Source organism: Coenobita brevimanus, unplaced genomic scaffold, assembly GCF_032717465.1.
Source record: "Coenobita brevimanus isolate Jiangsu-jjx unplaced genomic scaffold, ASM3271746v2 jjx.HiC_scaffold_173, whole genome shotgun sequence".
Taxonomy (NCBI): Eukaryota; Metazoa; Arthropoda; class Malacostraca; order Decapoda; family Coenobitidae; genus Coenobita; species Coenobita brevimanus.
This window is the reverse complement of record NW_027642592.1, coordinates 59,613-120,661: the sequence shown is the minus strand read 5'-3', so window position 1 is coordinate 120,661 and position 61,049 is coordinate 59,613. Positions and strand designations below refer to the sequence as shown.

Genomic DNA, 61,049 nt, shown 5'->3' with positions numbered 1-61,049 from the left:
TGGGACCAGGCTAATGCCAAAAAATCAAAATTGCCGAATTATCAAAAACCCTACCCTCTCAATACCTTATATGTTTCGGTGAACACTATCATCACTACTCATATCATTACAAATGTGCTTGGAGAGAGTACTGTATACTGTTTGATACTGTACAATACTGTAATGAATACAGTACTATACATGAATATGAAAAATAAAGAAATTAGTGAATATACTGTATATAAATGTAATGGTACAGTAGGCCTACAAGTTCACATGCACTTACCTAAACTTATAGTAGGTTCCTTAATTACATATGTACAATAGAAGGGGTTGATTGGACTCTGCTACTGATGGAAGAAGTCCCCAGCAGTAGAGGATCCTCATGGAGAATTTCAAGACTGACGAAAAAAATCGGAACATCTGCTGAATGATGAGAGATTTTCGTAAATGGGACTATTTCTCAAAACTGCCGAAATGTCAGATTTGCTGGGGAATTGGATGCCGAAGAATTGGACTTTTACTGTAATATTGTTTGTGTTTTGATATGAATAATATCCAAACAAAAATAATCTTCACCTTGACCGCTTTGCAGTCACAGTGTGCTGTTACTACCACACCATCATGTGACGTCATGAATGTAGTGCTGCCTACTTCTTCCTTAGCCAGTATCATTCATTTTCTGTGCCTGCCCTCCTCTTTTCCTATATTTCCCATCTTTCCTGTCACTTCTTGTTGCTCTTCTTTCCTTTACAGGTGGCTTTACATTGAGTGACAAGCCAAATGGTTTCCTGTAAGCCAAGAAACCGTTTACAACACTGGGTGGCAACCATATAACCAACCCATACGTTCTCCCTACGTGTCAACAAGTGGGTTGGTGGAGGGTTAGTGCCCCTCCCCGTAAAACCAATAACTCAAAGTCAAATGGCCACCCCTTACAGGATTATGGTGTCTGGCAATAGATAGATAGATAGACCATTCAGACCTAGCTGTCTCTGATTGTGTACGACACTACGGCAAAACAATGATCTGTATTTAACAATCTTTGTTCGGTAAAAGCCATGACACCTGGGAAATTGCCGAACAGCATGGTGTTTTGCTTTAATGAAGTATCGGCTTTAACATCAGGGGTCTGGTACCAGTTAGTTCATTAAATCGAGGGTGTGCAGCACTGTATACAGTATATATATACTGTATACCATCTTCATCATCCTGTATACAGTAGAACCCCGGAATTCGTACACAATTCTCTCCTGGAGGCTGTACGAGTTGCAGAATCATGTTTGAAAACCAGAATCATTTTTTTCCATAAGAAACAATGTATTTTGCGCATTTAATCTTTACATTAAACCTTTAAAATAAAGACTTATACAATGTATATTATATAAATTAAAATTTCACTGCATCTTACCAAGGTCCTGAGGAGAGCTGATGGCTTAAGTGGATGCATATGGAGAGGAGGAGGAGGGGTTTTAGTTTTTTGGAAGGGGAGTCACCTTCCATGAAAACTGTGAGGAAACTGCCCTTCTGGTGTTTTTTCTCTTTTCTGTCTCTCTGGACGAGGAGATGCTTGGGGCTGGGGAGATGCTTGAGAGGTTGGGGCATTTCTGTTCTCACTGCTTTTCTTTTAGCAGTCCAGCTGACTCACTGATCTTCTTAAGGGGCCCATGATTATGTACATTTTTCTAACGAAAATATACTTAATTTATCACAGTGTTTAATGGAGCTTGTATGACTGATGCATAGCTGTCGGAAGAGAAAGCGAGGGAAGGACACTAACCAGCTTGTGGTAAGCACAGAGCTGGTCTACAGTATGGCTCTGCCATAACTTAGCTTCTTTCCACTTCATTGCAAAGTAAGACAGTATACATAACTAAGGTTGTACAGCCCTTCCATAGCACTTCTTTGTAACTAGCACCATAATCTAGTGTTAATCTCTTTGTTACAGCTTATTTTTTCTATAACAGCAATAGTATGGTTCTACACCATTTCATAGCACTCTTATTATGACTTGCTCTATATTCAATTGTTAATCTCATTGATACTGATCAAAATGCAAGATGGAGATGGCAGTTTTAGGCCATAAGATAAGATAGGCAGAATACATATAGGCCTGGTTAGAGTGAATAAGCAAAGTTGCACTGAGTAAGAATAACAAAAGTTCATAATTCTATCACCTTTTGTACTTATTATTTCCTTGTTTCTGGATCCACCACATAGCCACACCTGTCTTTAAGTGGAAAAAAAGGGCCAAGAAGATGGTAATGATGATTGTGATTTTAATGGTGATGATGATGATGATGTTTCTCACTAAAGATAATAATATAGGAGAATAAAAATTTCTTTCTGATCACCTTTAGCAACTTCCAAAACATATCTTTAGCATCTTCCAGTACTGTATGATAGACAGCATATATGAATATTGCCATTTGAGTTGTATGGTCTCGCTGCAGCTTAGGAGACTTCCTGGTACTCATACTCATTTATTTAATTTGCACAGTACATTACACTCAAATATACAGTGGTATTGTAATAACCGAACTGAAACTTAACAAATTAATCACTGGTCTGAAGGCCAAGATTCGATCTCAGACCCTCGTGCTTGGAAATACACGCACACGATTACCACTGAGCCAAAGACAAGGTGGTCCCCTCTTTGCATCTAGGCAGTGCGGGCTTTTATACACCCCGTTACAGTACGTCATTCATGTCTTTATTATTGATGTATGCACTGCTTACATAACATGAATATTGATGTCATCTTTTTTTCAAAAGTGAACTAGTAAAGGAAGAGGTGCTAAAAGGCATCCCAAGCTGATAATACAGTACTTGCCCTTGTGGCCACACTCTTGTGGGCTTAAGAGACTTTTTGACATCTCTGTCAGCCTAATGTTCTCTTTTTATGTTTTATAATTTTAATATGGATATTGTTTGCATACAAGGCAGTGTGAAGATGCTCTGTTTAGCTTCATTAGTTATACCATAAAATTATTCCCTTGTACCAAAGGAAAAGGGGAAAAAGAAAGTGTGTGGTACATCATTAGGGGCATTTGTCTTCTCTTAGTATAATAGGAAAAGTGTATGGTAGGATACTTATAGACAGAGTTAGAGAAAAAGAACAGGGAATTTATGAGGAGAAGGGGGTGTGGAGTTGAGAGGCGTGGCAGTGAAATGGCGGGGGACAGGGCTGACTTGGAGGCGATTTGTTTTTGGCCACCCTAAACGGGATTTAGAGGGCGTCTGGCAATAGATAGATAGATAGATTTCTGTAAATCACAGAGTTAATCAAGTAAGTAATGACAATTCTGCATATAACCAGAGTTTGCAGATATATGTCATTGTGTTGTAAGTGTACAGTATATATAGTACTGTACAGCAGGGAAGAAAGGTTGCTGGTTCTTTGAAAGCAGTGATAAGAAACAGGGAAGTGAGCTTGGAAGTGAAAAAGTTACTACATGACAGTATTGTGATACCAACTCTAACGTACGGAAGTGAAGCTTGGACGTTGTTGGAAGGACACAAGTCAAGAGTGAGAGCAGTGGAAATGAGTTATTTAAGAGGAGCCTGTGGAGTCACATGGAGAGACAGGCTGACGAATGAGGATATAAAGAGGAGCGTTGTGGTGTTGATGTGGATGTGATAGGAATCGTTATGAGTGGAACATACTGAGGTGGTTTGTGGCCATGTGGAGAGGTTGGCGGGTCAATGACTGACGAAGAGAGTGTATGTGAGTGAGGTGGAGGGGGAAAGAGGGAGGGGGAGGCCGAGGATGAGATGGAGGGAGGGGGTGGAGAGGTATATGAGAGAGGGGTGTGTGAGTTGGGAGCAGGGCAGTGAAATGGCGGGGGACAGGGCGATTTGGAGGCGTATTTGTTTGTGGCCACCCCAAACGGGGACTGAGGCGTCTGGCAATAGATAGATAGATAGACTATGTTTTTTTGCTTAATTTTTCCAGTTGGATACAATATTTTGTATATATGCTGTACAGTATATCAGGCATGTTTAATTATGAATGACTGTGTATGACAAGACTTATGTAACTACCCTGTACTGGTGTGTGACAAGAAAAAGATGTTGATCAGTAGTTACGGTACCAGCTTTTCCTCTTAACACCTTTGGTCAGGTGACATTTTTATTGTATTCTTGCTAAAACTAGACAAATTTATTAATGCAGCATATTTTAACCTTTGGCAAAGGGCTGAAGGTATACGTTGTTTGCCTTCCACTGTGAAAAAGTGTTGCCTTGGCTAAATAACATCATCTAGGGCTAGCAGAAACATAAAGTACATCACTGGAGTGAAAGTGTTAATAGGTAATGATATTATTGCAGGTTGTGGATGATGGTGAGCCTGACCGTCTGTATAGCGTAATTGATGTGGAGTGCCGAGGACATGACCCAGCGGTGCTACCATCATACCTCACCTTCCTCTCCACCGCTGCATCTCACCTCGGAAGTACAGTTCAGGACATGTTAGTTCAACCTACTTTTTGTCTTATTAACCATATGTGACACATCAGGCTTTAAATATGAGATGTAGTTGGGGTTTATTGCATACAGAATACCATTCAAGTGTGAGTGATATAATGACTCTTGCTTTAATTATCTAAATTAATTAGCCCATCCCAGGCCTCTGTGCTCCTGATGGGGGAGGAGAAGATTGCATAACAGAGACATAGGTGGGTGGAGGGTTGGTCTTACTACTTTTCCACCCCTCTCTTGGCATCTCCTCATTCCAAGTGTTCCATAGCATCTCCAATTTCATATCATTTATAATTCATTGCAGCTTCTCCATCCATCCATTATGTTAAGGATCATACCTTACCCTAGCAGCCATGTGGGAAAAAAGGTCAGTCATCATCATCATCCAGACCTCCTTTCCCACCCTAGGGCAGAGTGCACAGTAACAACGTCCAGACAGGACAAATTTGCCCGATCCAATGGGCCACGCTTCGATTCGCTCACCATTCAAGCCCCCGATATCCTGGCTCTATCTGATATGTCAAAAACATTATGTAAATGAACTACATCATATGTGCTTAAGTTGCAAAAATATCAGTGCAGTTTTTTTTAAGCAATCCTTTGGTGAACATAAAAAGTTGATAAATACCAACTTCCATGAATAACATCCAAAGAAACACTGGAGAATGAGGAAGCAAAACTCAGAGCCCTTAAACACACACATTCTCTCTCTCTCTCTCTCTCTCTCTCTTTATGTGCCCATTGTCTTGACACTGTGACCCTCTTTTACTTAGGCTCATTCCTTCCTGTTAATCATAAGTCCACTTCATTGTCTTCCACCCCAAGCCTCATTTATACGTAACCTTTCCATATGGCTTCGTCCTTTTATAGTTTGTTCTTGTTACCTTCAGATGGTTTTATTCAACATGGTAAACATATCTCTACCAACCCCCATCCTAAATCTTGCCGTAGCTGAATGTAAATGTCTTTAAGTCCACTTCATTGTCTTCCACCCCAAGCCTCATTTATACGTAACCTTTCCATATGGCTTCGTCCTTTTATAGTTTGTTCTTGTTACCTTCAGATGGTTTTATTCAACATGGTAAACATATCTCTACCAACCCCCATCCTAAATCTTGCCCTAGCTGAATGTAAATGTCTTTAAGTCCACTTCATTGTCTTCCACCCCAAGCCTCATTTATACGTAACCTTTCCATATGGCTTCGTCCTTTTATAGTTTGTTCTTGTTACCTTCAGATGGTTTTATTCAACATGGTAAACATATCTCTACCAACCCCCATCCTAAATCTTGCCCTAGCTGAATGTAAATGTCTTTAGGCAGAAGAAATACTGTAATACAAACAATATGTAATCGTAGAGACTTGGTGACTAATTTTTACACACCTTCATTGTCTTTGTAACATTTTCTGGGTAGTGGATAAAGGTTGTTAGCTAAAGATAGGCAGTAGATTAGTCTTATACCTACCTTATTCAGTAGCATTGTAATTGTGGCAGTATCACCATCATTTTAGAGCAGTTTTTTTGCAGTCACATAGGGTGGGAAAATGTTTAAGAGGGCTGTTGCATCTGTGTTGTGCCAAGGAGAAAGAAATCTTGAGGTAGAATTATAGGCATAAATATTGATACATTTCAATACTATAAATCAGTAGGATAAATAATGACAAAGGGGGAGGGGGCACAGTACTTCCACACTCCTACTCTCACCTCTTTTGGTAGCTTCTTGTGAAACATGTGGAATTCATTGGTGGCATTTAGTCTCCTTTATCCCTAGGTTAAAAAAAAAAGTTTCAGTAATTACAGACTTGAAAACTCAGCTTCTCCCCACCAAGGCTGTAAGCCATAAGACAAAAGTTGAATCCTCTGTGTTGTTGTTGTTGTTGTTGTGAACTTGTGACCCCAGGTTTATCTGAATGTGATCTGGGTGGACTGTAGATTGAAACAGGATTTCTCTTACAGTTCACCATCCTCTTTTAGGGGGATTGGGATGGAGTTGAGAATGTTTGAATAACCAGGCAGTTTTTGCTATGTCAGTTCCACCATGTGAAGGTATCCAGCTGCAGGATCAAGCCTCCCTGTTTAACTGAAATATAGTTTAAGAAGTATCTGTATGCCTTTCCACAAGTAACTCTATAGCCCAATAGAGAAAAATATAAATCAGTATAAAAGCTTATATCTTTCACAGAGCTTGGCCCACAAAGCACATAAAACGGTGGACATTACTGAAGTCGGTGCACATCCACAAGAAACACCGAGTGCAGTATGAAGCCAGAACCCATTTCCTCACTTTATCACTCCCGCGCCTCACACAGTCTACTGCTACACCTACCTTGAGTATATCCAGCGTAATCTTCCAGAGGGTGTCGCTATGAAAGTTACCAGGGTGAGAACCATTTAAGCGTATTGTTGAAATGTGAATGTTTGATGAATGAAAGCCAGGGTGGTTGTGAACATTGTGCATCTGAGCTGAAGGTCAGGAATCATTATGCAATAAGTCCCCATTCCCTCCCCCTACCAAGTCCAAGTAAATTACATCTGGTGGTGCAATTAGTAGAGTGCCCTGGTCAGAGCATATTGTGGCATATGCTGTGGTTGAAGTCCAGGAGATGGCCAGGGGTTTTTCTGTCATGTTGAGGCACCAGGGGCTCTGGTCTGAATTAATGGTAGCCTAATCTCGGGTCCCTACACTTGGATGAAGGCAAAATGGGATTTGTCATTTTCTTCTAGTCGTGGGGGGATTATGATTGAAGAGTTGAGAGGAAGGATGGGACTGGAGTGCATTGGTGTTGTGATGAGGAGGGATGGATTGAGATGGTTTGGGCATGGGGAGTGGATGGAGAATGACAGTTGGGTGGGGAAGGTGAGAAGAGTGAACATCTGATGTAGGGTTGTAAGAGGTAGACCGAAAAAGACCGGGGATGAGGTAATTGAGTGTGACCCCAGGGATAAGGGACTGCATAGCGAGGCACTACCCAACCCAACATTGTAAATGGTTTCTTGGTTCACAAGAAACCATTTGGCCTGTCACGTAGTGTAGAGAGACCCGAAGGCAGTACTTCACTGAGTGAGTGGATGATGGGCGCTCCCATCTGTCGTGTAAGAAAATATTATTTGGTAATGAAATTGCTGGGCATTGGAGTGCATAGCTATGGAGTGTCAGGTGCCATGTCATGAACTTTAGAGTTATGAAGTGAAGCCAGTAAACAATACATACCAGAGTGCACTAAATTAGCAGAATCATTTCAAAAATTGAAATGTGTTTTATGACATTGTTTGATTTCTATTGAGGGTTCTCTTTTTGAAATGTTTGTTGGAAATTCCTGAGCTGTCTGTTACTGTACTTAGTAACTATCCTGCCTCCTAATGTAGTAAGTGAGTTGTTTATGACAGAAAAATTGTAGAGAACCCCCCCCCTCCACAGTTCAGCCAGACAATGTAAAACATATTTTGAAAATTGTATTTGATGGTCGGCTGAAACTTAATGCAGTACTTCCTGAGAAGCGTTGTTAATTATAAGGTGTCATGTTTTGTTATTTTTTACATTTCTAGGATCCTGCCTACCATTTTGGTGGTGGGAAATACAGTTAGGATGAGGATACATTTCTAGGCATAAGGAAGTCTTTTTAACATCTTGCAATTTTCCACCCACAACATAAGCCTTTGAGTAGCTGTGGTGAGTGGCAAGGTGTCTGGTGGTTAGAGCATTCCAGTTGGAGTGGCAGCCCTACATAGGTTTGATCCTTGAGAGGTGACTGGAGACTTTTCAGTCATGTAATACCATCAAGAGATGCAGGCAGGTCATCTGCTCTGTGACTTACACCCCAGAGGTATGGGAAGTATGCTGGTCATCTGCCCTCAAGTATACTTGACTCCAATAGCCTAGCCCCAGGCTCCCTACACCTTGAAGGCATTGATGTATAATTGGCTGTTGTTTTTTTACATTTCTATACTCTAGAATCCTACCCTCCATTTTTGTGATGGGAAATAGGGTCAGGATAATGATGAGGATAAATTTTTATGCATTAAGCATTTTCTTTTTAGCATTATAGAGTGTCTCACCCTAAACAAAACCCTTCAGATAGCTGCGGTGCAGTTGGTGATAAAGATTTGCATCATGTTTCACTCATACTCCTTTACACTGTCCTCAGCTGGCTAGTATTCTTTAACTGTGAGAGCCTTTGTCTGTTTCTGTGCTCAAATAGTTCACCTCTTCTGCTTTCCATTATTCTTGCTGGTTAAAATTCCTAAGATGTGAGATGCTTGGGGTGTTTTTCAGCCTTAATATTACACCTCCTCTGCTTGTCACTTTCTCTTTTTGCTAATATTCCTTAACTGAGAGTGGCTTGTTATGTTTCTTTGCCCTAATATTTCACCTCTTCATCTTGTCACTTTCCTCAGCAGGTTAGTATTCTTAAGCTGAGAGAGGCTTGTATGTTTCTCTGCCCTAATATTTCACTTCTCCTACTTCTCGCTTTCCTCTGCTGGCTGATATCCTAAACTGTGAGAGTTGTGGTATATTTTTCTGTCTGCACATGTTGCTTTTTTAATAATGCGTCAGGGAGGAAAGTGATGGACATGCCTAAGCGTGAAGGAGATGCAGTGGAAAAGGAGATAGACTTTTGCCCTTGACTGTGCATAAAACCTTGAGATTTTTTTAAATATGTAGATTTCTGGGTACAGCTGTGGCTCAGTGGGTTAGAGCGCTCCTCTCTGGCCGAAGGGTCGGAGGATCGAATCCACCCAAGGGTCATTGGTAGACATCAGGAAGGGCATCCAGTCATAAAATGCTACACGCTCCAATCCAAAGTCCTCTACCCAGGGGCAACGCCTTAGCCCTTCGGGGATACCTGGTGTAAAATCAAATTATTTTTTATTTTATTATTCTGGGTACTGTAGAATTCTTTTTAATGTTCAAGAGTTCCATACCGATCAGCAGAATCCTTTGAGTATCATTGGTATAGAATAATGCCTGTTTTTTTCTTTTTAAATATCTGCACATTATAGCCTCTCAGAGTTTACAATCCATAAGCAGAGTTCTTCATGTTGTGCTGGTAAAGGAAAACCTCCACATGTTGTTATTTATACTTTTTAGCATCTTAGGGTTCTGTTCTCTGTGGTTTTTCAGATTTTTAGCACCTCTTCCATAGAAATTTGTTATGCACAGAACACCTTAATATCCTCTTGTATATTATTGATGCAAATTATGCTGATAGGAAAGCAATATAAATAAAATAAAAAGAGGGATGTGTGTTTGTGTAAAGTGCCAGTTAAATCACTAAGGAAGAGGTGCTGTGAAGAGCCTCTGCCACTGATGATATACCCCTAGAGTTTCTAGCCCTAAGCAGAGTTCTTCAAGTAGCCAAAACATTTTCTTATCTGGTGGTGCTGCATTCCCAGCTGGAAGTACAAGGCAGCACTCACCTTTATCAGGGATCTCACTGCCTGTCCCCCACCACCCTCCTTCCTCACAGTGCAGAGTACATTTATGTGTAGTTGCCATCTTTCTATATGTGACAGTACAGATATGTTTATGTCCACCCTCATAGCTTATGGGGCAAAGTACAGGTGTGTTTATATGGGCCATCTTTCCTCTTGAGGCAGAGTATGTTTATGTCTGCCATCTTTAATTATGGAGAAGAATATATTCTGTATATTTATTTGTACTGTCTTTCATTATGGGGCATAGTAAATGTAGTGTTGTATGATTTTCTATTGATTATTTTTAAAAAATGGTAACAACAGGTATGTGGTTAGGCCAGACATACTTGCTAGTTTTCTTTGTGTTTTATTAATAATAATAATAATAATAAAACAGTATTAAAAAAAAGGAATGAGCCAAATGGTTGAAGCCTGCAAAGAAATTTCTCTTCTCGTCGAAAAAATAAACAAGAGAACCAAAATCAAGGTGTGTTATTTTGAGGTAATTGGACAAATTGGATGCACAAGAATTAAGGTTGTAGGCAGAGAGAAATTCATATTGTGGAAGAGTGTTCCAGAGTTGGCCCATTGCTTACATGAAAGCTTGAGAATATAGATTACTTCCTTTGTTGAAGAACTGGACAGAAAAGGTGACAGTGCATTGATAGATGAATACTTCACACCCATTGTACTTGGGGAAGGTTATAGTAGACATTTCAGAAAAGCAGCGATCAGTGAAAAGCAGTAGTAGGAGGATAGAGCTGCAACAATGTGAAGAGAAAGAGGTTGTGGGGAGTCAGTAAGGTATCTTAATGATTTACTTGTTACCAATTGATTTGATAATCTGAGATAGGCCACATTTTGCCCTTAGGCTGCTTGATGGATGCCCTGGCCTTAACCCTTTAATTGTAATGAATGCTTTCTTGGCCTTCTGTGAACTCTTTTTTTAGATTTTTCACATTTTTACCTTGTAGAGTGACTAGGTACTCTTTACAGTACACAGGTCCCTTTTCTAGGATTTTGAATAGCTTCTGGGACATGGTGTGTAGTAGGTAGTATAGTTATGTGTAGAAGAAGAGCTGCATCTATATGTTTAAGTGAATTTCTTTGTTACTTCCTTGAGGGCTTGTTTTTAGACTGACGAAGAGAGTGTATGTGAGTGAGGTGGAGGGGGAAAGAGGGAGGGGGAGGCCGAGGATGAGATGGAGAGATGGGGTGGAGAGGTATATGAGAGAGGGGGGTGTGAGTTGGGAGCAGGGGAGTGAAATGGCGGGGGACAGGGCGACCTGGAGGCGATTTGTTTGTGGCCACCCCAAACGGGATTGAGGCATCTGGCAATAGATAGATAGATAGACATTAACTCCATCACCCTCCTGTGACTCCCATTCAGGTGAATAAAAGCATATAACATTAGCTAGAATAGAATACAAGAGTTGTCAACTGTGAGAGGATACCAGTATTAATTTTATGGTTATGTACTCTCTCTCGGCTGAATAATGTTTGGCATTTGCTGGAATAAAGTACCAAAGTTGTCCTGATTAAGAGATGGCTAATATAGGAAAAGGCCAACCATATCTGCTAGGGAAGAAGAGAATGAAGCAGTCCATTGGTGAGGGAAGAAGGAAAAGGAAGAGGGGTGTAAGAGAGAGAGAGGGGAGGGGTATGTGAGAAAACAGTGTAGACTGGAGACATTTCTCCTGGTTATCCTTGTCAGTGGAGGGTTTGCAGTAGGGAGCAAGTGTCACAGATTATGATGATGGTAATGGTGATGAATATTCTCTGTGACCATCATCCACTCACTTGATGTAGTGCTGCCTACTTCCTTAGCTTTTATCATTCTTTTTCTGTGCCTGCCCTCCTCTCTTCCTATTTCTCCTATCTTTCCTGTCACTTCTTATGCCTTTTCTTTCCTTTACAGGTGGCTTTACATTGAGTGACAAGCCAAATGGTTTCCTGTAAGCCAAGAAACCATTTACAACGCTGGGTGGTAACCATATAACCAAACCATACGTGCTCCCTACGTGTCAACAAGTGGGTTGGTGGAGGGTTGGTGCCCCTCCCTGTAAAACAACTAACTCAGTGTCAAATGGCCACCCTTTACGGGATTATGGTGTCTGGCAATAGAAAAATAGAAATAGATAGATTTCTAATGCATGAGTGAAGTGTTTACTCTAACTTGTGCATACAGCCATACTTTGTATGGTTTGTTACTAACATCAGTGTATTGGATTGCAGTCAAGTAATTTATTTTTAATGCTGACATTGCCTAATATTGAATAGTTTTTGCTTTGCTAATGAGTGTATCATCCACAGCATGAACTCCAGAAGCTTCCCCAACATGTCAAACCATCATCAGAAGTGTCGGTTTGATCATCAGACGCCTGCATCATCACTGCTTCATCAGTAGGTTAGTAATGTATATATAGTTGTTGTTGTTTTAGTCCTTCATCCTGTCATGTTTTCAACTTTGGCCATTGCCCTTTTGCCTAACTGGTAACCACTATGTTCAGACAGTTTTGTGGATTTAGTAGATTGTATTGTACAAGATTACATAATGTAATTTGTGCTGAAGTACAGGTACTCAGCAAAAGCAGTAAAGGCTTTTGAGCATTTATGAGCAGAGGTGTGTGTAGGTGGTTGTGAGATTTAATGGGCCCCATTCGACTTGGCTTACATCAGGCAGCATGAAAGTCAATGAAGGACACTACAGATTTGTTTCCCACTAGTCAAAACAAATTCCACATAGCCCAACCTCAGAACTGGTGGGAGAATTGGCATGTAATGAATACTGTAGACTTGTTTTCCGTAAGCCAGACCTAATTCAGTGCAGTCCAGCCTCGCAGTGGATGTGGGGCTTTGCATGTAAAGGAAAGACTGGATATGGTACCTTTTATTTGTCACTGAAAAAGAGAATCACAAAAGTTGAACACACATAAAGTACTCTATGCCAGTATAAAAACGTGCATCATATGAACTAAGCAAATGACGTGAAAAATAATGCTGTTTTAAACAGTGATGTTTTTCATCTTTGCCATTTCCATCATGACTTCTTGATAAGTACAAATTTTCAGATTACCAGAACTTTTCTGCCTAGCCCCGGGCTCCTGCGCTCCTCATGGAGCAATGTAGGATTGGATGATGGATGGATGGATTCTGTGTTTGCATACCTCTCTGTGGCAAACATTATTTTAATATGTATGTATGAAATATAAACCAGTGTTATGCTGTAAAATAGTGCTCTCATTACCTGTAAAAAAATAGGATAAGAGAGAGTCATGTAGTCACAATGACCTTTATTATGCATTTTGTCTTTGGCACACACAGACTTACAGTCAGGAAAAAACATGTGGAAGCAGAAATAAGTGCAATATAAGTTATAAAAATTTGACCTAGTTGAGTAGAAACTAAGTATGTTGTGTTTGGTTTTATACTCAGTTATTTCTAAGTGCTTCACCAGTATTTTTTTTATATTACAGGAGTATCATTAATTCTATATCAGGGTATTCCAAGTACGCTGCTTCCATACACTACCGTACACACACCAGCACAGTTGCTCACCATACATTGCAGGTATTGACAGTTACAGCACCAACACTACGCCTCTCAGGAGTAACGTATGAGCAAGGTGTACACTGAGTTACAAATCGCTTGGGGTATATTCATTAATTTTCTGTGGCTTAAGTAGTGTGTGAGATTGTTTACATATCCAGGAGCTGCCAAACACTTCACAGTTGGACTCGGTTAAATAATTCATCCTCATCATCATCTAAACCTCTTTTCCAACCCTAGGATGTGGTGAGGTAGGGCGGAACAATGTACGTCTTATTATTGTGGCTGCTGAACAGTTTCATTTAGCTTAAGAACCTTAGTTGTACAGGGTTATTGTAGGCTGTATCTGTGTCCCCAGGTTGAAACATCATTCCTGAGCTAAATAAAATCACTTGGAGATAGTAAGAGTAAAATAACAGCCATCTGCATTGGTGGTGTTAACTTTAGATAAGTATGCATTAGGTATAGGGTCTTGTCCTTTATTACCCTCCAGCTAAAGTGTGTGTAGAGGGTGTGCAGAAAGAATGGCTCTTGGGTCTGGATACTTTTGCCAGTCAGTAAAGTGGGTTCTCATCAGTTAACCCCTTCAACGTGATAGCATTTGGTATTCTAAGCACACCACCACCAGATAATTTTATTCAGTATAGGGCGGATCTTTAGCTGAGAAGAAGGTAATTTGTCTGATATTGAACCCCCCCAAGTTTTAAAAATATCTTCTATCTATCTATCTATCTATTGCCAGACGCCTCAATCCCATTTGGGGTGGCCACAAACAAATCGCCTCCAAGTTGCCCTGTCCCCCGCCATTTCACTCCCCTGCTCCCAACTCACACCCCCCTCTCTCATATACCTCTCCACCCCATCCCTCCATCTCATCCTTGGCCTCCCCCTCCCTCTTCCCCCCTCCACCTCACTCACATACTCTCTTCGTCAGTCTTTCACCCTCCATCCTCTCCACATGGCCAAACCACCTCAGTGTGTTCCTCATAACGCTTCCTATCACATCTTCTGTATTAAATATAATGGTCTGGAGGTTAGTAAAAGTCAAATATCAGAGCAGTTGTTAGGCTGAAGGGATTAATCACGATGCAGTACTGGTAACTCTTTTGAATTTCTGTACAGTAATGATGTAGTCACTCGTGTACAACCTGCAGCATGTCCTGTTATTCATTTTGTTTGACCTAAAATTAATATGGTTGAGTACAGTTAACTCACAGTATGCTCTAAATCTTATAAACACTGGCATGCCATTCTTTAAATTCCACAAGCCTTATTTTTGGCAACACCTGTAGTCTTCTTGCACTGAGTACATTCACATCAGACAAAACACACAACAGAAAATTTAAATATTTTACCCTAATAACACAGTCTGGAACTAGGTAAAGTGACAGTTTGAATTTTCACTTTGGTTGAACAGTGCAAAATTTATCTATCTATCTATCTATAGCCCGACGCCCTAATCCCGCAAAGGGTGGCCGCAGACAAAACGCCTCCAAGTCACTCTGTCACCCACCATTTGACTCCCCTCCCCCCAACTCACCCCCCCCTCCCTTATATACCTCTCAACTCCATCCCTCCACCTCATCCTCGGTCTACCCCTCCCTCTCCCTCCCTCCACCTCACCTACCTACAAAATTCTAAACCTGAAAGAGGCAAGAGATATTTGCCTCTGAGTCATGAAAATATTTGGTGATCTGACTAGCTAACTTGTAGAAAAGTTCAAAATATCTAGTAGGATCTAGAGGTGCATACGCACTGCCACAGATAAAGACAACTCAGTGATGATCAGTTAGTTAAAATTAGTCTTGCTACTTCCAAATTCATATTAAGAAAGGCCTCTCATATTGAAAAGGTTATTGCAAGCCCCACTTAACCCATCCAGTGTGAAAAGTCTCAGCCAAACTTAATTTAAACCTCTGAAAGTACGGTAGCAACAATAAAATATGAATATTATTGGAGTGAGGGAGTTAAAAGTTGTGATGTAGATATGGGTTGTATAGGTTTGTGTATTTATGTGTTTGTACCAGATACTATGTACCTCTGTAGCCCTACCACCTCACTTGATTGATTTATTATATTATTATTATCTATCTATCTATCTATTGCCAGACGCCTCAATCCCGTTTGGGGTGGCCACAAACAAATCGCCTCCAAGTCACCCTGTCCCCCGCCATTTCACTGCCCTGCTCACAACTCACACCCCCCTCTCTCATATACCTCTCCACCCCATCCCTCCATCTCATCCTCGGCCTCCCCCTCCCTCTTCAGCTCACTAATTCCACATCTCCGGTGCAATTGCTTTTTCTTCCATTCCATATTGGTGACGTACTTCAACCTCAGTGTCATTCTTGATATTGGGATGTTTATTGATTTATTTTTTATTGACATATTTATTTGAACCCCACAACAGCATCCTGTTGTTTATAGAGCCACAAGAGAGTAATTTTGTTGTCACTAAGTTATGTGCGGATGAGCGAGATGTTCTAGTGTGGACTCGTTATGATTGCTCACTAGCTAATTATGGGCTTATTATGTTCAGTTTGGCCATGTGAAGAGGATGGAGGGTGAAAGACTGACGAAGAGAGTGTATGTGAGTGAGGTGGAGGGGGGAAGAGGGAGGGGGAGGCCGAGGATGAGATGGAGGGATGGGGTGGAGAGGTATATGAGAGAGGGGGGTGTGAGTTGGGAGCAGGGGAGTGAAATGGTGGGGGACAGGGCGACTTGGAGGCGATTTGTTTGTGGCCACCCCAACGGGATTGAGGCGTCTGGCAATAGATAGATAGATAGATAGATAGATAGATTATGTTCAGTTACTGACACCCGACAATAACCGAGTGGATAGGGCTTCAGAAACAATTTACGACAAAGGTACCAGGAAGTGAGGGATGTATTAAGGTAGGGGGATGTACAAGTAAGTGAGCCAGGTCTATTGTGTATGGTTGTGATGAGCATTTGTGTGTGTGCATGTGTAGTGATGTGAACTGCCAAGATGTATAAAAGTGTGTATGTAGAGAAGGGTAAGGCTGTTGATAGGTGTGATACAAGTGCCTCCATAACCCAAATGTTGTGGGTGTATTGGTGCAGTACAGGGGTAATGGTCAGGATATTGTACAAAGCATTACACATAACCATTACACTAAGGGCCATATTTTGAATGGCTCTGGAGATTTCATAATACAGTACATTTTTCTCTGCAATTAAGGTATGCATTTTACACCTTATCTTTCTCCTTAATATTTCTTTATTTCAAGTATGGCCTTAGTTTGCATCAGTAATTTACAAAAGCAGGTGCTGAAGAGGAGCCTGCATGTGGTGGCATTGTGACCCTGGGTGGAGCAGCTGAGTTGTCCACTCAGGAGCCAAACCTCCTCATGCTTCCTGCACCTTGCCCTGAGAACAACCCTGGTCCTATCCCGGTGAAACACTTTTTACCAATAAGGGGTACCAGTTCTCTGTACAGTGTATGTACTATACCGTACCTGTAGGACGGATCCATAGAACCAGTTGCTTACCTGTGGTCAGTGGGTCTGCTCAGCCAGACAGATTGGCATTAGGCATTCACAATAACAGCATCTTACAAGAGGAAAATAAGATGTAATAGGCAAAATATTTTGCTGAGAAAGAGGCATTATGAAAACTCCAAAATGACAGAAATACAGCACGGAATTGAGATTACTAGGAAGGTTGCTGTTAACATTGGTTTGGTGATTGTAGGGACTTAAAACAGAGAGGAAATATAAACTACTACAAGTAACCACACACTGTACATTAAAATTCTGTTGTAATTAGAGCACTGTCACATGTTTGTAAAAGCACGGCAGACACTAAAAGCTTTCCTATAACCTACAGACATACTGGACAATATTGTACATTTCCATCACAATCATTAAGTCAGACAATTTTCTTGATACTTGATGGTAAAATCTACTTGAAGTTTCTGCACAAATATCTGTCTTATATACAGGCTTATAATTATCTTCTTGCTCACAGCTCTAAAAGGGGAAGTTTGCCTCTTATATGCCTAGTACAAAGTGGTGTAACTGCACATTGGTAACAGACCATAAACTCTGATTTTGGCTGCTGTGTTTGATTAGAAAGATCTGGGACTAACATGCAGTAATAACTGAGGTATGTAACTCAGTGGTACCTACTTAAATCATTCATCTTGGTTGAAAGAGAGATTGTATACTCATCCATCCATCATCTAATCCTTTATTGCCCCAGTCAGAGTGTAGGGACCCAGGCCTAGACGACTCACTTCAGACATTTAAAGTAAGACAGACAGAGAGCAAAAGACAGAGACATGCATGCATGCACGCACACACACACTGAGTTTGATTGATCAGGTAGACATCAAAATGTTGAATCTGACTACTGACCTTGTGAATGGAGAGTTTATGGTATATAAGTTGCCTAATAACTGTAACAGCTTTGTTACAGTATCAGGTATACTGTACAGGTTACTTTGTACGCCAAACTTCCCCTCACCCACTGAACACTAATTATTGTAAATGAGATATTACCAAGGTTTTTCACAGCTGTGGTGTTGAAACATTACATTCTGTCTTGTGGTAACGATATTAACAGACAAGCTTCCATTAGTAGGGGTTCTCCCTACCACTTACAGTCTTTAAATGTCTCGTCTCCTTCAGCATGGCAAACTTATCACTTGGAACCAAACACCTCTTCCTTCATTACTGTTAATCTGTGTAAGGTATCTGAGGAGTGTTAATTCCTGTGCTCAGGGAGACTAAAAATTAATAGTGGTATACTGTCAAGGGATGGCCACTGCATAGGCTACACACACTCACAGCCAAACAAGTCTGTGTTACAATGTTTAGAACAATATATGAAAGGAAAATATTGAACAGAATATGATTTACATTTGGAACATAAATTGCTCTAGTGTTTACCACTGGAATGTTGCTTTGCTTTTTTTGTGTGAGTACTCATACACACTTCCATACACAATACAGTCTCTTGACATTATCTAGAAACTAAGAATGTCCCTTCTACAGTACTATAATTTTCTTTACTGGTACAATCTCTGCTGCACAGACACTGTATAACAGTGCAAGTCAGCACAGACTAATGCATCTACATCACTCAAAAATATAAATATTTCCTAGCAGTCTTGAGACTCTACACCAAAAAAATAATGTTCTTACCATAAAGGTTGGCAAAAAATTAGCAATTTTACCTTTAAACACTGCAGCTCTGAGGTGCATTTGCCAACCGTATACAGTAATGTACTGCTTGAGAATCTGTACATAAGTTCATGAATTGTATACAGAAAAGATGTTAGGAAGTTAATAAAACGGCTATGTCCAGTGGGTGAGTAAATAAAAATGTTGCCAGTTGTATGAATTTTTTGTATGTCAGTAGATTTTGATAAGATATTGACTATTGAATTAAATGTGAACCAAACCTGATCTAGTACAAGGAATATTGAAATATACAAACTGCAGTGCATTAGGGTTATAGGCACTGTAACCTGTCAAGAGGGAGGGAAGGTGATTCATTGCTTAAGTTTTCTCTGGCACAAGAGTATCCTGACATTACTGTATATCACTAAGGATACCATACCGAATAACCCAAGTCCTTCCACATCTACAGTAGTTATTTGATTCTGGTTAATGACAGATTTTTGTTGCTTGGAAACCCCTAGTAGTAATAGAGTTAACTAACTTTGGGGTATATATATATATATATATATATATATATATATATATATATATATATATATATTTCTTTAGAGAACAATATATTTATTAGTCATAAATTTCAGAATGTTCAAGAAATTATTATGGATGAGCAGATGAAGGGTCAAGACTTTCACAATGATAAAAGCATTGTTATACACTTCCCTGTACCTATGATGTCATCTCTGCATCTTACTTTTTCACCCCCACTTTTGCAACAGTGATATCACACCCAAAAAACATTAGTTTGAAAAATGGCTCAAAAGCAGTTTTAGAATGGTAGTATAAAGCCAGCAGCCAAGATTTTGTCTGGCATTGTTCCCTGCTGTGTTTACTGCCCATCAACCCAGCCCCTCAGTAAGATTTATCCTCCACAAAATTACAAAGCTTGCCACCCCTCCACTGCCTAGGAGAACTGTACAAAGGTTATTAGGCAGTCAGTACTTTTTGTTTTATTACAAAGAATAATACTGTTGAATGAAGAAGTGAAGGAACGTTGTGGGGTAGATGTGGATGTGGTTGAAAAGATTAGGAGAAATACACTGAGGTGGTTTGGACATGTGGAGAGAATGGAGAATGAAAGACTGACTAAGAGGGTGTATGTAGGTGAGGTGGAGGGAGGGAGAGGGAGGGGTAGACCGAGGATGAGGTGGAGGGATGGAGTTGAGAGGTATATGAGGGAGGGGGGGTGAGTTGGGGGGAGGGGAGTCAAATGGTGGGTGACAGAGTGACTTGGAGGCGTTTTGTCTGCGGCCACCCTTTGCGGGATTAGGGCGTCGGGCTATAGATAGATAGATAGAATAATACTGTGCTGAATAAGATATTTCCAAGCCCCTTCCCCTTTCCCTACAAATTCCCACACTTCCATGACCAGCACATTTGATTGACTGGAACAATCCGTTTCCACTCTTTCCCCTTTCACATATCACCTCCATGTCTGGATTCCTTTCAAAAGAAGATCAGGATGGCATGGTAATTTTTTTTCTCTGCATTCTGTGTCTTTACAGTTATGTTTATCTTCATTTACTTTAGGTTGCTTTTTCCTCATCCATACTTTCTTCCCAGAGAAGTGAGTTTTCCTTGCTTTGCATTCAGCTTAAAATCAGAGCTTTAGAAAGGTGTTAAGAAAGAAAAAAATGTATGCAGGGTGGGGCAGTAAGGTTAAAATTCCCAGCGTCGTGACTTATTCCACCAGTAGTTTTTACATCCATTATCTGTTTAAAAAAAAAAAAAAAAAGTGAGGTACGCTCATTAGTAAAACACTGGTGTGAGATGGAGGATTAGAATCACCTCAGGCCGGGTGCAGGAATGTGTTAATACTGAATGTAAGGCTTGCTTCTCTACTTCTGTACATAGTAACTTATAATTGATGTATTTGAGAACCAGCTGTGTTATGGTTTCTGCATATTGCTTACAATACAGTATTATGATGGAAAGTATCCTTGGATGATGAAGTCAGAGTTACTGAACATTATAAACTCTGACACTGAAAAGACAGGATGTGTGTAACATTTATAAAGACAGCATTGCTGTACTGTGTATTTATAAGTCCAGAATAAGTTATCAGATAATGAATTGTATTTTTACCCGATAACTCAGTTAATATGGTTATCAAATCACATGCATCAAATCACATGACAGAGAAATATAATGGTAAGAAGATGATAGGGAGTCTCGTAAACCTTTGTGTGACCCTTCTCATTTTTGTAACATCTCACTTCATTGTGGCATCTTTTTATTTTGTGAAATCTCTTTATATTGTGACATTTCCCTCCCCAGTCTGACTGCACCTATTCCCTCCACTCCCATTACACCTCCTCTCACCTCATATCCTCCCCAGTTTAACTCCACCCAGTCCCTCTTCTTTCACCTCCTGCTGTCTTCCAGAAAAAAAAGAAAGAAAAGCAATTAAGGAAGCTTTTCCTATGGTGAAGTCATCTGGACTTCAACTCATTATCTCTAGATGATGATGTTCTTGCTGCCATCAGATATTTTTATTCAGCTTCATCAAGGTTCTAAAACTGAAATGATTTTTTCAGGAGCTGTTTTGACCGTCATTCATGGACTTTGTCATAGAGGAGAAGAGGAAGTGAGAGAAAAAGTGGAACAAAACTCCACCTTCTGCCTTCATTCTCTAGTAAGTGTCTGAATGTGTCTGCATTGTTATGTTTTGGCTCTAGGCCCATCTGGACATGAATTTGGTGGTCCAGTTTTTTTTATTTTTTTATTAGCCAGAAAGATTGTTGGGAAGGACTGTTGCTATAAGTTGTTTTGGCAGGGGGGGACAGACGGATATGGAGGTGTTGGTGTGATGGTTGTGGAGAAATGGGTGGAATATGTTATGAATGTTATGAGAGGAAGTGACAGGATATTGGTAGTGAAAATTCTGTTCGGTAGAAGGATAGCTGTGATTATATTGGCATATGCTCCACAGCCAGGATTGGATGAAGCAGAGAAAGATAGATTTTGGGATGATTTAATACATGTAGTGGGTGGTACGCAGGATGATGAGATAGTGGTTGTGGGAGGGAACTTAAATGGTCATGTAGGTGAAGCAGCACAAGGTTATGAAAGAGTGCAAGGGGGATGTGCATATGGTATAAGAAATGAAGAAGGGGAAAGGATGCTCGAGTTTGGGGAGGCAACGGACATGATTGTGTGCGACACGTATTTTAGGAAAAGAGACAGTAGGTTAATTACGTATGAGTCTGGGGGAAATAGCAGTCAGATAGATTATTTTCTGGTTAGGAGGGCCGATAGGAGGTTAGTGAGGGATGTTAAAGTTATAGGAAGTGAGGAGTGTGTGCAGCAGCACAAACTACTGATTTGTGATATGGTGCTTAAGGAATGATTGATGAAAAAGAGGACTTATGTACCTAGGAGGAAAATATGGAAGCTGAAAAACCAAGTAGTAAGGGATGCCTTCTATAGCAAGTTGAGGAGAGTGGTGGCTGAACAGGGAGCTGTAGACAGAGGCATTAATGAACAGTACAGAGCCCTCAAGAACAATCTCTTGAGAGTTACTGATGTAACATGCGGTTGGGCAAGAGGACCACCAAGACATAAAGTAACTTGGTGGTGGGACGAGGGTGTAGAAGCTTCAGTTAAGGAGAGAAGAAGGCTTTTCCGGGAATGGAAGAAGGGTGGTAGCAAAGAGGAATTTTTGGCTGCCAAGCATAGGGCTAGAAGAGAGGTATACCAGGTACAGGGCAAAGTCTGAGTCACAGAGACTTTTAATTGATAACCTAAATCATGGGGAAAGGAAAAATATGATATTTAGAGTGGCAGGTCAGGTGAAGAGGGATAATCGGGATATTATAGGTGAGCAGTGTGTGAAGAATGATGAAGGAAGGGTACTGCTGAACAGTGAGGATATTAAAGATGCATGGAGAGAGCATTATAACCGGTTATTGAATGAGGAGTTTGACTGGGACAGAGAAAGTTTGGAGCCAGCAGATCCAGTGTCTGGCCCTTGCCCTTTGATTGATGCTGCTACTGTGACAGAATGAAGGTGGGGAAGGCAGCAGGTGTGTCTGGGTTGACTGCCAAAATGTTGAAGGCCTCAGGGGATATAGGGGTGAGGTTAGTCACTGACCTGATAAATAGGATTATTTATGAGTGTGTTGTCCCAGATGATTGGCTGAAGAGTGTAATTGTAAATGTGTATAAAGGGAAGGATGATGCCCTGGAAAGAGGAAATTATAGACGTATATAGCTTTTAGATCAGATAATGAATGTAATGGAGAGAGTTTTAGAAGGTAGGGTAGGAGCGTTAGTATCCGATCACTGTGTTAGTGTCCGATCACTTTCAATTTTTCTTGAATAAAAAATGCTACTAGAAAAACTACAAAGATATATTATCTGGTAGACCACCAAAATGTAGAGGAATGAAAGCTAAATATTATGTGAAAAAATGAAGTAAATGGGATAAATAGTTTAGCTTCTACCATACTCGAAAGATGAGATGCTGTCTATTTTCTCCCGATTCTTACCGAAGTCCGTAAGAACAGTACATTTTTCATAAATTCTAAAATTATATTTCCTTACGTTTTCTGTTTAATTATATGATATCATGTTGTTGTGGAATGTTGGAATAACACTAGGATAATCGAAATACTTGTTTATATTGCACATTGTCCTAGCAAGGACAGGTGATCGGATACTAAACCCAAAATCCTCTTTGTGTGAGAATTCGATCACAAAATATTATTCTTCCAAAATGATTGAATTCATGCAACATGACATCATTTTTAAGCTTACATGTGTTACTGGGTTCATAATTTTCCTGGTGTCTACACTTTCTTATATACTGTGCTGTGTTAGTATCCGATCAGTGATCGACCACAGTGGTCAATCAGTCGACCACACAGGTCAATCAATCGACCACAGTGATAGATAAGGTGATGACTATGGTAAATGAGTTAAATTTATTAAGACCACTATTTCTGCAAAAATTTTAATATATTATGAACAAGTGAGGGTTACGTGTGTTGGCCTATACAGAAACCGTTGACATCCTGTACACTGCGCATCCCCTGCGCACCCCCCCACCTCCCCCATCACACGCTCAGTTTCATGAAGTTCACGGCAGGGTCTGGCCACGTGACTCGCATCCATCAGTCAAGCAAGATGGCTACAAAAAAGAAAGCATCGTATTGTGGACAAGCTCGACTGCCATCCAAGAGAGTTAAATTTAGTGAGGAAGAGATATCTGCCATACAAACTGCGATACACGAGGAAAATTTAAGTGTCCGCCAAGCTTCAAAAAGGTTCAGTATTCCTTATACAACTCTACAAAACAAACTTTCTGGCAAGACTGCCTTTGAAACTAAAATGGGACCCAGTGGAATATTAACTAATGCTGAGGAACAAGTCTTAGTTAATTTCATTGAACACTCACAAAAAAAGAGCCATTCCTGTGACAAGGGAAAAGCTGCTAGATGCCATACAGAATATTCTGCAGGATGAAAAAAATGCTGGTGTGCACCGAGAGAGACCTTCCACTTGCCAAGACTTACGGCCTGGACGTGAATGGTTTCGTCTGTTTTGCAAAAGGAACCCCCAAATCACTGTCAGGTACGATATACCACCCGGTGAAATTTACAGAGCATTGAATAGGCTACGCTGATTAAGCACACAGGCTACGCTTGTAAGTTTCCCATTGAGGTGATCAGGCCTTTAAGTAACAATAATAATAATAACAGTAATAATGCCTAAGGTCTTTCAATAATAATTAATAATACATCACTGACTTAATAGCTACAATAGGCCTAACCTAATGCAAGATGCCCTTCCATGATAATAGTAGGCACCTTTCATTATCATTATTATTGATCATCTCTGAGTTTGCTTAAAATTTTCTAGCTATATTTGTTCTATCTATCGACCTATCTATAGCTCTGACGCCTCGTTCCCTCCGGGAACTCCCCTTCAGGGAGTGGTTGTAAATCCTGTTTTTCCCACTAAAAAAGGACATCTAAAATTCCCTTGTCTTCAGTTGAGGAAGCACCTGTCGGTATTAAAGACATATAGGGTAGGCCCACACCTAAAACTGTCCTAGTTTCCTCATTCTCAAGCTCAGTATAGTACAGTACCGGTACTGTTGTCTCATGTTACCTATAATAAAATGCATTCCACAATGTTTTGAATGATGAGTTTAATTGAAAATTGATTAAGCTCATTTCCTTCAGAACTCCTGAGGCCCTCTCCTAGTCCAGGAAGCGTGTCACCAAATCTAGTATTCTTCAGTGGTTTACTTCAGCACGAGAATTTTTTAATGAATTTGATGCTGCAGACATTCTTCAGGACCCTTCAAGGATTTTTAACGTGGATGAAAGCGTGTTTTCACTGTCTCCTGCAACTGGGCAAGTATTAGCAATTCGTGGATCGCAGAATGTTGCAGGCACTACTTCTTCAAAAGCTAAGGATAACATAACTGTCCTTGCCTGTGTGTCAGCAGATGGTCAAGTTCCACCACCAGTGATAATATACCGTAGAAAGAGGATCTCTGAGGCTATTATTGAAAATTCAAGAGGAGAAGATTTTATCATGGGTAAAAGTGATTCAGGTTACATTATAACTAAGTGTTTCTGTGAGTACATGTGTAATGGTTTCAATGACTGGCTTGAAGCTAATGATATTAAGAAGCCAGTTGTAGTTTGGACTGACTGGCATGAGACCAGGGTTAACTTTCACTTGGCTAAAGATCTCAAGGACTTACAAATAATATTGTATGGGTTGCCCCCAAACTCAACTCACTTCATGCAACCACTTGACGTCTCAGTGTTTGGTCCCTTGAAAAAGGCTTGGAGGACAGCAGCTGGAGATTGGCAAGAGGATCACCCTGATGAAACACTTAACCAGACTTACTTTGCTCCAGTCTTTCTCCCTATGTATAAGAAGGCTTGCAAGAAGGAAAACATTGTTAATGGTTTCCAGAAATGTGGACTTCATCCATTTGATCCTGAGGCTCCTGACTGTTCAAAGATCACACCTGAAGCAGTGAAGGCTTGCTCTACAGTACTATTTGATGGAATTGATCAAGGTGGTATAGTAGAGAAAGGGACACAGACTGATTTTCTGACTCATGCGCATACTGGTGTACAAACTGATTCTCCCCAAGCATCTCTAGTCCAGCAAGGACTTCAAGAAGCAGAATGTGTGGCATCTATGTATAATAACATTCAACCTTCTATGCATTGCAGAGCAACAGCATGTGATTTGGCCTTGACTGATAAAGTAAAAAGGTTTGTCTTACAAAAAAGAGCTGAAGTTAATTTCAGAATACCATCAAAAGAGACATTCCTGTCACCAAGCATGAAGAACAGGCCCAAACAAGAATCAACTATCAGCCCTGCATTTAAAAACTATAAGTGGTTCCCATCACCACGTAAAACACAAGGTCCTAAGTACAAAAAAACCATGAGAGACAAGACCTTTGCTCTTTCTTCATCAGCCACAATCCAGTTGCTGGAAGAGGAACGCAATGCAAAACGAGCTTTAGAGCTCAAGAAATGCAAAAAGGACTCCAACCTTCCCAAGAAAGGCAAGTCCGCTCAGACGTCTGAACCTCTGCCTGCTTCAACATCAGTGAACACCCTAGCTAGGGAAAATGGAGATTCTTCCAGTGATGAATCGCTAGAAGCCAGCATGGTATCGCTGGAAGACAGTGATGATGACTCAATTGACGTAGAAACTATGGCCACTGAAAATGCAATGCAGTTTATAGATCTTCAACAGCAACCTGAGCAAGGATCGTGAGTTATAGTGAAGCTACCTGTCATTAACTCTACTTCCAGAGGTAGAAAGACTGTTACACATAAAGCTTGTCTTGGTAGGGTAGAGAGAGTAGAAGAAGAAGGCCTTGAAGTACACTTTCTTAAGGAATTGGAAGCTAAGAAAGATCACTTTGTTTGGGGCAGTTCTGAAGACCTTTCTTTCCCAGTGACACCAGAAGAAGTTTGTGTTATTCAAAATAAATGTATAACTGATGTGATTCAGGGTAGAACTGCTACGATTAAGGTTGAAAATGGAGTACTAGCAGCTGGGAAGAGTTGTCTAGGAATAGTGTAATACCTGTAGGCCTATAATGTTTCTCTAGTGCGGAGTAAGTTTCATGCCAGAATGATCTTTGAAAGTAGTTTTACCTTGTATTTTAATTTCCAGAAACTGTGCTTCATAGACCTAGGCAGGCTAACTACCATGGTTACTTTTTCTTAGGAACATGATTAGTTTTGTTATTCGTAGGAACACATTTACTTTATATATTCTCAAGAACATGGTTACCATAGTTCAAATTATTCTCAGGAATGTGGTTACTGGTAGGCTAACTAACATGATTATCATATTCTTAGCAACATGGTTAGTTTCCTTATTTATACAAACACTTATTTAAGTTATTCCCAAGAACATGAGCAATTCAACTTAGTTTCAGGAACATGGTTAGCCTACTAATTCTGAGGAGCAAGGTTAAAACTGCTAAGCTCAGCTATATATTGTATTATCATTATTGCAAGTATATTAAACAATATTTGCATCCTCATTCATCATGTATTTCTTTTCCCCAGAAAATTTGCTTCTCTTCATTTTGTAACTAGGCCTCTAAGGGCAAGAGATAAATACAATTTTTTGAAGGTTTTATGTTGGAAATACTATCTTAGAGGGAGAGGGCTTAAATTTAAGCATTTAGATTTTTAATGGAATGTGGTTGGAGTTAGCGGTCAAGTGACTGAACTTGGTGGTACTACCATTAACTCCAGTCACATACCATATATATATGTATATCCAAAATGATGTTCCACAGATATTTGGCATTGCTCTTAATATAAACTTTAGTGACTGTTGAAGGATCTGAAGGGTAAACGAAGTTACTTTTGCACATAGTTCAAGTTGAAATCTGTGATCAAAATAAATACATGGCACTTTTTGATTGGATACTAACGCTCCTACCCTATGAGTAGAGAGAGAGTGAATATTCATGAGATGCAGTTTGGGTTTATGCCAGGTAGGGGGACCACTGATGCCATATTCATTGTCCGACAGCTTCAGGAAAAATGTATTGGTAGGAGAAGGGATCTTTATTTTGTTTTGTTGATTTGGAAAAGGCTTTTGACAGAGTCCCTAGAGAGGTGGTGAAGTGGGCAATGAGAAAGCTTGGCTTGGAGGAGTAGCTGGTTAGGGTGGTTATGGCTATGTATGTGGGTGCTCACACCCTGGTAAGAGTGAGTGGAAATTTGAGTGATGGGTTTTCCTTGAATGTTGGTGTGCATCAGGGGTCAGTTTTGAGTCCCATGTTGTTTATCATAGTACTGTACTTGAAGCCCTTTCACGTGACTTTAGAAGCGGACTTCCGTGGGAGTTGTTGTATGCTGATGATTTGGTGTTGATTGCAGAGAACGAGAGGGAGGCGGAGGAAAGGTTTAGGAGGTGGAGAGATGATATGGGGCACAAGGGCTTAAGGGTAAATGCAGATAAAACAAAAGTGATGATATCTAGGGTTGGTGGCGGTACTGTCAGAGACGAGGGAGAGTGGCCATGTGCAGTTTGTCACAAGGGCGTGGGAAGTAATTCCACCTTGTGTGGTGTTTGTGATAAATGGGTGCATAAGAGATGTAGTGGTATCAGAGGTAGACTGCGAGATAATGCTGATTTTGTGTGTACGGCGTTTCGGGGAGAGCAGGTGGAGATTGTCAGACGTGAAAGAATTGAACTTGCTGGTGAATCTCTTGAGTGTGTGGAAGAGTTTTGTTATTTGGGAGACATGTTGTGTGCTGGAGGTGGGGCTGGAGGTAGCTCTGTGGCTAGGGTGAGAAGTGGTTGGAAGAAGTTCAGGGAGCTCTTGCCTCTCCTGACATTGAGAGGGCTCTCCCTATGTGCTAAGGGGCCTTTGTATGCAGCATGTTTTAGGAGTGTAATGCTGTATGGCAGTGAAGGAGGAAGATATTCGCAGGCTCAGACGTACAGAAATGACAATGATTAGGTGGATGTGCAATGCGTCCCTGCCTCCAAGGCCTGGAGGGGCTTGGTTTACAATGGAAGAGTTGAGAGGTAGGATGGGACGAGTGTATTGGTGTTGTGATGAGGAGAGGTAGACTGAGATGGTTTGGACATGTGAAGAGGATGGGGGACGATAATTGGGTGAGGAAGGTGTGAAGTGTTAATATTGGGGGTGGGGTTATGAGGGGTAGACTGAGAAAGACATGGGACGAGGTCATTAAGTGTGACCTTAGGGTTAAGGGACTGAACAGGGAGGCTGCAATGGATCGTACAGCGTGGAGAGCCGCCATTAGGTGACCAAGGCCTACACATGCAAGCATGTTGGAGCCTTTAAAAACGAAAACGTGTGTGTGTGTGTGAACCTGGTGGACTGAAGATTGAAATTGCTCGTGTATTTTACCATCACTTTGGTGGATAGGGAGGGGATTAGGGGTGTTTGTAGACCCAGGAGGGGAGCTGTCCAACTATACATGTTCCACACCATATGAAGGCATCCCTCTGCAGCATTATTCCTTGTAAAAAGAGCAGTTATATTCAGCTTACAGGAATTTTTTTTTTCCCCTATCAGCATGATAGACTTAATTTATGCACGATAGTGCCAGGTGATCGGACTGATTACCCAAAGGTGATTTTAATCGTGTTACCATCACATGTTTCTGTTCACTTTATCTCGCTCAGTTTATTCCTGCCAGTGTCTTTTTAATTTTATTCTTAACATCTTCTAACCATTTTATTCTCAGCTTAGAATAGGCATTTCAAACTGGAGGGGCGATTATAAGTCCCGACTCCCAACATACGAGGCCTTGCTTGGGTTGAATGAAATCACATGGTACTAACTAAAGATAGTTATCACCTGAGGGTCAGTGAATTAATCAAGGGTCTTGGATGAAAAGTGTTAATTTATAATATATTCTTCAGGTTCTGACATTGAATCTGCCTTATGGAAGCTGCATGGTCATGGAATCTCTGTTGTTGAAAATACCTGTTTTGACAGTCATCCACTTCTCAGTCAACTGCTTCCACTATCAAGTAAGTAGCCACCTGATGATTTTGTGTGTGTGTGTATTTACCTATCTAATTTACCTAACTGTATTATACAGGATTTGCTCTAAGCTCGTCATGTCTAAGGTTAGATACCCTCTGAATAGACCTCGTATATGCATGCACATTTACATACACATACACATGCAGGCATATGCATGTACACATGCACATACAGGTCCATATACGTGCACATTTGCATACACGTACACATACAGCCAAATTTACGTACCATACTTATACACATATAGGCACATTTACCTATACATACAGATACAGGCACATTTATGTACACATACATATAGTCATGTTTTGATATGCATAGTCACATTGAAATTCACATACACAGAGCCACATTTATACATATGTATTCATATACAACCATATTTACATGCACATATAGGTACATTTAGATAAATACATAAACAGATAGAGAGATATTGAACACATACATTACCACACAGTGTAGAGTTGTGAGATGGAAAAAAAAGAAAAAAGAGAGAGAGAGAGAGAAAAGAAACTGTGGGATGAAGTCATACATTGTGACCCCAGGGATAAGGGACTGAACAGAGGCTGTTAGAAATCAAGCAGGATGGAGAACCATAAAGTGACAAAGGCCAACACATTAAGCATGTTGGAGCCTGTATAAACATATTGAAACAACGCTGCTCTGTGGTGGAACTCTGAAGGTGCCATGAAAAAAAAAATAATAATTTGTCTATCCTCCATTTCCTCTCTTTATTTTTTTCTTCTGTTTGTTTAGCCAGGGAAGAAGGAAGCAGAGGCTGAAAGCCTATAAAATTGTTCCCTTCAGGAAAAAATAAGAAGTGATTAATTCAAAATCTGTTCATTTAGATTTTAGAGATACCAAGACACAGTGTGCTGAAAAGACTGGCGGGAAATACAGGAAAAGGAAGACAGTTCCAGAGTTGACCTGTTGCATTCATGAAGGACTGGAAGTATCAGTTAATTCTTGCATTAGAGTTGGACAGAAAAGACTCATTAAATTTAATGGTGCCATGACTCATTCTTAGATCTTTAGTGGAAAAGTTTCTAGAGAAAGGAAAGAAGTTGTATGCGGCTTTCATGGATTTGGAGAAAGCATATGACAGGGTGGATAGACAAGGATTGTGGAAAGTATTAAGAATATATGGAGTAGATTGGAAGTTGTTGAATGCTGTGAAGAGTATGTACGATGGTGCTAAGGCTGCAGTGCGTGTTGATGGTGAACGAAGTGAATTTTTCTCTTTGAAAGTTAGGTTGAAACAGGGATGTGTCATGTCTCCATGGTTGTTCAATCTGTACATGGATGGGGAAATAAAAGAGGTACAAGGTAAGGTAGTGGATGTTGGAGTGGCCCTGGTGAGAGAGGATAGAGTTTGGAAACTCCCTGTACTCTTGTTTGCAGATGATACTGTGTTGTTTAGTGAAGACGAAGGGGAGCTGCAAGGCTTGGTGGATGAGTTTGGGAGAGTGTGTAAGAAACGGAATCTAATGGTGAATGTAGGGAAGAGTAAAGTGATAATCTTTGAGAGAGGTGAAGTCAGTGAATGTACAGCGAGGTTGGATGGTGAGGAATTGGAAAATGTGAGTACGTTTAAGTACAGTACTTGGGTAGTGTGATGAGTAAGGATGGAGGTTTGGAGGATGAAGTGTTTGAAAAGGTACAGCAGGGAAGAAAGGTTGCTGGTTCCTTGAAAGCAGTGATAAGAAACAGGGAAGTGAGCATGGAAGTGAAAAAGTTACTACATGACAGTATTGTGATACCAACTCCAACGTATGGAAGTGAAGCTTGGACGTTGTTGGAAGGACACAAGTCAAGAGTGAGAGCAGTGGAAATGAGTTATTTAAGAGGACCCTGTGGAGTCACAAGGAGAGACAGGCTGACGAATGAGGATATAAAGGAGCGTTGTGGTGTTGATGTGGATGTGATAGGAAGCGTTATGAGGAACACATTGAGGTGGTTTGGCCATGTGGAGAGGATGGAGGGTGAAAGACTGACGAAGAGAGTGTATGTGAGTGAGGTGGAGGGAGGAAGAGGGAAGGGGAGGCTGAGGATTAGATGGAGGGATGGGGTGGAGAGGTATATAAGAGAGGGAGGTGAGAGTTGGTAGCAGGGCAGTGAAATGGCGGGGGACAAGGCGATGTGGAGGCTATTTGTTTGTGGCCACCCCAAACGGGATTGAGGCGTCTGGCAATAGATAGATAGATAGATGACTCAGTTCCCTAGTTCTCTCAGATGAAACCAAGCTAGTAATACAGTATCTGCACACAGGGAAAGTGTATAGAGGATACCATAATGAAAACTGCCATTTCTTATGCTACTGTATCAACATAAAACTACAAAGATCAGATTGACACAGGTATCATACCTTCTAACACATTAGGACTATCTACATACATTACACCTTGATAGATTGTACTAACACAGTACTATCCCTCAGAATATGTTATCTGCATTAAAAAAATATATATATATATATATATATATATCTATAGCCCGATGCCCTAATCCCGCAAAGGGTGGCCGCAGACAAAACGCCTCCAAGTCACTCTGTCACCCACCATTTGACTACCCTCCCCCCAACTCACCCCCCCTCCCTCATATACCTCTCAACTCCATCCCTCCACCTCATCCTCGGTCTACCCCTACCTCTGCCTCCCTCCATCTCACCTACATACACGTTCATTCTCCATTCTCTCCACATGTCCAAACCACCTCAGTGTATTTCTCCTAATCTTCTCAACCACATCCACATGTACTCCACAACGTTCCTTCACTTCTTCATTTGTCAACCTGTCACTCCACGTCACTCCACATGCCCCTCTCAAGTAACTCATTTCCACTGCTCTCACTCTTGACCTGTTCCCCTCTTGCAAGGTCCACGCCTCACTTCCATACATCAGGGTAGGGATCACAATGCTATCATGCAGTGACTTCTTAACTTCTATGCTCACCTCTCTATTTCTCATCACTGCTTTCAGTGAACCAACAACCTTCCTTCCCTGCTGTACCCTGTCACACACTTCATCCCCCAAAGTTCCATCCTTACTCATCACACAACCCAAGTACTTGAATGCACTCACATTCTCCATATCCTCACCATCCAACCTCACTGTACATTCTGTGACTTCATTCCTCTCAAACACCATAATTTTACTTTTGTTTACATTAACTTTCAGCTTCCTCCTCCTACACACTGTCCCAAATTCATTCACCAAACCTTGCAACTCCCATTCATCTTCACTCAACAATACTGTATCATCAGCAAACAGCAACACCGGAATCTTCCAAATCTCACCCTCATTCATTAGAGCCACCCCCACATCCACTGCCCTACCCTGCACCTCCTTTACAACCCCATCCATGTATATATTAAACAGCCATGGAGACATCACACACCCCTGTTTCAGTCCCACATTGAGATCAAAGAACTCACTCAGCTCACCATCCACTCGCACCGTAACCCTAGCTCCCTCGTACATACTCTTCACAACACTCAACAATTTCCCCTCCACTCCATATATTCTTAATACCTTTCACATACCTTGCCTATCTATTCTGTCATAAGCTTTCTCCAAGTCCATGAAGGCAGCATACACTTTCCTTCCCTTCTCTAGATACCTCTCCACTAAACATCTTAGAACAAATATCTGATCTACACACCCTTTTCCCTTCCTAAATCCCCCTTGTTCTTCTCCAACTAGCTCCTCTGTCATATGCCTAACCCTATCAATGAGTATTCTACCATATATTTTACCAGTCACACTAAGTAGGCAAATACCCCTATGGTGAAAGTTATCACTTACACTTTTGTTACAAAGTGTATCAGTATTTATGTTCACAGCTGTACATGTACAGCTTTATGGGTACTGAATCTGTATTTTACATAATTTTGAAAACTGTAAGGAAAGCAGAATTCTCAAATGTTATTAGTTCTATAACAGTGTCCAGATTTAAATATGATTATGATACTTTGGTATGGTGTGATTTTTAAAAATTGATTGGGAGTAGTAGAAAGTAACTATCCAGGAATGTATGTGGGTTACGTAGGTGGGCGAGATAGTAGGAATAGATTCTTGAAGGGTGTAGCATAACAGTCTGTTGATCAGAAGAGAGAAGAAAGTGTATTTAGATGGTATAGTCATTCAGAGAGAATGGATGTGTTCTTATTAGTGAAAAGGCACAGTATATCTCAGTGAGTTTTAAGGTGGAATGGGATGTGGAAAGCCAAGAGGATGGCACGACATGATAATAAATGAATGTGTTGAGTAAATGAGGTATGGAAATTGAAACAAAAAAACTAACAAAGGCTAGAAGAGTGTACCATACTGTATAAGAATGCAGACAAAGGTTTCATTTATATACAGTGTACCATATTTAACTTGATGTTTGATAGAATGACTTATCCATAGGTTTTATGCAATGCATTCATCCATCCATCCATCCATCAGCCAATCCTACGTTGCCCCATGAGGAGCGTAGGAGCCCGGGCTAGGCAGTTGGTCCTGAGATTCAAAAAAAGGGGAAAAAAGCACACATACTCTGTAAAAAAAAATGTTTGCATTGCCTTTTTCATGAGACAGAACCAAGTTTTCTAAAGCTTTATCGCTGACTTGATTGTTGTGTTGCATGACTCTAATGATAGTTCTCCTACTGTTGCCTTTTATATTAGCTGCAATGGTATCTAGAGCTTACACACCTCATTTTCATTTTGTTGGAAAATAGGGTTGAGATGATAATGAGAATGTGATTGTGTGGGTAAGATTGAAAGTTTGACCACAAATATAGACGATTGTGTGTGTGTATGTGCCAGTGCAAGATCGTGCAAGCAGAGTGAAGGAAGAGTTCAGGACAAATGTGGAAACGTGCATGGAAAAGTTTGAAAGGAATGAGAGAGTGTAACTAATTGAAGATACAAATGGAAAAGTAGAGAATGTGAAGGTGGATGGAGTAGTTGGTGAGTGGGGTGTACCTGCAGAAGTGGATGAGAATGGCAGTGCTCTAGTGAACATTTTTGCTGGGAGAGGATTAATATAGCCAGTACCTTCTTCAGACATAAAATGATACACAGTTATATATAGCGAGTGATGAAAAGGGTGGGTGGTGAACTGAATGAACGGAAGACAATGATTGATTACATGTATGTGGATGAGAGAATGTGTGTAATGGATGCAAGATGATATGGAGGTTGGGGGAGTGGACTTTCTGACCACCACTTGGTGGTGATGAAAGTCAAGGTCCAAATGAAATGGAGGAATAGAGAAAGGGAAGGACAAGAGGAAGTAGTTTGTACAAGGAGGGTAGAAAGGTTACAAGAGGGTGGAAAAAAGGCAGAATATAAGAGAGAAGTGGAGGAGTGAATGGGTAAATGTGATTTGGAGCTGATTGGGGATGTGGAAGGTGTGTGCAAGATATTCACAGAAGAAATCTGTGCAGCATGTGAGGTGGTGTGTGGGGTGAAGAGAAAATGAAAAGGGGTGCAAGGAACAGCAAGGTGGAATGAAGAGGTGGGACAGGCTGTGGCACAAAAAAAGAAAGTATATAGTGAGTGTATGAGAAATGGGTGTGGAGAAAGTTGGGAGATGGAAGAGAGAGTTATATATAGAGAAGAAGAGAGAGGTGAAAAAGTTAGTAAGAGAGAGTAAGGAGTGGTTTAGGAATTTGGAAGGAATTTGAGTGTTAAGTAGAGGGAATATAAGAAAATGTTTTGGAAAGAGGTAAAGAGAGTTAGACAGGGTGTTAAAGAAGTTTGTCAGGGAGCGAAAGATAAAAATGGTAGATTACTAGTGGAGAAGGGAGAAAAAGTGAGCTGATGGAGTGAACACTTTAAGGAATTGTTGAACATTGGGAATGAAAGTAATGCGAGTATAAGTGACTGGGGAATGGCTGGGAGAAGGAGGGATGTGAGAAGAGAGGAAGATCTTAATCAGTAAGATCAAAGTTGGGGAAGCAATGAAGAAAGTCAAATTGGGGAAAGCTCCAGGAATTGATGGAATGTGTGATGAAATGCTGAAGCATGGAGGAGAGATAGTAGTAGAATGGATGTGGAAGATATGCAGATTGGCCTGGGAGGAAGGTAAAGTCTCAGAGGACTGGAGGTCAGGTAGAATTACTTCCTTGTACAAAGGAAAAGGGGAAAAAGAATTGTGTGGTAATTATTGAGGCATTTGTCTTCTTAGTGTATTAGGAAAAGTATATGATAGGATACTTACTGACATAGTTAGGGAAATAACAGATGAATTAGTTGGAGAAGAACAGGGAAGTTTTAGGAAGGGAAGAAGTTGTGTAGATCAGATATTCATTCTTAGGTCTTTAGTAGAAAAGTTTCTAGAGAGGGGAAAGAAGTTGTATGCGGCTTTCATGGATTTGGAGAAAGCATATGACAAGGTGGATAGACAAGGATTGTGGAAAGTATTAAGAATATATGTAGTAAATGGGCAGTTGTTGAATGCCATGAAGAGTATGTATGAGGATGCTAAGGCTGCAAATCATGTGGACAGTGAACTGAGTGAATTTTTCTCTCTGAAGGTTGAACTGAAACAGGGATGTGACATGTCTCCATGGATGTTCAGTCTGTATACGGATGGGGTTTTAAAAGAGATACAAGGTAGGGCAGTGGATGTTGGAGCGGCTCTAATGTGAGAGAGAGCAGTGTGTGGAAACTCCCGGTACTGTTGTTTGCAAATGATACTGTGTTGTTAAATGAAGACGAAGGGGTGCTGCAAGGCTTGGTGAATGAGTTTGTGAGAGTTTGTAAGAAATGGAATTTAAAGGCGAATGTAGGGATGAGCAAAGTTATGGTCTTCGAGAGAAATGAAATCACAGAATATACAGTGAGGTTTGATGAGGAGCAAATGGAAAATGTGAGTGTGTTTAAGTACTTGGCTTGTGTGATGAGTGAGGATGGAAGTTTAGAGGATGAAGTGCTTGAAAGGGTACAACAAGGAAGAATGGTTGCTGGTTCTTTGAAAGCATTGATAAGAAACAGGGAAGTGAGCATCTGTCTATCTATCTATTGCCAGACGCCTCAATCCCGTTTGGGGTGGCCACAAACAAATCGCCTCCACGTCGTCCTGTCCCCCGCCATTTCACTGCCCAGCTCCCAACTCACACTGTATGACAGTATTGTGATACCACCTCTAACATATGGAAGTGAAGCTTGGACCTTGTTGGAGGGACACAAGTCAAGAGTGAGAGCAGTGGAAATGAGTTTTCTGAAGGGAGCATGTGGAGTCACTTGGAGAGACAGACTGACAAATGAGGAAGTGAAGGAGCATTGTGGTGTGGATGTGGATGTGATACAAAGCATTGGGAGAAACCCATTGAGGTGGTTTGGCCATGTGGAGAGGATGGAGAGTGAGAGACTGATGAGGAGAGTGTATGTGAGTGAGGTGGAGGGGGAGGCCAAAGATGAGATGGAGGGATGGAGTGGAGAGGTATATGAGAGAGGGGGGTGCGAGCTGGGAGCGGGGCAGTGGAATGGCGGGGGACAGGGCGACGTGGAGGTGCTATGTTTGTGGTCACCGCATACGGGATTACAGTGTCTGGCAATAGATAGGTAGGTAAATAGAATTTATTCATTAAGTATGTTCACCAATTTTTCTTTTTTCTTCAGTAATCATTTTCCATCCATCCATCCATCATCCAATTGTACGTTGCCCCATGAGGAGCGTAGGAGCCCTGGGCTAGGCAAGTTGGTCATGACACTTAAGATGAGAGTGACCAGCCTCACTCATCCCTGAGCAATAAACCCCAACCATCCCTTGGATATAAACCTTCACCAGCTCAATCCAATTGGAGCGCCATAATTACCATTTTCATAGTGGTAGGTGGTGGTGACCATCATCCACTCACTTGATGTAGTGCTGCCTACTTCTTCCTTAGCCTTGATTGATTGATTTATTTTTTTCTGTGCCTGCCCTCCTCTCTTCCTATTTCTCCCATCTTTCCTGTCTCTTCTTATTGCTTTTCTTTCCTTTACAGGTGGTGTTACATTGAGTGACAAGCCAAATGGTTTCCTGTAAGCCAAGAAACCATTTACAACGCTGGGTGGTAACCATATAACCAAACCATACGTGCTCCCTACGTGTCAACAAGTGGGTTGGTGGAGAGTTAGTGCCCCTCCCCGTAAAACAAACAACTCAAAGTCAATGGCCACCCCTTACGGGATTATGGCGTCTGGCAATTGATTGATTGATTGATTGATTACTTCCAATCCATAGGTATAAAAAAAAAAGTAAGATGATGGTGATGATGATGACGACTAAATTTTTTTGTATCTTTTAAATACTGTAGGTAGTGATGATGAAGGAACCACAGAAAGCATTTAGGCGAGGACTCCACATAATAAAAGCACCAACAACACTGCAAGTAGAAGTCTGGAATCCTCGGTAGTCATGGAGAACCCCCCCTGGGAGTGAGTCAACTCCAGAGCCCCTCGGAGAGCCACCCTCAGCCCCTATCACCATCACCATCACCCCCAGAGAGCACCTGATCCTAAACCCACAGGCTCTCAGTGACACAAGCTTTAAGGACACCCAGGATTCAATTATGGAATCTTCACTCAGGTAGGTGGTGATCAGAAATAGTAGTGGGTATCTCTTTGTATGTTACAGTTTTAATCCCTTCAATCTTGGTGACTTTCCTTTTAGTTTAGTCTTGCTGCTCCCAGATGATTTGATTCAACTTAGGAAAGGCTTCTGTTATTGAAGGGGTTTATTAAAGCTACTTCTAAACCCTCCGGTTCAAAAATTCTCTCCTTAACTGAATGGAATCATCAAGAATTGACAATAATAAATTGAAATTTGACATCTCAGACTCAGTGGGTTAGGATACTCATTGTGCAGTTACAGAATTTTCTCATAGGTAGACAGTGCTAAAGTATAGTAGTGATCACACAGTACTGTACGTCTTCCACCCCTTCCATCTGCTCTAGCGCATACCTTCCCAATCTTTCTTCCACTATGCTCTTATACTCTGTCATTTTCTCACTATCTTGCAATTTCTCCACTCTTCTCACAGGAGTTGCTTCCTCCTGTCTTCCCCTTCGTCTCCTCAACCACTATCTTTGCAGCTCTACCTTGGCCATCACTAAGTGATGGTCCGAGACTCCATTCCCCCACCCTCTCCACACTCTTGCATCCAACACTTGTCTTCTCATTCGCTCATCCACACACACATAGTCTATCATTGCCTCACAATATGCGATATTTGGCACACTTTGTGATATGCGATAGCATGCATGCAATAATGTGGTAACTCTCATAATTTCATAATCTGAAAAATAAATCAGGGATTGCAAAATTGACAAGTCAACTGTAACACTAGTACAACTGTAGGATTTAGTAACTTACGATAACCAGTATTATAATCTGGAAGGTACTTAACAGTTAAACAAATTCAGTAATGTTAATTAATCACTCCACATATAAATATATTAATTCCACAGTAATTACCAATTTTTGTGAAGAAATGCCTTTGTTTATTAGTGAGATAATTTGGATAAAAAAGTGATAATTTTAACGTGCCAGGTACAGTAATATGGGTTTGGGAATTTGGCGACACTGCTCAGCAGGAGACTGCTAGCTTCCCTCTTCCAACACAACATTACCACCTGTATATGAGTGTTATGCATGTTTTATATATTTAATTATTGTGCAGTCATGTTATTTGCATACTATTTTGCTTTTTCAGGTTGCTTTCTCTTCAGTTCAGTAATATAGATATGTTTGTTGCATTTGGTATCGTAAATTTTAGCTTCAAAACTTGCCTTTGACGGGGTCCTTGAACCCTACCGATATTTTACCATTAGTTACGTGTTTTGTTATACGAGAATTCATTATACGATTTTGCCAAATTGAACCTGACTGCTTGTATCCTTGGGACCTCCCTGTATCAGCCAAACTATAACAGCTAGAGACAAAGGTAAAGATACATAAGACTCATCAACTCATCCTCTTTCAAATGAAAGTATCCCCTCGTCTCCAGGTGGTCCCGTCAATGAGTAAGGATAAGTTAAAGTTCAATGGGTGATGGGAAGACGCTATACAAGTCGACCAGCTTTGCTCCGCACCTAAAATCGTGACGGCTATACAAGTCGACCGGCGCATTGGGGATATACATTTTTTTGTCTCTCTCTCTCTCTCTCTCTCTCTCTCTCAGTTCCCCTGATGCTTTCTACTTCCTCATCTCCCACACTTTTGCTGAAAACTTTTTAGCTACTTCTGTCATTCCTCATTTCACACTGATCCATAGACCTAATACATTATGCCACTCCTCATGCCTCCCTATTCTTTATTCCTTCCCATTTCCTCTTCCCCGGACAGTCTGTATTTCTTCCTGTAGCTCTCTTCTCCATTCTATAGTATTTCCACTACATTATTAAGTGGTCAGCTGTTCCTTTAATTGGGGTCATCTTCGTGCACACAATTTTCAGATCATATCGCACCGTCCAGCTATCTACCTATTTGCCCATTCATATGAAAAATCCTGTTCATGTCGTATACTGCATAACAGTTTTTCAGGCCACCCTTCACTCTTTCATTCATTCAGTTAAAGTTCCTAGATAACTGCATATATCTGCTTTGATCACATAAATGCAGTTCTCCACACTGCTCCATTTCTGGCAGCCTGCCTATTCAGTCCCCTTATCTCTGAGGGCACACTGTATGACCCTGTCCAAGGTCTTTTTTGCTCTGCCTCTCACAACCCTACCCTTGACGCTCACATCCTTCACCTTCCACACCCAGTTCTCATATTCCATCTTATGAACACGGCCAAACCATCTCACTCTACCCCTCCTCATCACAACACCAATACATTCAAGTACCATTCTTCCTCTTAACTCTTCATTTGTAATAATAACCCTGCCATAGTAATATTATTACCCTCAGGCCTATCATTCAAGGATGCACTACACACCCATATCATAATTATCACTGCTGTATGTCTGAGCCTAAGAATATCCTCTTCCTTTACCATCCAGGTCTAACTATTCTACCACATTACACTGCTATCTATCTATTGACCTACCTAGTGTTGTATGGGGACTGTAGTATTTTGTTACTGATTTCCTGAAGCCATATCTGATAAAGGAAAGGGTTGGATGATGATGGTGGTTTTAATGTAGTGTATTATGCTTTTTGTAATTTTGTTTTTGCCTGTGGACTGGGCTGGCTGTAAGGGGTGATGGGGAGGCCAGGGTTAATTAAACAAACTTTATTGAAGGTTATTTAAAGTTTGATATTATCGTCATCATCATCATCATCCAGATCTGTTTTCCCACCTAAAGATGCAGAATACGCAGATTTCATAGAGCCAGAAAAACCCAAGTGCATCTTTTAATACCTATCTATCTATCTATTGCCAGACGCTTTAATCCCGTAAGGGGTGCCCACAAACAAATCGCCTCCAATGTCCCCCTGTTCCCTGCCATTTCATTGCCCTGCTTCTAGCACACCCCCCCCTCTCATATACCTCTCCACTCCATCCATCCATTTCATCCTTGGCATCCCCTCCACTTCACTCACATACACTCCTCATCAGTCTCCATCCTGTCTACATGGCCCAACTACCTCAATGTATGTCTCCCAATGCTTCCTATCACATCCACATCCACACCACAATGCTCCTTTACTTCTTTATTTGTCAGTCTCTCCATGTGACTCCACATGCTCGTCTCAAATAACTCATTTCCACTGCTCTCTCTATTGACCTCTGTCCCTCCTACAAGGTCCAAGCTTCACTTCTATATGTCAGAGTTGGTATCACAATGCTGTCATGTAGTAACATCTTCACTTCCATTCTCATTTCCCTGTTTCTTATCACTGCTTTGAAGGAACTAGCAACCTTTTTATCCCTGTTGTACACTTCCAAGCACTTCATCCTCTGAACTTCCATTGTTACTCATCACACTACCCAAGTACTAAAATGCACTCCTATTTTTCCATTTTTTCCTCATCCAACCTCAGTGCACATTTGCTGACTTCACTTCTCTCAAAGACCATAACTTTATTCACCTTTACATTCCGTTTCTTACACACACTCCCAAACTCATCCACCAAACCTTTCAGCTTCCCTTCGTCTTCACTTAACAGCACAGTATCATCTGCAAACAACAATACAGGGAGTTTCCAAACACTGCCCTGTTTCATTAGGGTTGCTCCAACATCCAGTACCCTACCTTCTATCTCTTTTATAACCTCATCCATATACAGATTGAACAACCATGGAGACATGACACATCCCTGTTTGAATCCAACCTTCAAATAGAGAAATTCACTCAGTCACTATCCACAGTCACTACAGCCCTCATACCTGCTCTTCACGGCATTCAACAACTTCTCATCTACTCCAGATATTCTTAATTCTTTCCATAACCCATGTCTATCCACCCCGTCATATGCTTTCTCCAAATCCATGAAGGTTGCATAGAACTTCTTTCCCTCCTCTAGGAACTTTCCACTAAAGATGTAAGAATGAATATCTGATCTACACAACCCTTTCCCCTCCTAAAACCTCCCTGTTCTTTTCTAACTAATTCCTACAGTTATTTCCCTTACTCTGTCACTAAGGATCCTACCATATACTTTTCGTACTACTCCAAGAAGACAAATGCCCTTATGATTACCAGACACTCTTTTTCCCGTTTTCCTTTGTACAAGGGAATAATTATTGCCTGTCTTATAATCCTCTGGGACTCTACCTTCCTCCCAGGCTAATCTGCACGTCTTCCACATCCATTCTACTACTATCTCTCCCCCATGCTTCAGCATTTCACCACTCACTCCATGAATTCCTAGGGATTTCCCGATTTTAACTTTTTTCATTGCTTCCACAACTTCCATCCTACTGTCTCTCTGTCCCACCCTGTCTAATTCTCTTTACTTCTTTCCAGAACATTTTCTTACATTCCCTGTACTTTACACTCAAATTTTTTTCCAAATTCCTCGTCCACTCCCTTCGTACTCTCTCTTACTAATCTTCTAACCTCTCTGTTCCTCTCGACATATAACTCTCTCTTCCGTCTCTTAACTTCTTCCGCTTCCTTGTTTCTCATCCCTTTACTACATGCTTTCTTCTTTTGTGGCACGGCCTGTCTCACGTCTTCATTCCACCATACTGTTCCTTGCACCCCCTTTCGTCTTCTCTTCTACCCCACACAACACGTCACATGCTGCACAGATTTCTTCTGTGAATATCTTGCATGCATCTTCCATGTCCCCCATCAGCTGTAATTCATATTTACCCAATTCCTCCTTCTTTTCTCTCTCTTATAGTCTGCCTTTTTAATCCTCTTGTAACCTTTCTACCCTCCTTGCATGAAGTACTTCCTCCTGTTCTTCCCTTCTATTTCTCCATTTCACTTGGACCTTGATTCTGACCACCACCAAGTAGTGGTCAGAAAGTTCACTCCCCCAACCTCTATAAGTTCTTGTATCCATTACACATCTTCGCATCCTTTCATCCACACACACATAATCAATCATTGCCTTCCTTTCAGTTCACCACCCACCCTTCTCATCACTCGCCATGTATACCTGTGGATCATCTTGTGCCTGAAGAGGGTATTGGCTATCATCAACCCTCTCCCAGCACAAATGTCCACTAACACACTGCCATTCTCATCTATCTCAGCAGGCACACCCCACCCACCAACTATTCCATCCACCTTCACATTCCCTACTTTACCATTCATATCTATCTATCTATCTATTGCCAGACGTCATAATCCCGTAAAGGGTGGCCATTTGACTCTGAGTTATTTGTTTTACGGGGAGGGGCACTAACCCTCCACCAACCCACTTGCTGACACGTAAGGAGCACTTATGATTTGGTTATATGGTTACCACCCAGCGTTGTAAATGGTTTCTTGGCTTACAGGAAACCATTCATATCGCCGATCAAAAATACTCTCTCATTCCTTCCAAACTTTTCCATGCACACTTCCACATTTGTCCAGAACTCTTCTCTCACTCTGCTTGCACGATCTTGCGTTGGCGCATACACGCACAGAATCGCCCACATTTGTATTCCAACTTTCAATCTTACCCACAGAATCCTTGACCCAACTGATCCATACTCTCTTATGTTCTTCTTCCATCTTTTACTCACAACTATAAACACTCCTCCTTGATGATGTGATGTAGTATATTTGATCCTATAATGACATTTTGGGGGGGGGGGGAAGGTAGAAATGAGAATGTGAGCTGATCACAATAATGGGATTGAATATGTTAGTGATGTGACGGGAAGAGATTGGTTGAGATGAATTTCGTATGTGAAGACGAACGGGAGGTGCATATGTGAAGACGAACGGGAGGTGCAAAGCTTGGTGGATGAGATTTGAAAAGTGTGTAAGAAACGAAATCTGTAGGTGAATGTTGGGAAGAGTAAAGTTATGGTCTTTAAGAGAGTGATGTCAGTGAATGTACAAGTACAGTGAGGTTTGATGATGAGGAAATGAGAAAAGTGAATATATTTAAGTACTTGGGTAGTGTGATGAGTAAGGATGGAAGTTTAGAGGGTGAAGTGCTTGAAATGGTGCAACAGGGACGAAAGATTGCTGGTTCCTTGAAAGCAATGATAAGAAACAGGAAAGTGAGCATGGAAGTGAAAAAGCCACTACATGATAGTATTGTGATATCAGCTCAAATGTATGGAATTGAAGCTTGGACGTTGTTGGAGGGACAGAAATCAAGAGTGAGAGCAGTGTATATGAGTTATTTGAGAGGAGCATGTATGGAATCAAGGTCCAAGTAAAATGGAGAAATAGAAGAAGGGAAGGACAGGAGGAAGGAGTATTTGCAAGGAGCATGGAAAGGTTACAAGAGGATGAGAAGAAGGCAGAATATAAGAGAGAAGTAGGGGAAAGATTGGGTAAATATGAATTGGAGCAGATGGGGGACGTGGAAGGTGTGTGTAAGATATTCACAGAAGAAATGTGTCCAGCATGTGAGATGGTTTGTGGGGTGAAGAGAAGACGAAAGGGAGTGCAAGGAACACCATGGTTTAATGAGGAGGTGGGACAGGCTGTGGCACAAAAGAAAAAAGTATATAATGAATGGATGAGAAATAAGGGCGTGGAAGAAGTTGAGAGATGGTAGAGAGAGTTATATGTAGAAAGGATGAGAGAGGTGAAAAGATTTATAAGAGAGAGTAAAAGAGAGTGGATGAGGAATTTGGAAGGAATTTGAATTTCAAGTGGAAGAAATGTATGAAAATGTTTTGGAAAGAGATAAAGAGAGTCAGACAGGGTGGCAGTTAAGTTAGTAGGGGAGTGAAAGATAAAAATGGTAGATTACTAGTTGAGAAAGGAGAAAAAGTGAGCAGATGGAGAGAGCACTTTAATGAATTGTTGAACATTGAGCATGAAAGTAATGCAAGTATATGTGGCCGGGGAGTGGCTGGGAGAAGGATGGATGTGAGAGGAAAGGAAGAAATCAGTAGAATAGAAGTTGTAGAAGCAATGATAAAAGTCATAATGGGAAAAGCTGCAGGAATTGATGGAGTGTGTTTTGAAGTGCTGAAGCATAGGGGAGAGATCGTAGTAGAATGGATGTGGAAGATGTGCAGATTGGCCTGGGAGGAAGGTAGAGTCGTGGAGGATTGGAAGTCAGGTATAATTATTTCCTTGTACAGTACAAAGGGAAAGGGAAAACAGAAGTGCGTGGTAATCACAGGGGCATTTGTCTTGTTCGTGTAATAGGAACAGTATACTGTAGGATGGTTATTGACAGAGTTAGGGAAATAACAGAGGAATTAATTGGAGAAGAACAGGGAGGCTTTAAGAAGGGAAAAGGTTGTATAGATCAGATATTCATTCTTAGATCTTTAGTGGAAAAGTTTCTAGAAAGAAGTTGTATGCGGCCTTCACGGATTTCGAGAAAGCATAGGACAGGGTGGATAGACAAGGATTGTGGACTGTATTAAGAATATTTGGGGTAGATGGGAAGTTGTTGAATTCTGTGAAGATATGTGTGAGGGTGCTAAGGCCGTAGTGCGTATGGATAGTTAACTGAGTTAAATTTTCTATTTGAAGGTTGGATTGAATCAAGGGTGTGTCATGTCTCCATGGTTGTTCAATCTGTATATGGATGGGGTTATAAAACAGATACAGTGTAGGGCAGTGGATGTTTGAGTGGCCCTAATGAGAGAGGTCAGTGTTTGGAAACTCCTTGTACTGTTGTTTGCAGATGATACTATGTTAAGTGAAGATGAAGGTGAGCTGCAAGGCTTGGTGGATGTGTTTGGGAGAGTCTGTAAGAAACAGGATCTAAAGGTGAATGTAGGGAAGAGTAAAGTTATCCATGGTCTTCGAGAGAAGTGATGTCAGTGAATGTACAGTGGGGTTGGATGTGGAAGAAATGAAAAATGTGAGTGCATTTAAATACTTGGGTAGTGTGATGAGTAAGGATGGAAGTTTAGAGGGTGAAGTGCTTGAAAGGGTACAACAAGGAAGAAAGGTTGCTGGTTCCTTGAAAGCAGTGATAAGAAACAGGGAAGTGAGCATGGAATTGATAAAGCTACTACATGACAGTATTGTGATACCAACTCTAACATATGCAAGTGGAGCTTGGACGTTGTTGGAGAGACGCAGGTCAAGAGTGAGAGCAGTGGAAATAAGTTATTTAAGAGGAGGATGTGGAGTCACATGGAGAGAGAGACTGACAAATGAGGAAGTGAAGGAGCATTGTGGTGTGGATGTGGATGGGATAGGAAGTGTTGGGAGAAACACATTGAGGTGGTTTGGCCATGTGGAGAGGATGGAGAGTGAGAGACTGATGAGGAGAGTGTATGTGAGTGAGGTGGAAGTGGGGGAGAGGAAGAAGGAGGCTAAGGATGAGATGGAGGGATGGAATGGAGAAGTATATGAGAAAGGGGTGTGTTAGCTGGGATCAGGGCAATGAAATGCCGGGGACAAGTCAACTTGGAGGCGATTTGTTTGTTGCCACCCCTTACAGGATTAAGGCATCTGGCAAGAGATAGATAGACCCATTTCCAGTATTGTACATTTTTTTGCATTGAATTTCATTTCCCTCATCTGGCTCCAATGATGAATCCTATCCAGGTTCTCCTGCAACATTTTACAGTCTTGTTCAACTTCTACTTTCCACATGATCTTCACATCATCAGCAAAGAGACTTGCATTACTGTCCTTTATTAATGTTCTCATTAGTCAGTCTCACAAGAAGTCTCTCAACCACTCCAGAAAGTTCCCCTTCAGTCCTGTGTGCTCCAATTTCCACATTAGTTGCAATGGGTTACCTTGTCAAAGGCTTTCTCGAGATCTAAATACACACTGTTCACTCAACTACCCCTTTCCTATAGCACGTCTATCACCCTTGAGTAGAAGCTCAACAGGTTGGAAACACACACCTTTCACATCTGAATCCAAACTAACTTTCTTCCAAAATCTCCATCTCCTCCAGATATTTTATCCATCTGTCTTTCGTGATTCTCTCGAACAATTTTGCGTCTATGGTGGCCAAGAACACTGGTTTATGATTCAGAGGTTCTTCTTTGTTTCCTCCCTTACAAATTGGTACAGTAGAGTCTTCATACAGCACGAGATAGGTTATGCAGAAGCTCGTGCAAAATCAAATTAGCGCTGAAACGTGACATATATTTACATGTAAAGTAGGGGTTTAGGTTTTAGGAGCCTCATGTTTTTCGTTAAAAATATAGATAGATTATTACAAATACGCCTGCCTTAAGACAGCCAAGACAGTGTGTTTAGATACGATCTCACCGATTGGACACATCAGTGCATACTGCTTTCTAACCTGACTGATTAGTATTGCCCCCTAATACTCCCCATAAAAATTTGAATCACCAAGGATTGCCACTAAGCCTCTTGAATGTCCTCATTACCAATCAAGGAAAAAACTTTTGACCTAATCAACTCATGAACAATGGCATACCAGCATCAGGCATATTTCACCAGGATTACTTTCGGCGCTTAAAAAAAAAAAAAAAAAGCAGTGTGAAACTATTTTTGAAAGCCATTAGTGGTCAACAGTAAAGGAAACAAAATGCTATGAAGAAGTTGTCATCATCGAGTGATTGCGTATTTCTCACTTCTCAGAGACAGTACACGAATGCAGTAATCGTGAATAATAAGCAAGTCAGCAAAGCAGTATTATTTGTATGGCAGTATAATTCAAAGGAACTGAACTCACAAAATTATTTTTATCTAACTCTGTATGTCAACACATTAGTGTCTTCACATATCGTAAGATCCGAATTATCTCGACCAAAGACCATCACAAACATCAGGCACAAAACCCTCTCCCCCCCTTTTTCTTTTTACATGCTGCACTAAAGGTGAAAACCTGAATTTTACTGCTCCTTCATCATTAACTTTTTTTTTCCAACAAAGAGAACTATCCACATCGTAAACACACCTGAGTCATATCTGTCTGATCATTTGCATTTAAGCTGCCACACCACATGCCACTTTGTCCAACAATTTTAGTTTCATTTAGAATAAATGCTTTTCTTGTGTTCATAGCACTTTCATGGTGTTTAGGCATAACTAAAGTTACTTTGAAACTATGTGCTCAGAGTTCTGAGAGGAAATGAGGAGCAAGGAATAAAGCAAATAAAGTTCTCATCACAGCGACTGTCTACACAACACTGAGGCAGGCTGTGGCAGGTGATATGGGACATGGGTCACGTGGGTTGGATCGTGTCGAGGAAGCCAATCAGTGACCAACAAAAGCATAACACACGAGTTGTATCTTGAAATACAATACCTTAACGCACCCATTTCCCACAGTTTCTCTCGTGCAATTGAGTGGTTCGGTATTACCGTGCTATTAAGTAATTATGGGAGAAATTATATGCCTTTGTTATTGTAAGATCGTTGTTTCGTTTTGTCTTAAATCGCGATTCTGCCATAGCACATTGGCCCTCTTCCATTCTCTTGGCACTTCTTCCAGAGAACACACAATTTAACCGTGAATTTTATCTGCCAGTTGTTCTCTGCATCCCTTCAGTACCCAGTTAGTGATTCTGCCCAGCCCTGGGGTTTTCCTTACATCTTGAATTTCCAGTAATTTATACACTTCCTTCACTTCCACTTTTACATCTTTTATCACAACAATTCTAGTCACTCCCTCCCCCTCCACGAAATCACTTTCTTAAGCGAAAACCTATTTGAAACTTTTGTTCATCATTTCAACTTGCATTACCGCATCTTTATAGACCTTTCCTTCTACTTTCAGTTTGTTGATTCCTTCCTTTTGTTTCAGTTTGCCATTAACAAACATATAATACAACTTGGGTTCTTGCTTACATTTGTCAAGTATACCTTTTTCAAAGTTCCTTTCTTCCACCCTACATATTCTTGTTTATTCATTTCTAGTTCTTCTATATTCTTCCTTTGTTCTAATATTACCTCTCTTTCTCCAGTTCCATGCCATGTCCCTCCCTTTTTTTTTTTTCCTTTCATACACCTTCTGTTAAAGCAATCCTTTTTCCTGTTTTCTCTCCTCTTACTCATGGCACATATTTTTCCACTCCCTAATTATAGAGGTCAAGAAAGATATCCCACTTCCTCTGCATCTCTCTTGTTTCTCTGAATTTTCTCCAATCTGGATTTTTAAAAACTTTTCTCAGTCCTGTAAAGTTTGCTTTACCAAAGTTGTATCTTCCCTGCCTAAGCTCATGTCTTGGCACCACGTTCCCTTTTATCATCAGGAACTGAATGACCACATGATCACTTTTCCAATAGGACACAGATATTTCAGAGATTCCATTGTGTCAGGTTCTTTGGTTAGTAGTAAATCTAGTCTTGCTGGTGTGTCATCAGTTCTAAATGTAGTTTATTCTTTGACCCACTGGGTGTTTTACATCATTCATTGATATGTTTGATAATATTCCTCCCCACGAATCCGAACTACCACCTGATTCCCACTCCTGCCAGTTCACCTCTTTACAATTAAAGGCACCCACCAGGACTATATTTTGCTTTTCCCAATCACTTTCTGCAGGTGTCTAACCATTTCTGACAACATCTGGTATTCACCCTCATTCCATAGCCTTGTCTGAGGGTGAATATCCAGTTTCTAATTTCATATTTACCAGTTCAGCTTTATCCACATTTATGCTGTTCTTCACTGCTATGATCACTCCTCCTGTTTTTTCTTTTCAGTCTCTTCTCTGTAGTTGTATTTACCATCTCCCACATGGATATCAATATCCTTTCTTAGCTTGGTCTCTATGAAGCACATAATATCGGGCTCATTTACCGTCAAGAAATTGTTGATTTCCAGCATTGCTGAGGTTAAGCCATTTATGTTAGCATATGCCACATTCAATCATTTTACGTTGTTTTTTATTCTGTCGTTCTCCCTTCATAATGTGTATGTATGTATGTGTGCGTGCACGCTTGTGTGAATAGAGGTGGGGTGATGATGATGATGGTGGTGGTTTTAATGTGGTATATTATGCCCTTTTTCTCTGTCTGTCTTTGCCTGTGGACTGGGCTGGCTGTAAGGGGTGATGGGGAGGCCAGGTTAAATAAAACAAACTTTATTGAATGTTATTTACAATTCAACATTGTTATCATCGTCATCATCCAGATCTGTTTTCCCACCTAAAGATGTAGGTACATTCCAGAGAGCCAGAACAACACCTCGAACAACAGCAGAGTCCCAATTTCGGGCAGAGAGAAGTAACCATCGTGCAATAACATAAACATTTAATTTTTCCGTTAATTATTGACCAGCATGTTAATATGTTAATATCTCTCAGTTGCACCGGAGAAACAGAGTGGGAAGTGGGTGCATTTAGCTAGTGGATTTCCACGTAGGTTCATTTGTTTACAACTCCTGTGTTGTACTTTTGTTGGTCGCTGGTAGAGTTCTTTAACCTAAGCCGACCCACATGACCCACGTCCCATACCAGCTGCTGCCTGCCTAAGCTGTTGTGTTAACTGTTGTTGTGTCGAGAAGCATTTATTTATTTATTTCCTTGCCCTTCATTTCATATAATAACTGAGTGTGCGGTTCCGAACTAAGTTTATTGTGTGGTGTGGGAGTTAATGCCAACAAGGGTAACATTTGGACAGTCAGATAAAATGTGTTAGGTGTTACATGATGTGGGTAGTGTCTTTGTTGGACAGTGATTAAAAAACTAAAAATGCTAATGATGAGAGGGTAGTGAAATTCAAGTTTTCACATTAATTGCAGCGAGTGTGAAAAGGGCTTTGTGACCGATGCTCGTTATTAACTAACAGAGTCAGGGCCAGAAAATGTGGTTTGTTCGGTATGTGACGAGTCTACGTCTTGGTATAAGAAGTTAGGTAAGATAATTGTCAGCTCATTTCTTGTGAACTATACTTTCATACAAATTATGCTGTTTGGCTGACTTGTTCAAAAATAGTTTCACAGTTTAGTGGCAAGCATAGGGCTAGATAAGAGGTTTTCAGGGCAAAATCTGAGTCTCAGAGACATTTACTTGACAACCTTAATAATGTGCAGAGGAAGACTATGATACTTAAGGTGGCAAATCAGATGAAGAGGGAATATTGGGATATCAGTGTGTGAAGAATGTTGAAGGAAAGGTAGTGGTGGGCAGTGAGGGTATTCAAGATGCCTGGAGAGAGCATTACAACTGGTTGTTGAATGATGAGTTTGGGACAGGGAAGGTTTGGAGCCAGCAGATCCAGCGTTTGGCTGTTGGCCTTGCTTGATGCTGCTACTGTGAGCAGGGCAATAGGAGGGATGCAGCTGGGGAAGGCAGCAACTGTGTCTGGGTTGACTGCTGAAATGGAGAAGGCCTCATGAGATATAGGAGTGAAGATAGTTACAGGTTTTATAAATATGATTATTTATGAGTGTGTTTTCCCAGATAATTGGCTGAATAGTATAATTGTATATGTGGACAAGAGAAGTGTGACAAGCCAAATGGTTTTCTGTACACCAGGAAACCATTTACTATGCTGGGTGGTAATCATATAACCATATTATGGCAGCTGGTGATTTAGTGGGTAATTAAGGCACTCCATTTGGATTGAGGCAGTGCAGGTTTATATCAGATGGGTGGTTGGGGTTTATTGCTCAAGTAATGCCACTCAGGGATGAGTGAGGCTGCTGACTTTCATCTTAAATGTCAGGTCCATCTTGCCTAGCCCCGGGCTTTTACGCTCCTCATGGGGCAACACAGGATTCATTGTTGATGATGATGTACAAGGGGAATGGTGATGATCTGGAAAGAGGATATTATAGAGGCATAAAGATTTTGGAACAGATGTGAAGAAATGCCTTTGTTTATGAGTGAGATAATTTTGATCAAAAAGTGATCATTTTAACGTGCCGGGTACGATAATATGGGTTTGGGAATCTGGCAACACTGCTCAGCAGGAGACTGCTAGCTTCCCTCTTCCAACACAACATTACCACCGATAGATAAGTGTTATGCATGTTTCATATGTTTAATTAATGTCTATCTATCTATCTATACCCCGATGACATAATCCTGCAAAGGGTGGCTGCAGACAAAACGCCTCCAAGTCGCTCTGTCACCCACCATTTGACTACCCTCCCCTCCAACACACCCTCCCCTCCCTCATATACCTGTCAACTCCATCTCTCCACCTCATCCTCGGTCTACCCCTCAATCTCCCTCCCTCAACCTCACCTACATACACCCTCTTAGTCAGTCTTTCATTCTCCATTCTCTTCACATGTTCAAACCACCTCAGGTTATTTCTCCTAATCTTCTCAACCACATCCACATCCACCCCAGAACATTCCTTCACTTCTTCATTCGTCAACCTGTCCCTCCACGTCACTCCACATACTCCTCTCAAGTAACTCATTTCCACTGCTCTCACTCTTGACTTGTTCCCCTTTTGCAAGGTCCACGCCTCGCTTCCATACGTCAGGGTAGGGATCACAATACTGTACTATCATGCAGTGACTTTTTAACTTCCATACTCACCTCCCTATTTCTCATCACTGCTTTCAGTGTACCAACAACCTTCCTTCCCTGTTGTACCCTTTCATGCACTTCATCCCCCAAAGTTCCATCCTTACTCATCACACTACCCAAGTACTTGAATGCACTCACATTCTCCATATCCTCACCATCCAACCTCACTGCACACTCTGTGACTTCATTCCTCTCAAACACCATAACTTTACTTTTGTTTACGTTAACTTTCCGATTCCTCCTCCTACACACTGTCCCAAATTTCATTCACCAAATCTTGCAACTCCCATTCATCCTCACTCAACATACTGTATCATCAGAAAACAGCAACACCTGAATCTTCCAAATCTCACCCTCATTCATTAGAGCCACCCCCACATCCACTGCCCTACCTTGCACCTCCTTTACAACCCCATCCATGTATATACAGTATTAAACAGCCATGGAGACATCACACAACTCTGTTTCAGTCCCACATTGAGATTAAAGAACTCACTCAGCTCATCATCCACTCGCACCGTAGCCCTAGCTCCCTCGTACATACTCTTCACAGCACTCAACAATTTCCCCTCCACTCCATATATTCTTAATACCTTCCACATACCTTGCCTATCTCTTCTGTCATAAGCTTTCTCCAAGTCCATGAAGGCAGCATACACTTTCTTTCCCTTCTCTAGATACTTCTCCACTAAACATCTTAGAACAAATATCTGATCTACACACCCTTTTCCCTTCCTAAATCCCCCTTGTTCTTCTCCAACTAGCTCCTCTGTCATACGCCTAACCCTATCAGTGAGTATCGTATCATATATTTTACCAGTCACACTAAGAAGGCAAATACCCCTATGGTTACCACATACTTCTCTCTCCCCTTTTCCTTTGTATAAAGGAACAATTATACCTGATTTCCGGTCCTCTGGAACCCTTCTTTCTTCCCAAGCCAATCTACACAACTTCCATATCCACTCCACAATAATCTCACCCCCATACCTAAGCATTTCACCACACACTCCATCAATTCCTGGGGCCTTCCCCAACTTAATCTTCTTCATTGCTTCCACTACTTCTGCCCTACTGATCTCTTCCTCCCTCCTCTCATTTCTTTTTCTCCCAGCCATTCCCCAACCACTTATACTCACACTGCTCTCATTCTCTACATTCAACAAATCCTCAAAGTGCTCCTTCCGTCTCCTCAATTTCTCTCTCTTCTCCACCAACAATCTATTATTCCTGTCTTTCACTCCCCTACTATTTCCCCTTTCACACTGGCTTACTTTCTTTACCTCCTTCCAAAACAATTTCTTACTCTCCCTTCATTTCACACTCAGATTCCTCCCAAACTCTTCATCCACTTTCTTCTTACTCTCCTTCACCAGTCTCTTAACCCCCCTTCTCCTGCTCACATATACCTCTCTCTTCTCTCTCTCATCTTCTCCCCTACCTCTACTCGCTGACCATTCACTATATGCCTTCTTCTTTTGTTCCACAGCTCGTTTCACCTCATCATTCCACCATGCTGTCCCTTCCACACCCTTGCATCTCCTCCACACTCCACATACCTCACACGCTGCGCCTGTCTCTTCTGTGAATATCTTCACGGTATTAATTAAACATATAAAACATGCATAACACTCATCTATCAGTGGTAATGTTGTGTTGGAAGAGGGAATCTGACAGTCTCCTGCTGAGCAGTGTTGTTAGATTCCCATACCCATATTATCATACCCGGCATGTTAAAATTATCACTTTTTGATCAAAATTATCTCACTCATAGACAAAGGCATTTCTTCATATAAATTGGTAATTACTGTGGAATTAATATATTTATATGTGGAGTGATTAATTAACATTACTGAATTTGTTTAACTGTTAAGTACTTTCCATATTATAATACTGGTTATCGTAAGTTACTAAATCCTTCAGTTGTACTAGTGTTACAGTTGACTTGTCAATTTTGCAATCCCTGATTTATTTTTCAGATTATGAAATTATGAGAGTTACCACATTATTGCATGCATGCTATCTCATATCGCAAAGTGTGCCAAATATCGCATATTGTGATAATTATCACATGTCTGGCAACGCTGCAGCTCAGCAGTTCTGCTTATTCTCTCCGAGGTTGAGAGAAAATGGCGGTGACTGCGTTTGCTGGGATGACTGAGTTAGAATCCTCCCACCTCGCCCCAGACTGAATGTCTTATCATTGGATTTTCGAGATTGTATAATGAAAATAGTCCCTAAGTTACCAGGTCATATCATCGGTTTCTCGTATATCTATCCATGAATCTATCTATTGCCAGATGCCTCAATGCCGTTCTTGGTGGCCACAAACAAATTGCTTCCACGTCGCCCTGTCCCCCGCCATTTCACTGCCCTTCTCCCAACTTACACCCCCCTCTCTCATATACCTCTCTACCCGATCCCTCCATCTCATCCTCGGGCTTCCCCTCCCTCTACCCCCCTCCACCTTACTCACATACACTCTTTTCTTCAGGCTTTCACCTCCATCCTCTCCACATGCCCAAACCACCTCAGTGTGTTCCTCCTAATGCTTCCTATCACATCCACATCCACACCACAACGCTCCTTTATATCCTCATTTGCCAGCCTGTCTCTCCATGTGACTCCACAGGCTCCTCTTAAATAACTCATTTCCACTGCTTTCACTCTTGACTTGTGTCCTTCCAACAACGTCCAAGCTTCACTTCCATATGTTAGAGTTGATATCACAGTACTGTCATGTAGTAACTTTTTCACGTCCATTCTCACTTCCCTGTTTCTTATCACTGCTTTCAAGGAACCAGCAACCTTTCTTCCCTGCTGTACCCTTTCAAGCACTTCACCCTCCAAACCTCCATCCTTACTCATCACACTACCCAAGTACTTAAACGTACTCACATTTTCCAATTCCTCACCATCCAACCTCGCTGTACATTCACTGACTTCACCTCTCTCAGAGACCATCACTTTACTCTTCCCTACATTCACCTTTAGATTCCGTTTCTTACACACTCTCCCAAACGCATGAATCAAGCCTTGCAGCTCCCTTTCGTCTTCACTCAACAACACAGTATCATCTGCAAACAACAGTACAGGGAGTTTCCAAACACTACCCTCTCTCACCAGGGCCACTCCAACATCCACTACCCTAACTTGTACCTCTTTTATTACCCCATCCATGTACAGATTGAACAACCATGGAGACATGACACATCCCTGTTTCAACCCAATTTTCAAAGAGAAAAATTCACTCAGTTCACCATCCACACGCTCTGCAGCCTTCGCACCATCGTACATACTCTTTACAGCATTCAACAACTTCCCATCTACAGTACTCCATATATTCTTAATACAGTACTTTCCACAGCCCTTGTCTATCTACCCTGTCATATGCTTTCTCCAAAACCATGAATGCTGCATACAACTTCTTTCCCTTCTCTAGAAACTTTTCCACTAAAGATCTAAGAATGAATATCTGATCTAGACAACTTCATCACTTCGTAAATCCTCCCTGTTCTTTTCCAAGTAATTCCTCTGTTCTTTCTTTAACTCTGTCAGTACGTATCCTACCATACACTTTTCCTATTGTACTAAGAAGACAAATGCCCCTATGATTACCACACACTTCTTTTTCCCCTTTTCCATTGTACAAGGAAATAATTATACCTGACTTCCAATCCTCAGGGACTCTGCCTTCCTCCCAGGTCAATCTGCACATCTTCGAGATCCATTCTACTACTATCTCTACCCCATGCTTCAGCATTTCACCAGACACTCCATCAATTCCTTGGGCTTTCTCCAATTTGACTTTCTTCATTGGTTCCACACTTCTATCCTACTGATTTCTTCCTGTCTTCTCACCTCCCTCCTTCTCGCAGCCATTCCCGAACCACTTATACTCTCATTACTTCCATCCGCTATATTTAACAATTCTTTAAAATGTTCTCTCCATCTGCTCACTTTTTCTGCCTTCTCCACTAGTAATCTACCATTTTTATCTTTCACTCCCCTGCTAACTTTACTTCCATCCTGTCTTCCTGTCTTCACCTCTTTCCAGATTTTTTTACACTCCCTCCACTTTACACTCAGATTCCTTCCAAATTCCTCATCCACTCTCCTCTTACTCTCTCTTACTTATCTTTTCACTTCTCTCTTTGTTTCTACATATAACTCTCTCTTCTGCCTCTCAAGTTCTTCCACGCTCCTATTTCTCATCCATTCATTGTATGCTTTCTTCTTTTGTGCCACAGCCTGTCTCACCTCTTCATTCCACCACCATGTTCCTTGCACCCCCCTCCGTCTTCTCTGTATCCCACACACCACATCACATGCTGCACATATTTCTTCTGTGAATATCCTGCACACACCTTCCACGTCCCCCATCTGCTCCAATTCGTATTTGCCTAATTGTTCCTCCACTTCTCTCTTATATTCTGCCTTTTTCTCATCTTCTTTTAACCTCTCCAGTCTCCTTACAAATATTCCTTCTTCCCGTCCTTCCCTTGTATTTCTCCATCTTATTTGGATCTTGATTCTTCCTCCACTTCTCTCTTATATTCTGCCTTTTTCTCATCTTCTTTTAACCTCTCCAGTCTCCTTACAAATACTCCTTCTTCCTGTCCTTCCCTTGTATTTCTCCATCTTATTTGGATCTTGATTCTGACCACCACCAAGTAGTGGTCAGAAAGTTCACTCCCCCAACCTCTATAAGTTCTTGTATCCATTACACATCTTCGCATCCTTTCATCCACACACACATAATCAATCATTGCCTTCCTTTCAGTTCACCACCCACCCTTCTCATCACTCGCCATGTATACCTGTGGATCATCTTGTGCCTGAAGAGGGTATTGGCTATCACCAACCCTCTCCCAGCACAAATGTCCACTAACACACTGCCATTCTCATCTATCTCAGCAGGCACACCCCACCCACCAACTATTCCATCCACCTTCACATTCCCTACTTTACCATTCATATCTATCTATCTGTCTATTGCCAGACGTCATAATCCCGTAAAGGGTGGCCATTTGACTCTGAGTTATTTGTTTTACGGGGAGGGGCACTAACCCTCCACCAACCCACTTGCTGACACGTAAGGAGCACTTATGATTTGGTTATATGGTTACCACCCAGCTTTGTAAATGGTTTCTTGGCTTACAGGAAACCATTTGGCTTCTCACTCAATGTAAAGCTACCTGTAAAGGAAAGAAAAGCAATAAGAAGTGACAGGAAAGATGGGAGAAATAGGAAGAGAGGAGGACAGGCACAGAAAAAGAATGATAAAGGCTAAGGAAGAAGTAGGCAGCACTACATCAAGTGAGTGGATGATGGTCGCCACCACCTACCACCATGTACTCACATTTTCCATTTCCTCATCATCCAGCCTCACTGTACATTCACTGACTTCACTTCTCTTGATGACCATAACTTTACTTTTCCCTACATTCACCTTTAAATTCCGTTTCTTACACACTCTCCAAAACTCGTCCACCAAGCCTTGCAGCTCCCCTTCATCTTCGCTTAACATCTGCAAACAACAGTACAGGGAGTTTCCAGAGACTACCCTCTCTCACTAGGGTCACTCCAACATCCACTGCCCTACCTTGTATCTCTTTTATAACCCCATTCATGTACAGATTGAACAACCATGGAGACATGACACATCCCTGTTTCAACCCAACCTTCAAAGAGAAAAATTCACTCAGTTCACCATCCACATGCACTGCAGCCTTAGCACCCTCATACATACTCTTCACAGCATTCAACACCTTCCCAGCTACTCAATATATTCAAAATACTTTCCACAATCCTTGTCTATCCACCCTATCATATGCTTTCTCCAAATGCTTAAAGGCCGCCTACAACTTCTTTCCCTTCTCTAGAAATTTTTCCACTAAAGATCTAAGAATGAATATCTGATCTACACAACCTCTTCCCTTCCTAAAGCCTCCCTGTTCTTCTCCAACTAATTCTTCTGTTATTTCCTTAACTCTGTCAGGTGCTTGAGTGTGTGAAAGTGGATGTATGTGGAATAACTGAAACTAAATGAAGAGGTGAGAGTGAGAGACAATGGGGGTATGGATGGGAAATATGTGCAGGAGTAGGTGAGAATGAGAGGGCAAATGAAGGAGTGTGTATTGTTGTGAGTAAAAGATTGAAGAAGAACATAAGAGAGTACGGAACAGTTGGCTCAAAGATTGTGTGGGTTAGATTGAATGTTGGAATACAAATGTGGGCAATTGTGTGCGTGTATGCGCCAATGCAAGATCGTGCAAGCAGAGTGAGAGAAGAGTTCTGGACAAATGTGGAAGTGTGCATGGAAAAGTTCGGAAGGAATGAGAGAGTGTTTTTGATTGGTAATATGAAAGAGGTAAACAGTCATCACTCAAAGGATGAATAATAAATTGACAGATGATAGGAGCAAACCATAAATATTACTCTACAGTAGTAATGTACCTCTTTTTATTAAATTTCAAATGTATGTTGCTGCTAGTATGTACAGAGCCAATAGCTCTTAAAATATTTCATTTCATTTTGAGAGTGTGGGGACCTCATAGTCAGTGTGATGTACTAAAAAGTGCTGAAGTTCATCCTTACTCTACAGGTGTCTAGCCAGGGAGCACTCAATTGCAACAGCAGCAGTCAAGATGTGCTTAATGCTGATTCAAGGTCAAGGAGTATTTAGTGCAGTGTGGTGGGGCCTGCAGGGTGTACGGTATATGGAGAAGGTTGGAGGGCAGTGTGGAGGTAAGCAAACTACATGTTGTATTCCATCAGCTAATGAGACTTTCTAGCATCTCTTCCTTACCATAATATTCTCATATAATATTTGTCTTTGTATTTATTTTTTTGTGGACTAATAATGCATAAATAGCACACAGGAGATTGGTAACCTGTTCAGTCTGAGGACATCTTTTATTCTTGTGACTGCAAGACAGATATACTCAAGAAAATTCCCAAGTAATGAAGGGGTTAATGAAAACTATATCCAGCTCTTCCAGTTCAAAAAGTCATCCTTAGTTGAATGTAGTTTTATAGAGGCAGCAATAATAGAATTTATTAAATTCCCTTGGCTGACTTTCATAACATGCCATTTGTGGAAATTGACTGGTAAGGAAGAGGTGTAAGTTAGCCTTCTACACTGATGAGAATGTAGCTTTTATTTATTTTTAAGGGGAAGGAGGGAGGATGGTGAGCAGATAAACAAACTACATTTGGTGATATTCATGCTTTGTATTGCTCTCACTCACTAGGTACAGCCACTATAACAATGACAAATAACCTTCGTATGGTTAAAAAAAACACGATGTATTTCATGTGAAGTATAAAACACTAGTTGTATTGCACATGAAGTAATTCTGACATGAATCACATTCATTGTTATTCTATGTGGGGATTACTTCACACTTGAATATACTGCATCTATATACTAGTACATATAAAAAGTTAAGATAAATGTTTGTGAGAAGAAAGTTGGATGTGTTAGCTTTGAGTGAAACGAAGATGAAAGGGAAGGGGGAATCTATGTTTGGAAGTGTGAATGGAAGATTGTCAGGTGTTGATAGAGGAAGGGCAAGAGAAGGTGTGGCCTTGTTAGTGAGTCCAGGAGTACAGCAATGTGTGATTGAATGGAAGGAGGTGTCATCGAGACTGATGTGGGTGAAAGCGAAATTTGAACGTGAGTTGTGGGTGTTTGTGAGTGCATATGGGCCTGGTAGTGAAAGGGATGAACAAGAGAGGGAGTCTTTCTGGAATGATGTTGATGAGTGTCTGCAGAGTTTTGGAGCAAATGTGAATGTGGTAATGATGGGAGATCTGAATGCTAGAGTGGGAAATGTATCAGTTGAAGGCGTAGTTGGTATGCATGGTGTGCCTGGAAGAAATGAAAATGGGGAACGAATGATAGCGATGTGTGTTGAGCGAGAGATGGTGATTGGGAATACGCTGTTTGAGAAGAAAGATATTTATAAGTATACATGGGTGAGACAGGAGGGTGGAAGGGTTGTTGATAGAGCCTTGATGGACTATGTGGTTGTGTCTAGGAATGTAATAGGAAGATTGTTGGATGTGAGAGTTCTGAGAGGGGAGGGTGGAGGTATGTCTGACCACTACCTGGTGGAGGGAAAGTTAAGAGTAGGTAAGAGATGGGTGAGAGCTAGGAGGGTTAGGTGTGGCAGGGAGGTTTTGAAAGTGAGTGAGTTGGATAAAAGAGAGAAAAAGATAGAGTATCAGGAGAAATTGAAAGATGAGTGGAACGCAGTGAAAGATCGGGAAAATGGCAGCGTGGAGGAGGAATGGCAGTTGTTTAAGAGTGCTGTGGTGGGGCATGCAGAAGAGGTGTGTGGTGTGAGACGTGTGGGTGGTGGTGTAAGAAAAGGAAGTGAATGGTGGTGCGAGGAAGTAAGTATGGCTGTGGCTGAGAAGAGACGTGCATATGAAGTGT

At 41.1% G+C, this 61,049-nt stretch overlaps 1 pseudogene; it reads left to right on the top strand.

Moving 5' to 3' along the window:
• The first annotated feature begins 4,309 nt into the window (after nt 1–4,309).
• LOC145389646 (small ribosomal subunit protein uS10m pseudogene) lies at nt 4,310–12,244 on the top strand (annotated as a pseudogene).
• Nucleotides 12,245–61,049: the final 48,805 nt, after the last annotated feature.